At 34.3% G+C, this 60,948-nt stretch overlaps 1 protein-coding gene across 1 annotated transcript; it reads right to left on the reverse strand.

Moving 5' to 3' along the window:
- Window positions 1–42,842: 42,842 nt before the first annotated feature.
- On the reverse strand, window positions 42,843–60,647 carry LOC131806502 (uncharacterized). The gene is made up of 4 exons (XM_059130640.1): window positions 57,617–60,647; window positions 56,151–56,469; window positions 55,882–56,093; window positions 42,843–42,973 (listed from the first exon to the last, which is right to left on the reverse strand). The coding sequence occupies exons 1-4, from the start codon at window positions 60,645–60,647 to the stop codon at window positions 42,843–42,845; spliced, it is 3,693 nt and encodes a 1,230-aa protein (XP_058986623.1).
- Window positions 60,648–60,948: the final 301 nt, after the last annotated feature.

Raw genomic sequence — 60,948 nt, forward strand, 5'->3', positions numbered from 1 at the left:
TACTTTATTCCCTGGCAGATAATTATCTATATATGTATGTCCACGATATCGTGTAGCCCCCGATATTCGGTATATTGATGATTTTGGCCACATTTTCTAATGGAATTGCCTAAAAATCCACACAAGGGGTTCTTTTTGAGTACTTCACTCCCAGAAATAGATTTGTCTACAATATCGTATATCCACCCATATATCGGCACGTTCCGATATTCGGTATTTTTAAGATTTTAACAGAATTTTTAATGGAATTTATTTTTCTGAGAATTTCCTAATTCTTTCCAAGTGATGGAAGGTATTCAAAGTTCGTCCCGGCCGAACTTACTGCATTTTTACTTGTTCCACTTTCTAGTCTTAGGATTAAACAATTAATAATCTAAAATAATACAAATCAAATGAATACAAATAGTCAAAAATAATGTCACTCATTTGGGGGCGCAGGTTGAGAAATGATTCATCGTCATTCCATTCTCAAATTCACGTTTTGTTGTTTTACAGCGCCTCAATGTTTCTTTCAGAAGAGAAGGAAAGTTAGCATTATCCCATTAGATGTCAGAACGTCTGTAACGACATTGAGTCTTTCGTTTACCAGGGCAAGCGTACGGCCATCAAGGTCTGTCTCATAAATTTATTAGTGTCAGACGTGAGTTTTTCACTTCGGACGGGATGCGAGATTTGTCACTTCGGTCTACTAACAGAGTTTCGCTTGTCGGGTAGAGTAACGTTTATTGGTTTCTGAAACTCATATGCATTGTAAAGCACTCTTAAACTGGACTCAACAATATTTCACGTTCTAGCTCGACCGTTCTCCTCGATAACTGTCCACCAGTGATCGTAAATAATTGGTTTTTGGACCTCTTTGCGACACTCGCCACCCAATTTATATAACATTTAAGTTATCCTCATGTTTATATACAATTTTCATAACTTCACAGAAGATCATCACATCGGTCCGTTTGAAGGTTATACCAGAAAACGGAAGAGCCATCAGACCAAATGGCAACAACAATTTCAATCATAACCAATTTACAATGAACGCCTTCATCAACACCTGTTGTTTTGACCTACATATATTTTTAATATTTTTTTGTCGCTCCACACCTTTCCCACCTTCCCCACAGAAACATCAAACAATGTTAAAACTTTTATGTTTGCAAGAATAAAAACACATATTTTTGCTACAGAAAATCAATAAATCATTTGCCAGAAATGTGTCGGTCGACATACAAACAATTTGTTGGTTTGGTATGAAACGTTCTACCATTTAAATTATCAAAAACTTGTTCGAACCACACAGCATTCGTTTGAATTTTAGCAAAGAGTAGTTTGCTTGTAGCGTAAACAAATTATCAATGAACCATTGAATGGTCATTCATTCAGCCATTCAATCAATCAATCATAAAGTTTGGTTAGGTTTCAAGGCTTTATAATTATCCGAGTGGTTCCGGGACTTCATGTAAGCTGCCCAAAGAAAAGTAAGTAGTCATTGCTGATATATTACACTGTGCAACACAAAACCAGTAAAGAAAGTCTTAAAGTCGGGCGCATAACAATTAAAAGTTTTTATGGGAGAATTCCATCATACACGCTATGATTATAATTATAATTTAAAGTTCGAAGGACTAAATATGCCGAAGCATTTGTATCTTTTAAATTCGGACTTGTATTGCCCATTCGGCGCAAGATTAATTTGAAATCAGATAAAGATATATATGAAAGCTATATCCAAATCGAAACCGATCTCAATAAAATTTGGCAAATGTATTCCTGAGCTGTGTTTGATATATTTCCCTGAATATCTTTGTTTCGGAGTGCATATTACGGATGTGGGTAACAAATATAACAAATCGGATGAAAAATATATTTGGGAGCTATAGCTATATCTGAACCGATCTTCACCAAATTCGACATGCTAGCTTCTAGACTCAATTCGGTCGTAAGTGTCAAATTCCATCCTATTTGGACATATATTACACGTTTGGAGCACATTATATATGGGAGCTATATCCAAATCTGAACCGATCTCGATAAAATTTAGCAAATGTATTTCTGAGCTGTATTTTTGAAATATTTCCCCAAATATTGTTGTTACAGAGTGCATATTACGGCTGCGGAGGACAAAAATAAAAAATCGGATGAAAAATATATATGAGAGCTATAGCTATATCTGAACCGATTTCCAAATTTGGCATACTTATTTTCAGGCCTAATTTGGTTGTATATGCAAAATTCCATACTATTCGGGCTGATATTACACGTTTGTTGAAAAATAAAAGGCAAATCGGACGAAAATATATATGGGAGCTATATCTACATTTTGACCGATTATCTCCAATATCAATAGGGTTCGTCCTTGGGCCAAACAAATGATTTGTACAAAATTTCATCTGGTTCGGGCAAGAAATGCGAACTGTACGTTGTTTACAAAAATAAATGGACTGACGGACGGACAGACAGACAGACGGACGGATGAACGGATGAACGGACATGCATACATCGACTCAGAATGTGATTCTATGCAGATCATTAGAAGGAACTATGGGTTTAACTCGTTTCCTTTTTCCTGTTATAAACAAATGCACAAAGACATAATGACCACCTTGTGGTGTAGGGTATAAAAATGTACGGGAAAATAAAGCAGATTACGAAAGTAGAGCTAAAAAGAAGACAAGTTAATCGGCGTTTTGACAGTTTACATCGAAAAGTAACATAAATAGAGGGGACATTTTCGGATTAATATTCTTCGGAATTCGCGCATTTCAGGTATCAGTCAGGTCAGTTTCTTCAATCATATTGTAGATGAAAATACGAGGAGTCTTATTAGCCTTATTTTTAATAAAATATGGTTAAAAACCTCCTTGAATCGGGATAGTGGCAAGTTAAAATATTCTACAAAATTTTTTACCATTAAATTCCACTATCCCAGAAGACATTAAAAGTCTACAACTTACCTAAGCGCCAGGGTTACAGCCGTACTTTTTGTGAGTTGGTGCTAAAATAAAATTTGGCAGAGGTATGTCCGAGCTCAATAAGATATCTGGTACCAAAGATTATTTTTGTTGAATGCATATTACGAATTTGAGGGAGGGAGCTATAGCTATATCTGAACCGATTTTCACCGGATTTAATGTACTTGCTTCTAGGACGAATTCGGTCGGATAGGATGAAATTCAGGTCATTTTGACTGATATTGGCTATTTGGTGCACAATTTATCGGAAATCGGTTGAGGATGTATATATGGGAGCTATATCCAAATCTGAACCGAATTTGACAAAAAATGGTACCCTTATTTCAGAACTATATATGATATTTGGTACCAAATATCATTCTAGTGGAATGCATATTACGCATGTGAGGGACTCAAAATCTCAAATCGGAAAATACATATATATGAGAGCTATAGCATTATCTGCACCCATTATCCTCCACCATACTATGGAGGGTGTATTAACTTTGTCATTATCCTCGAAATACTCATGTCAGACCGAACAAAATATATATTTTCTTGATCAGCGTAAAATTCTAAGTCGAGTAAGCGATATCCGTCTGCCTGTCTGTCTGTTGTAATCACGCCATCTTTCGAACGAAGGTTAAAAATTTGCACACATGTTTATTTTTCCAGTAGGCAGGTTAAGTTCGTAAATGGGCCATGTAGGTCCACTTCTTCGTATAGCCCCCATATAACGGTACATCCTGATATTCGGTATTTTGATGATTTTAGCAACATTATTCACCGAAATTGTTTCAAATTTGGTATTAAAGTTCGAAAAAGATACTACAGCCTAAGACAGAAAATTATTTGTGCAGGTTCAGGTCTTCGTAGAGGCCCCATATATCGGTACCTATTTATATTCGGTATTTTGATGATTTTATCGACATTATTCACCGGCATTGTTTCAAATTTGGTATTTGAAGTTCAAAATGGATACTACAGTTAAAGAAAGAAAATTGTCTGTGCAGGTCCAGGTCTTCGTATAGGCCCCATATATCAGTACCTCCCTATATTCGGTATTTTGACGAGTTTAGGTACAATTCCCACCGAAATTGTTTGATATGTCGTATTTGAAGTTCGTAATGGATGCTACAGCCAGTGACAGAAAATTGTCTATGCAGGTCCAGGTCTTCGCACAGCTCCGTTATAACGGTACCTCTCTATATACGATATTTTTATGATTTTAGCTACATTATTCAACGTTTTTTTTACGTTTCGAATTTGAATATGGTAATAGCTTATGACAAACAATGCCTATGTGGGTCCACGTCGTATAGATTTTATTTGTTTGAAAATTTCCAAATTCGTTCCAAATGGTACGGAGGGTATTCAAAGTTCGGTTCGGCCGAACTTACTGCTTTTTAACTTGTCTTATCTTATTTACTTGCTTCTAGACTGAATTCGGTGAGATGTACCAAAATACAGGTCATTTGGACTTATATAGCCAATTAACCCGAAATAGTTTGAAGATATATGGGAGCTTTTTCTAAATCTGGTCCGATTGCCACCAATTTTAATAGGGTTGAGTCACACAAATATTGTTTGCAAAATTTCATCTCAATCGGATAATAAATGCCACCTGCATTTTGTTCACAAAAATACATGGACGGACGGACGGACAGACGGACTGATATGCATAAATCGACTCATTAAGTATTCTTTGAAGATCCTCAAACGTAACTACAGGTCTATCTCGCTGTCTTCTCCATGTTACATACAAATGCACAAAGACATAATACCCTTACCACTATGTGATGTAGGATATAAAAATAAGTATATATCGGGACGAGTTCCACAAAATGGAAACGTACGTCCCGATATTCAATACATTTTTGCTGATATTAGCCATTGTTTGCACAATAAAGCTGACATCAAAATCGTAGCCGTTCTCGATAATATTTGGCAAAAATATTTCCGAGCTCTATAAGATATCTGGTACCAGATATAATTGTTTTCTAATGCATATTACGACTGTGAGGGTCTTAAAATCGGATGAACAGATTTTCTTCCAATGTGACATACTTGCTTTTACACCTAATTCGATGGGATGTAGCCGATTATCGGCAATTTCAGTAGGTTTCCTTCTTGGGCCAAGCAAATATTGTTAGAAATTTTCAGCTCAATCGGATAATAAATGCGACCTGCATTTTGTTCACAAAAATACATGGAGAGGCGGACGGACTGACTAGCATAAATCAACTCAGAAATTGATTCTATGAAGATCCTCAAAAGTAACTTCCTTCCCCATGTTACCTTACTATGTGATGTAGGTTATAAAGAAAATAAAAGTTGTATTTTGTCGAACAGTGTTATTTACAATCAAAATAACATAATATTATTTTTTTTTTTTATTTTTTTATTATTTGTATATGAAAAACCATAAAATTCCTACATGTAAACTTTCCCATATGGTATGTGAGATTATATGTCAAATTTGGCCATCTTTGTGATGATTTTACGAATTATCCGGAAGCATTTATTTTTCATATTTCGCTGCAACCCTTATTGGTGTTGGTCAGATCAAATCAGTTTGTTCATTTGTTGTAAAATGTGTTGTACTTCAGCCTCGGGGCAAAGTGACATACATATTTAAGGTGATTTTGTGGTCACAGAACATATGTTAATAACACATACGTTCTATGTTGACCACACAACTCAAATATTCACACGTCAACATATTTGTAGCATGGTCTAATATGGTCGAACTTTTAGCACAGGTTCATGGATGCATTCAGTTAAACATACACAGATAAAATATAATTAACGTATTTTAAATTAAGATATTTTATTGCATAGTTAGTTGTTATTCATAGTTACACTTAAAGTGAGGCTTAATTAAAGTGAGGCTTAATTAAGAAAAATTATTTGCATTGTCGTTTTTATAAAAACAACGTTTATTTATTACTGGGTACTGGGTCGCGGAAAGAGCGACCTATCCTAATAAGTTCCTTCGATTTTTATGGGGAGAATTTCCTAAAAGGTAGCTAAAAACATCCCCATAGTAAAAAATTATATCCCTCAAAGAAATACCTGCTGTTCGAAAGCCTGATATAAGACCAATTTTCTCAACAAAGATAGTGGGACCGGCAAATGAACCCTAATAATCCCAGAGTCAGGGAACTGACTAGTAAAAACAAGAAAAAAAAGCGAGCTTTGAATACCCTCCACCATTTGATACAAATTTGGCAAATTTTTAAAACAATAAAAGCCGTTAAAAATTCTTTTAAAATCTTAAAAATACCGAATGTAGACATATATTAGGGTGGACCTGCATAGGCAACTTTTGTCATAGACTATTGCAACATTCAAATGCTAAACTTGAAAATATCTGTTTATAATTTAGCTAAAATCATCAGAATACCTAATATAGGGAGGTACCATGGTGGTTATAAAATGTGGACCTGTACAGACAATTTTCTGTCTTTTCTGTTACCGTCTTATGGAGGCCATACGAAGACGTGGACTTGCATAGACAATATTCTGTCATAGGCTGTAGTATTCATTTCAAACTTCAAATTTGAAACAATTCCGATGAATGTTGTCGCAAAAATCATCAAAATACCGAATATCGGGAGGTACCGTTATATGGGGGCTATACCAAAACGTGGACTTACATGGCCCATTTTCAATACCGAAAGTTCTGCAGACACAATATACATTTGAGTAAAATAAAATCTACTTCAATTCGTTCGGTGACTAGAGTGATTTCCACAGACGGACGGACATCGCTAAATCGACATTTTATGCTGATCACGAATATATATACTTTGTGGGGTCTAAAATGCATATTTCGAGGTGTGACATACGGAATGACGAACTTAGTATACTATAGTGGAGGGTATAAAAACGAAATTTGAATACGTTGAATAATGTGGCTAATATCATCAAATTTGAAGCACAGAGAACTCCTTGTGTAGAATCTCAGACAATTCCATTACAAAATGTGGCTAAAATCATCAAAATGCCGAATATCGGGAGGTACAGTTATATGGGGGATATATGACATAGTGGACCTATATAGGCCATTCTCTTTAAGGAGATGAAGTACTCAGAAGGAACTCCTTGTGTGGATTTTGAAACCATTCCATTGAAAAAAAATGTCAAAATACCGAATATAGGGAGGTATGGTAATATGGAGGATATGAAAGGAGGCGAGCATAAGCGAAAAAAATGGCGAGAACATCGGATGCATTGCAACATTCAAATTGGATCCAGTAAATTATGGGCAAAACACGATTGGATGTCTTACTCGTTTAACAACGTAACTAATCCCAGAAGGTGAGCGAACAATTTTAATCTGCAGTTTATAGAAATATTGTATTACATTAAGAATTTGTATGTCTTCCACCATTGAGAGTAAATAAAGTGTGACATTACGTTTATAAGTCCTTAATGTCCCTCTTAATAGAAGATTTCGGATGTTTTGGGAATCATAGTAATATTTTTGTACCGAATTTGAAAAGTGACAGTCTGTGGTTCCTTTGGAACTGTCCATATAGTTCTAAGTTTAGGTATAATCTCCATTAACTGTACCTCCCCATATTTGGTATTGATTGAAATTTGGATATGATGATTTGTGTTACATTTTTCACCGAAATTGTTTTAAAATTGCAATTTGGAATTAGTTTTGGGCACCAACTCCAATGAGAGAAAATTGCATACCACATACAACGGTTATCCTATACAAGGTGAGATAAAAAAAAAAAATTCAACAAAGTCAAACGCCATAATCTATTTTTTAATTATATTGAAAAAATGTAAGAAATAGCATCAAATTTGGCACGAATTATGGCCTTCAAACGGCCAATGAAACCGTCACACGCTGCCCGAATGTTTCTCTGCGGTGTTTTTGGAACATTCCCGGCGAAGCGCTTCCTTGAGGTGATTGACACTTTGGTATTTTTTAGTGCCAACCTTGCTTTCCAAAATGCTCCACACGCAATAGTCCAACGGATTGGTATTTGGGGATTTTGTTGGACATTGTGCACTGGAAATGAAGCGAGGAACCACATTTTGTAACTATTTTTGGGTGGCGCGTGCTGAGTGCGATGGTGCTGAGTCCTGTTGGAATGTCCAAGATCTGCGGCCAAAATATTTGCGTGCCCAAGGCTTTAACACACCCTTCAGAATATTTTCGCGATAATATTTGGCATTTATTCTGATGCCACGTTCGATTAATACGAGCGGAGAGCGACCATCGGCTGTTATGGTGGCCTACACCATCACAATGACCGCCGCTTGAGTTCTGGTAGCCAACCAAGTAAACACGATAATTTTGTTTGTTTACAAACTGCTGGACAACGAATGTTTTTTGATCGGAGAAAACCAAATTCGACAGTTCACCACTTTCGGCCAAGCGAAGCAACTGTTGAGATCTTTTGAGTCTATTTTCTCTCTGTTGCGGTGTACGTTATTACACTTCTTGGAATTATAATGGCTTTACTCCGAGCTCATTTTTCAATATTTGCCGAATGGAATATTGCGATATATTATTCACATTTAAATGATGGAGTGCTCTAAAGATAGCCACTTGTGGTTTTCCAGCCAAATATAAAAAAAATACAATTAAAAATTCCATAACGAATAACTTTTTTCTAGAAAATACTCGCCAAAATGCTTTTGTACGCTTGTAAACAAAATGAGCTGTCACTGGAATAATTTTTAACAGCTGTCGGACGAGTGACTTAGAAGATTGGTTGCAGGTTTTTCATCTCACCCTCTATATGTTTCAACCGCTTTGGGGGTTTAAGTCCCTGACATGCGTAATATGCATTCTACAAGAATGATATTTTTACCAGATATCTTATGGAGCTCAAAAATACATCAGTCAATTTTTTATCGAAATCGGATCAGATTAGGATACAGCTCCCACATATATATTTATCCAATATCAGGTATATTGTGCACCAAATGGTTTATATCATCCCAAATGGACTGTATTTTGACAATAAGTGTTTAAAATTTTCGTTTTTCCTGTTCAAATAATGCATACTAGTTCCATATTTTGACCCACCCTTTACAAAGTAGTGCAGACAATTTTTAGGATTTCTTGAAGTACTCTCCAAATTTTTTGAATTAATGGCTTGATTTGATATTGAGTAATTTCAATTGTAAAACACCCCCTTTCAACAATAGTTTTTAATTAAAGATTTTCAGTATGTAACACAAAAACCCTAAGCTCTCGTGTTTTCTACGATTATACTTAATCGACACTATTTCCCATGCCTTAACATTATAATATCTACGTTTGTTTACAGATTTACAGAAAATTAATACAAAACCAGAATACCTGAATATTGTATAAATTAGCATTAATAACGACGTTACTTACCAAAGCCCAGGGCCATTGTGGTATTCACTAGAAGGTATAATACAGTTATAAAACTGATTAATTTTCTTGTTCGGATTTCGAAAATAAGTTATTGCATTACATTTGTAATACATGTTACTTTATATGAAAATATATCGTTGTTGTTGGTGCAACTGTAACAAATGCCCAATGTAAACACAAACATATTCCAACAAATATTTGAATATAGCCAACCGAAAACCATAAATAAGTCAATGGCAATTTATTTAAATTCATTTAACCAGGCGAGCATGTTTCACTGTTTTTTCCACATTTTGCCACAGAATTTATAGAACTCGCTTCTGCCCCACCCCCGGTACTATTACCGACCATTACTGGCAATGTATCATCGGGGATGGTGGACATGGATAGTGGGTTTCTCGTGTTCAACTATAATTTAAAAATATATGTATAAAAGGTAATAAATTGTTATGTAAACTATATTTATTTTCATCTGGCTGGCAACGAGCTTAAATCTGAACATTGCAAGGGCAATACGCTTAAACACTCACACACACACATACATGCACATGAAGAGGGAATCATTTGATTATTTCGCATAATATATATACTTCGTGTGTTATTGTAGCAAACGTATATCACGCATTTATTCAAAAAGTGTAACACCTGAAAAAAAAAACAGTTGTGAGAGATTCACATTTAATATTCTCGATTATTGGGGGTACAGAATATATCAAAACTTGGAAGTATTTCCAATAAATTGTTGTTCAAAACTTTGACTGTAAGGCTCAAACCATCTTATAGTACTGTTATATGTAGACTATATCAATACATGGAGCTATATTTTCAATACCAAAAATTCTCTGGACCTAAAATACATCAGAGTAAGGTTTTATCGAGCTATTTCGTTTTGATCGGGAGCTAGAGTGATTTCCACAAACAGACAGAACAAGGGACATATAGTGCCAGATCGATATATAATTTTATTCCGGTCATGAATTTATTTGCTTTTTAGAGTTTAAAATTCTTATTTCGAAATGAAAAACTTACTTGAAAACAAGTAAAAAAGCTCTAAGTTCGGCCGGGCTGAACTTTGAATACCCTCCACCATTTGGTACAAATTTGGCAATTTTCAAAATAATGAAATCCGGTAAAAATTCTGTAAAAATCTTAAAAATACCGAATGTAGCCGTATATTAGGGTCTATACGACGACGTGGACCTGTATAGGCAATTTTTGTCGCAAGCTATTACAATAAACAAATGCGAAACTTGAAAAAATATGTTTATAATGTAGCTAAAATCATCAAAATAACGAATATAGGGTGGTACTATGGGGGTTATAAAACGTGGACCTGCACAGACAATTTTCTAGCATGGGCTGTAGTATCCATTAAGAACTTTAAATGCGAAATTTGAAACAATTCCGGTAAATAATGTCGCTAAAACCATGAAAATACCGAATATCGGGGAGTACCGTTATATGGGAGCTATTCGAAGACGTGGACTTTCACAAACCATTTTTCTGTCATGGCTCTAGTATTCCTTACGAAATTCAAATACCAAAGAGTTCCGGTAAATAACGTCGCTAAACTCATCAAAATACCGAATATCGGGGGGTACCGTTATATGGGGGATATACGAAGACGTGGACCTACATTTTCAATATCATTTCAATACCAAGAGTGCTGCAGACATAATACGCATTTGAGTAAAATTTTATCAACCTACTTCATATCGTTTGGAAGCTAGAGTGATTTCCACAGACGGACAGACGGACGGATATTGCTAAATCGACATAGAATTTTTTGCTGATCAAGAATATGTATACTTTGTAGGGTCTAAAATGTATATTTTGAGGTGTTACAAACGGAATGACAAACTTAATATACCCTCCATACTTTGGTGGAGGTAATAAAAATAAGCAAAGGCTGTAGTATTACGGGACCGACCATTTAATACCCCCAGTACTATAATTTCCACACCCATTTTGGTCGATCTTGTCAAGGGAATAATGTCATATGTTACCTTTGGTTTTCGGCCGGTGGCATTGGCTCTATATCCTCTCTGTAAAATTTATGTCAGACTAAGGTCAAATAAGAAATGAAAAATATTGAACCACTTCTTCGGAACATCCATCATAACAGGTCTACAATTTGAATAACCATAACATAAAACACCATAATTTCCAACGGCATCTTATGCTACTTTCACGCATTAACTTTTAATACCCTCCATCTTTGGGTAAAGAAAACATTTTTATATGAAATATCTGAATTTAAACGTGTTCCACTTTAAACTACAAATACCAGTAGGACCGTTTGGATAATAATTAAAAAAAATAATAGCTTATTTTTGTAATAGTATAAAATATTATTTTTTTTAATTTTTAATCTTTTTTTTAATTTTAAATCAAAACTAATTTGTCAACAAAGGACAGATTTGAGAAAAGTTTGTGGAACATAAGTGTTTCTCAAGCGTTATTGAAAAATTATATTTTTATAATATTATTCTCAAGCTGTATTGTATTTTTGGTATGTGCGCTATAGAATAACGTAGACCTAAATATTCAACGTTCTGCCACCGCAGCTAGAACCAATTATGAACTACAAATACCAATTTTTAGACAAATCCGTGGCAAAAATCATCAAAATACTGAATATCCGGAGATCCCATTATATGTGGGGGCCATACGAAAACATGGATCTATATATATTATGTTCCGCCACCGCAGCTAGAACCCATTGCGAACTACAAATACCAATTTTTAGACAAATCCGGGAAAAAATGTGGCAAAATCCCATCCCAATCTGAAACGATTTCAATATATTTTGGCAAAATTTGCTTTTACACCAAATTCCGTCACACCTTCCATATTTCATTGAAATTGGAGGTACATACCGAACCGATTTCATTATAATTTGACAAATTAGTTTTCTGATCAATCTCGTCACATTTTTCAAATTTCATTGGAATCGACCGTACATATCGTGTTTGGCGCATCAAATAAAAGACGGTCGACAATATATATGGGAGCTATATCAATATAATTATATATATTATTTTTTTTTTTTTCAAATTTAGTCTTTCATACCGAATTTCATTGGAATCGGACATACATATCGTGTTTGGTGCATCAAATATGTGAAATCGGCCGAGAATATATATGAGGGCTACATCCAAATCTTAACCGATTTCTAATTAATTTGTCAAATTTATTATTGTAACCAAATTCCGCCAAACATTCTGAGTTTCATTGGAATTGAACATACGTATCGTGTTTGGTGCATCAAATATATGAAATCGCCCGAAATATATATGTAGGAGCTATACCTATATACCCTAAACCGATTTCATAATAATTTGGCAACTTTTTTTGGCACCAAATTTCGTCTTTCTGTCCGAATTTTAATGGAATCGGGCATATATTACGCGTTGGGTGCATGAAATATGTAAAATCGGCCGAAAATATATACAGGGGCTATATCCAAATCTGAACCAATTTTAATATTATTTCACAAATTTATTTTCGTAACAAATTTGGCCACACATTCTGAATTTCATTGAATTGATCATACGTATTGTGTTAAGTGCATTAAAATATGAAATCTATGGCTATGGGGGCTATATCCAAATCTTAACCGATCTGAATATATTTTGCAAATTTATTTGTTGATCAAATTCCGTTACTCATTCCAAATTTGACTGTAGCTGTAATCGATCAAGAGATATGTGCATTAAAATCGAACTTTTTGGGAGGTACATTAGATTCTGATGCTATATCTTCAGTTCCAATCAAGCTATCTTGTTGTGAAGCGGTTTTCGAGTCCATAAATTACAAACAAACATAGAAACACTTTCTTCTTTTATAGATATTGATATAACACAACAAATTCATTTGCCTAGGACTCATCTATTTCCACTTAAAACTTCTCTAATCAGCTTATTTAAGCAAACGTCTGCGGAGTTGTATTTTAAATCTCAAAGGTTTGATCAAATTGAATCCTCAAGGCTCTTGTTAATTACTACCACACTCTTAAAGAAAGGAGCCCACAATGCATAATGCCTCCATAGTCTCTTTTGTTACCAACTTTTTCCACGAAATCAATTCCTTTAAGATATAAGCTGAAAACACACAGGAATACACTGAATCTCTCTCCCTCTTTTCCCACAGACCACTTTCCGAGAACACAAATGCCCATTATTTGCATTTTCGAATTGCGCCAAAATGTCTTGCGAGATAACGTTGTGGAAACCTCACTGTCGTCACAAATTAAAATTCAAGTGAAAATAATGAAACAATGGCATTGCCGAAGAAAGTAAATACGTATTCTTGTGGGTGTGCAAGTTGGTGTAAAAGTGTGGTCATTTCAGATTTTTAATCTACATAATGCAAATGTGGTTGTAATTCTCTCAAGTTGCAGTGAATATGAGTTAAGTAAGTTAATTGATTGGGAATATTTTGATGTCAATGCTATTTTCGAGGTAATTTATGGCGAATGCACACATTTAAATTGCGCGTATTCAAATTCTGTTACAAGGTAAGGGAATTTGGTTTGGGTTGAGCTGAATTGTGTGCTCGTATTTGAAAAGAGCGTTTTATAGACTCTAAGGAAATATTAGGATTTATATGAAAACAACATAGAGTAAATCCTATCAAATTAACAATTCAAAATAACTTACTTTGAGTATGTGTGCCATGTAATGAGTATAAGTTTTACAGAATAGACTTGTATGTGTCAACGCAACCTAAGGTCATTGGTTCGAATCTCCACACAAAAAAATAAGTTAAAAATTATAAAACACGAAGAATTCGGCTGTTAAAAAATAATGCTGTGCTGCAATATACATTTTTTTTTCAAAATTATAGGTAAATCCGAGAAGATTATGAAAAAAGAGCTAAAAATAGAAAACAAGTGTATCGGCGCACAGTAGGGTGAGATCCTCAAGAAAGGAAATTAATTCAGGGAAGCATTTCATCGCTTTGAAATTTTGGTCAGATAATTATCCACGTTTCGGTATGCCCCCCATATAACAATACATCTCGTCGTTAGACATTTTTAATATTCTGACAACAATTTAAAAAAAATCGCCTTACGAGTTCAGAGTAGATATAATCTCTTCATCTTAAACTTTTTCAAAATTGCTCCAGTATTTGTTATAGGCCTCATATTACTTTACCTCCTAGTTTTCGGTATTTTTTGTGCTTTCGACTACAATTCTAATCCCAATCATGAGATACTTGACATCAGAGCTTATAGAACCTCTTACTGCTAAATATAACGGTACTTCATAATTTTATTAGTTTGTAGTTTTCACACAGAGTTTTTTACGTACTCCCATTAATTTTTTATGTCTATATCTTAATTAGTAAAAAAATGGACAAAATTTCAATTATGCCAGAAAAAATAAGTATCCCCCTAAAAGCCTTCTTAAAGCTCAAGATAAAAAAAACTAAATATTTTTATGAGAGAGGAATAATAATAAAATCTTCTATATCTATAAAAGAGGAAAATGTTTGTACGTTTGTTTGTTTGTTTGTTTGTTTGTTTGTTTGTTATTTATGGACTCGAAAACTGCTGAATAGATTTTTCTGAAAATTTCCATATATACTGCAACATCGCCTGAAAGTAACATAGGCTATATACATTTTTGAATTTCCACTTGGAACTGGAGATATAGCATCAGAATCGGAGGTACCTCCCAAAAATTTAGATTTTATATGCACATATCTATTGATCGGTTAAAGATACAGTCTCCAAATTTGGAATGTGTAAGGGAATTTGGAACAAAAATAAGTTTGCTAAATTATATTGTAATCGGTTCAGATTTGGATATAGCTCCCATATATATTTTCGACCGATTTCGTTCATTTGATGCCTCAAACACAATATGAATGTTCGATTCCAATGAAATTTGGAATATGTGACGGGATTTGATCCGAAAATAAATTTGTCAAATTATATTGAAATCGGTTCAGATTTGGATATAGCTCCCATATATATTTTCGGCCGATTTCAAGCATTTGATGCACCAAACACGCTATGTATCCCCAATTTCAATGAAATTTGAAACGTGTGATAGATTTTATCTAAAAAAATTTATTTCCCAAATTATATTGAAATTGGTTCAGATTTGGATATAGCTCCCATATACATTTTCGGCCGATTTCATGTATTTGGTGGACCAAACAAGATATGTATGTCCAAATTTAATGAAATTTAAAATAAGTAACGGAATCGGGAGCAAAAATTAATTTTTCAAATTATATTGAAATCGGTTCAGATTTGGATATAGCTCCCATATATATTTTCGACCGATTTCATGTATTTGATGCACCAAACACGCTATGTATCTCTAATTTCAATGAAATTTGAAATGTGTAGCGGAAATTAAAACAAATATACATTTGTCAAATTATATTAAAATCGGTTCAGATTTGGATGTAGCTCTCATATATATTTTCGACCGATTTCATGTATTTTATGCACCATACACGATATGTATGTTCGATTTCCAAGAATTTTGGAATATGTAACGGGATTTTGATTAGAAAATAAATTAGTCAAATTATATTAAAATCGGTTCAGATTTGGATATAGCTCCCATATATATTATCCGCCGATTTCACATATTTGATGCACATTTGACAAATTATATTCAAATACGCTCAGATGTGATTATAGCTCCATATTATTTGGTATGTGCGCTATAGAATAACGTAGACCTAAATATTCAACGTTCTGCCACCGCAGCTAGAACCAATTATGAACTACAAATACCAATTTTTAGACAAATCCGTGGCAAAAATCATCAAAATACTGAATATCCGGAGATCCCATTATATGTGGGGGCCATACGAAAACATGGATCTATATATATTATGTTCCGCCACCGCAGCTAGAACCCATTGCGAACTACAAATACCAATTTTTAGACAAATCCGGGAAAAAATGTGGCAAAATCCCATCCCAATCTGAAACGATTTCAATATATTTTGGCAAAATTTGCTTTTACACCAAATTCCGTCACACCTTCCATATTTCATTGAAATTGGAGGTACATACCGAACCGATTTCATTATAATTTGACAAATTAGTTTTCTGATCAAATCTCGTCACATTTTTCAAATTTCATTGGAATCGACCGTACATATCGTGTTTGGCGCATCAAATAAAAGACGGTCGACAATATATATGGGAGCTATATCAATATAATTATATATATTATTTTTTTTTTTTTCAAATTTAGTCTTTCATACCGAATTTCATTGGAATCGGACATACATATCGTGTTTGGTGCATCAAATATGTGAAATCGGCCGAGAATATATATGAGGGCTACATCCAAATCTTAACCGATTTCTAATTAATTTGTCAAATTTATTATTGTAACCAAATTCCGCCAAACATTCTGAGTTTCATTGGAATTGAACATACGTATCGTGTTTGGTGCATCAAATATATGAAATCGCCCGAAATATATATGTAGGAGCTATACCTATATACCCTAAACCGATTTCATAATAATTTGGCAACTTTTTTTGGCACCAAATTTCGTCTTTCTGTCCGAATTTTAATGGAATCGGGCATATATTACGCGTTGGGTGCATGAAATATGTAAAATCGGCCGAAAATATATACAGGGGCTATATCCAAATCTGAACCAATTTTAATATTATTTCACAAATTTATTTTCGTAACAAATTTGGCCACACATTCTGAATTTCATTGAATTGATCATACGTATTGTGTTAAGTGCATTAAAATATGAAATCTATGGCTATGGGGGCTATATCCAAATCTTAACCGATCTGAATATATTTTGCAAATTTATTTGTTGATCAAATTCCGTTACTCATTCCAAATTTGACTGTAGCTGTAATCGATCAAGAGATATGTGCATTAAAATCGAACTTTTTGGGAGGTACATTAGATTCTGATGCTATATCTTCAGTTCCAATCAAGCTATCTTGTTGTGAAGCGGTTTTCGAGTCCATAAATTACAAACAAACATAGAAACACTTTCTTCTTTTATAGATATTGATATAACACAACAAATTCATTTGCCTAGGACTCATCTATTTCCACTTAAAACTTCTCTAATCAGCTTATTTAAGCAAACGTCTGCGGAGTTGTATTTTAAATCTCAAAGGTTTGATCAAATTGAATCCTCAAGGCTCTTGTTAATTACTACCACACTCTTAAAGAAAGGAGCCCACAATGCATAATGCCTCCATAGTCTCTTTTGTTACCAACTTTTTCCACGAAATCAATTCCTTTAAGATATAAGCTGAAAACACACAGGAATACACTGAATCTCTCTCCCTCTTTTCCCACAGACCACTTTCCGAGAACACAAATGCCCATTATTTGCATTTTCGAATTGCGCCAAAATGTCTTGCGAGATAACGTTGTGGAAACCTCACTGTCGTCACAAATTAAAATTCAAGTGAAAATAATGAAACAATGGCATTGCCGAAGAAAGTAAATACGTATTCTTGTGGGTGTGCAAGTTGGTGTAAAAGTGTGGTCATTTCAGATTTTTAATCTACATAATGCAAATGTGGTTGTAATTCTCTCAAGTTGCAGTGAATATGAGTTAAGTAAGTTAATTGATTGGGAATATTTTGATGTCAATGCTATTTTCGAGGTAATTTATGGCGAATGCACACATTTAAATTGCGCGTATTCAAATTCTGTTACAAGGTAAGGGAATTTGGTTTGGGTTGAGCTGAATTGTGTGCTCGTATTTGAAAAGAGCGTTTTATAGACTCTAAGGAAATATTAGGATTTATATGAAAACAACATAGAGTAAATCCTATCAAATTAACAATTCAAAATAACTTACTTTGAGTATGTGTGCCATGTAATGAGTATAAGTTTTACAGAATAGACTTGTATGTGTCAACGCAACCTAAGGTCATTGGTTCGAATCTCCACACAAAAAAATAAGTTAAAAATTATAAAACACGAAGAATTCGGCTGTTAAAAAATAATGCTGTGCTGCAATATACATTTTTTTTTTCAAAATTATAGGTAAATCCGAGAAGATTATGAAAAAAGAGCTAAAAATAGAAAACAAGTGTATCGGCGCACAGTAGGGTGAGATCCTCAAGAAAGGAAATTAATTCAGGGAAGCATTTCATCGCTTTGAAATTTTGGTCAGATAATTATCCACGTTTCGGTATGCCCCCCATATAACAATACATCTCGTCGTTAGACATTTTTAATATTCTGACAACAATTTAAAAAAAATCGCCTTACGAGTTCAGAGTAGATATAATCTCTTCATCTTAAACTTTTTCAAAATTGCTCCAGTATTTGTTATAGGCCTCATATTACTTTACCTCCTAGTTTTCGGTATTTTTTGTGCTTTCGACTACAATTCTAATCCCAATCATGAGATACTTGACATCAGAGCTTATAGAACCTCTTACTGCTAAATATAACGGTACTTCATAATTTTATTAGTTTGTAGTTTTCACACAGAGTTTTTTACGTACTCCCATTAATTTTTTATGTCTATATCTTAATTAGTAAAAAATGGACAAAATTTCAATTATGCCAGAAAAAATAAGTATCCCCCTAAAAGCCTTCTTAAAGCTCAAGATAAAAAAAACTAAATATTTTTATGAGAGAGGAATAATAATAAAATCTTCTATATCTATAAAAGAGGAAAATGTTTGTACGTTTGTTTGTTTGTTTGTTTGTTTGTTTGTTTGTTATTTATGGACTCGAAAACTGCTGAATAGATTTTTCTGAAAATTTCCATATATACTGCAACATCGCCTGAAAGTAACATAGGCTATATACATTTTTGAATTTCCACTTGGAACTGGAGATATAGCATCAGAATCGGAGGTACCTCCCAAAAATTTAGATTTTATATGCACATATCTATTGATCGGTTAAAGATACAGTCTCCAAATTTGGAATGTGTAAGGGAATTTGGAACAAAAATAAGTTTGCTAAATTATATTGTAATCGGTTCAGATTTGGATATAGCTCCCATATATATTTTCGACCGATTTCGTTCATTTGATGCCTCAAACACAATATGAATGTTCGATTCCAATGAAATTTGGAATATGTGACGGGATTTGATCCGAAAATAAATTTGTCAAATTATATTGAAATCGGTTCAGATTTGGATATAGCTCCCATATATATTTTCGGCCGATTTCAAGCATTTGATGCACCAAACACGCTATGTATCCCCAATTTCAATGAAATTTGAAACGTGTGATAGATTTTATCTAAAAAAATTTATTTCCCAAATTATATTGAAATTGGTTCAGATTTGGATATAGCTCCCATATACATTTTCGGCCGATTTCATGTATTTGGTGGACCAAACAAGATATGTATGTCCAAATTTAATGAAATTTAAAATAAGTAACGGAATCGGGAGCAAAAATTAATTTTTCAAATTATATTGAAATCGGTTCAGATTTGGATATAGCTCCCATATATATTTTCGACCGATTTCATGTATTTGATGCACCAAACACGCTATGTATCTCTAATTTCAATGAAATTTGAAATGTGTAGCGGAAATTAAAACAAATATACATTTGTCAAATTATATTAAAATCGGTTCAGATTTGGATGTAGCTCTCATATATATTTTCGACCGATTTCATGTATTTTATGCACCATACACGATATGTATGTTCGATTTCCAAGAATTTTGGAATATGTAACGGGATTTTGATTAGAAAATAAATTAGTCAAATTATATTAAAATCGGTTCAGATTTGGATATAGCTCCCATATATATTATCCGCCGATTTCACATATTTGATGCACATTTGACAAATTATATTCAAATACGCTCAGATGTGATTATAGCTCCATATATATACTCAGCCGATTTCACATATTTGATGCACCCAAAGCGAGAGAGACAAAATCTGGCACCAGCAAAAATTGCACAATTATATTGAAATCAGTTGAGGTTTGGATATAGCTAACATATATATTTCGGCCGATTTCATACATATTATGCACCAAACACGATATATATGACCGATTCCAATAAAATTCAGAATGTGTGGCGGAATTTTGTTATAATAATAAATGTGATAAATTAATTGGAAATTAGTTAAGATTTGGATATAGCTCCCATATATATATTCTCGGCCGATTTCACATATTTGACGCACCAATTTCAATTAAATATGAAAGGTGTGGCGGAGTTTGGTGTAAAAGTAATTTTTTTTAAATTATATTTAAATCGGATCAGATTGGGATATGATTTTAATAAGAACCATTGACCCACAACGCCTTAGGCTAACACTAAAAACAACACAACAATTTATTTGAAATACGCTTATTACGGCGAAGTATGTTGCTATCTCGAATTCACTACCTGCAATAGAAATGCCACTCTACTTAAAAAAATTGCAGTTTCCTGCACGCTTGGTATTTGCTATGAAATAAATAAATCCAAAGGACAAACCCTTCGTGTATGCATGTCATGTTACTGCTTTTGTAATGATTTTGTTTATTAACGCATTAAATTAGTGCAATATTTTTTTTTAATTTTTAAATTTGTTTTTCTTTATCCAACATATATTCGTAAATAAAATTTTGAATGCATATAAAATCAAAAGGGGTAGCGAAGCGCACCGGGTTCAGCTAGTTATATATAAACCAGTAGGGAAAAGTCAAAATTCGGGCGGGCCCGACTATATGATACCTTACACCATTATGCATATTTAGTAGGGCTCCCGTAACAAAAGAATTTATTTGAAGTAGATCATACCACCTACAACGTTTTGTTTTAGATCAGTTATAGTTTAATTTCAGAGGGAACTAGTATATGGAAGCCATATCCAATTCTGATTCGATTTTCACTAAATGTGACTCATACATTTTAATCTTTTATATCAAATAACCGGGCCGATCATTTGGGACTAATTTGGAAATTTTCAAAAAAATAAAATCAGTTAAAAATTCTTTTAAAATTTTTAAAATACTTAATGTGGCCGTTATATTAGGGTCTATACGATGACGTGGACCTGCATAGTTAAACTTTGTCATAAGCCATTACAATATTGAAATGCAAAAATTTTAAAACAAAATTCGGTTAAAAAAGTAGCTAAAATCATCAAGATACCGAAAATCGGGAGGTACCGTTATATGGGGACTATACGAAGGAGTGGATCTTCACGAACAATTTTGTGTCATAGGCTATAGTATCTGTTTAACTTCAATTTAATTTAATTTCTTTAAAAATGCAACCCTTTGCTCTTTTTCTTCAATTTGTCAAATACCATTTTATTCAACTTTGAACTTTCGTTCAAAGTTAGTGATGACAAATTGTGACGAGCAAAGATGATCAATTCGCGCCTCTCTTGTGACATCTAGGCTTGCTCGCTACTTTTTAACTTACTTGTTATTCGGATTTTCGTCCAACAACATCGAGCAACACCCATTGTTAAAACAAGGTAAATAATATTAGTTCTTCGACTAATATTCAATAAAACCGCCAATTTTTATTATTTAAAAATTCTAATAATTTGTGTTTTATTTTTCCTTTTATTCATTTACGCTGCTCCGCAACAGTATCCATTACGAACTTCAAATGCCAAATTTGAAATATTTTCGTCGAATAATGCCGCTTAAATCACCAAAAATAGGTAGGTACCCCAAATATGAGGGCTCTTTTTCAATACTTTAACACAAAATCGTATGAAATATATATATGGTAGCTATAGCTATATCTGAAGCGATTATCTCCGAATTCGATGTACTTACTTCTAGACTGAATTCGGTCGGATTTGCCAAAATTCATGCCACTGCATAGTGGTCGCTGTCATTGGCCAAAATTCAAAAAATGAAAATCAGATATTTATTGTCAAATGTGTACACATGAACTCTTAAGGGGTTAAGCTTTTTAGAAAACATAATAATCATGGCTTCATTCTAACGGTCCACTTCGGGAATAGCGTAAAAAAAGAGAAAATGTTGTGAGTTGCTTTGATCAGTGGGATCAGTGCAAAAGTGAAGTGAAAATAGAACTGTGTTACAAAATTAAATACATTTCAAAATGACAAATATTGGCATAATTATTGAAAAGCAAGGTATTGACTTATTTTTAGTGCAATAATTTGTATGATTAGTAGTTGTGTATTATAGAGAAGATGGTCATGGTTTGACTTGCTTTTAAGATTAATTTTGACAATAAATTCGAAATTCAGTTAAAGTATTAGTTGTTTTCCCCCCTGAATCCTCCAATGCGATTTTTTTCACGCTGTTAGTAATGGTCCTAAGATTCTAAAAATGCTAATTTAACTCTCAGCTTTTGTCAGATTTGTATGTTATGCCCAAAATACTGAAGTGACTTCGCTGCAATTTTTGTCAGTTTTGTAGTGCTAGTGACATAGAATGTGTTTTTCTTGTTTGTCTTATTGTTGTGGTGTTACAGTTTTGTTATTTAACACTTTCTATGCGTTTAATTTTTGTTGTATTTAATTTTGATCGGATTGTAGGCTGTTCATGGAAGTGTGAAATATCGCGAAGATATATGTTTGATATTTGGAGTTCAACACGTGGAACAGTAGCTGAAAAGGTAAAATTGGTGAATGACACTCTAAAGCTCAGCATTGAAAAGGAATATTTATTAACCAATCAAAATAAATTTGAAAAATGCAAAGTTATATCTGCAAAAAAAATAACAGACTTTTGGAAAAAGTCTCACAGCGTGAAACGAACTGTGTTGGAAAAATATGCTGATTGGATTTCCGAATATGAATATTTTTTATTAAGAAAAAAATATTCAGATTCTCATTTGGAAGAACGAGAACGTGGACGTCCACGATTGAGTCTTAAAGAGTCCTCGTCTAGAACGAAACTCAGGAGAATAGCTGAACTGGCGGAAACAAATGTGTCCGCTGCAGAAGATTTGCGAGTTGTCATGGAACCAAAGTCACCCACAATTTTGCCAGCAAATATAACAGAAGTTATGTTGCTAATGGTAAAATCAAACCTGACAAAACACCAATATCTGTTATTAAGAAGCTTCATAAACAATAAAATAGATGTGGAATTTTTGCCGAGTTATGACAGTATCTTAAAAGAAAAAAAGAAGAGTTATCCCGAAGTAATAACTGTAAATGATTCCAGTGCAGAAGTTGAATTACAAAGCTTACTAGATCACACCGCTTCACGTATAATGGAACTGCAAAGCGATGTAATTGATCAAATTATAGTTGTCCCAACACCTTCACAGGGGGACTCTACTTGAAGGCGGGTCGTTCCAAATAATTTTCAGTAGGGTTATTCTTTTACCTTTTAGAACGTAAAATGTCAAATAACTTGTGTGGAAATGTGACAAAAATTGGTCAAATAACTCTTATTCGGGAGGTACGTTGTAGGGGGACCATGCCAAAACATGCACCGACCATATCCATTTTGTCAAATTTTTTATTTTTATCCCATCTTGGTACCATAACCAAAGATTCATTTTGATATCTATACTGAAAGTATTTTTGGCCGCTGTTCCCATACAACCTCGACCACTGTGCACTGGGAATGATACTGGGCATTTAGTACACAATTAACCCAAAATGGGTTGAAGATATATATGGGAGTCATATCCAAATCTAAACCGATCTTGATAAAATTTGTCAGAGGTATGTACTAAAAAAGTACAAAAAGTACTAAGTGGTATTAAATGCGATATTTTTTTCAGGCATAGATCTGGAAATCTGAAATTTTATATAAGATAGAAATGACTTTGGGAAATTCGAATAATAAGTTTACCAAATGTTCTAGAATGCAATAAATGTTGTACCATTTTTATTTATTTGAATGAATAGAGGTTAAATTGTCGAACGAATTTGGCCCAAAGAGGGTCCTGGGGTCTAAAATCGTTATTTCGATTATGCACATTTTGGCCGTATCAAATGATATATAAACTCTGTGGCCATATGGCTGAGGCTTGTCATATAACAATATAAATCAAATATGTTTTTATACCCTCCACCATAGTATGGAAGGTATATTAAGTTTGTCTCTTGCTTCCGTACGAGTTGAATAAGATTGATATAATTTTGCTCAATTGTAAGTTATGTCTGCAGGACTTGAAAAATGTGCCATGTAGTTCCACGATTTGTTATAGCCCCCATATAATGGTACCTTTTGATATTCGGTATTTTGATGATTTTAGCGACGTTATATACAGGAAATGTTTCAATTTTCGCATTTGAAGTTCGTAATGGATACTACAGCCAATGACATAAAATTGTCCGGGCAGGCGATAATTTTAGCGACATTATTTACCGGAACTATTTCAAATTTGGTATTTGAAGTTCGTAATGAATACTACAGGCTATGGCAAAAAATTGTCTGTGCAGGTCCACGTCTTCGTATAGCCCCCATATAACGGTAGCTCCCGATATTCGGTATTTTGATGATTTTAGCGACATTATTCACCGGAAGTGTTGCAAATTTTGTATTTGAAGCTAGTAACGTTATATAACCCCATGGTACCTCCCTATAATCGGTAATTTGATGATTTTAGCTAAATTATAAACAGATTTTTTTTTCAAGTTTTGCATTTGAATATTTTAATAGCTTATGACAAAAGTTGCCTATGCAGGTCCATGTCGTCGCATAGACCATAATATTCGGTATTTTTAAGATTTTAACAGAATTTTTAACGGATTTTATTTTTTTAAATTTCATTTTGTACCGAATGGTGGAGGGTATTTATATACTTTGTGGGGTCTAAAATGTATATATCGAGGTGTTACAAACGGAGTGGCAAACTTAACATACCCTCCATACTATGGTGAAGGGTATAAAAATGTAGGTTTGTCACATAGTGTTGTATACTGTTTCATTATAAGGCTGACCAGTAGTGGTATTATGCTGCAATATGTAAAGCCCCCACTTAGCCTCCACATCAATTAAATTAAATATAATTTTATGGGAGTAACTTCAATTAAAATTAATTTTTTGCAACCAATTTCTCTCCCGTTCCCTGTCTCTCTTCCTCTCTGTAACAAATGGGTGAACATATAAAAATATACCTTTTTCATGTCACAAACTTTTCCGAATTGATTAATGACAAGCATTTGTTAATGGACTTTTAATAAACGGCTTAAATCACAGCTGAACAGCTATGGCAGGCGGGTGGAAGGAATTGTTTGCTCAGTGATATGGGTCTGCAATTAACTTAAACCAGTAAAGAAAGTCTTAAAGTCGGGCGGGCCGACTTTATGATACCCTGCACCACTTTACTAATTAAGTAGAGCTCCACATAACAATTAAAAGTTTTTTTGGGAGAATTCAATCATACACGCTATGATTATAATTATAATTTAGTTGAAAGGACTAAATATGCCGAAGCATTTGTATCTTTTAAATTCGGACTTGTATTGCCCAATTTTGTTCCGTATTTTCTTGAAGAATAAAACGAAACACTACCGATATTAAGATAACGGGATTTCTTTTGTATTTAGTTTTGTTCACGTAGATGAGTGGAAACAAAAACAAAACTGAAATGTACTCTGCTGGATGACGCAACATTGGAAACGAAACAGTACAAAACTCATTGCAAACGTTTGCAAACGTTTCCCTGTATACTAACTCATTACAAAAAAGTAAAAACTTATCTATATATATAAAAGAAAGTTGTGTTAGTTACTACGTTTATAACTTAAGAACCGCTGAACTGATTTTAATGATTCATACAAATTCGGAATTGTCTCCTATCCGAAAGGGATAATATACAAAAAAATCACGTAAAAATGTGATATATTAACATTTTCATTTTGACTTTTGAAATGTACAATAGTAATGTTTTATTTTGCATGTTTTTTTTTTTTTTCAATTTGACTTACTTTTTTTCTAATGTACATTTGTAGTGCTTTTAATATTTTATTTTTGAATTCGAATATTAATACCAATTTATTTAATTGACTTGATTTCTTGAGAACTGAAATTGATGGCGGGTTACATGGAAGTGTAGTACCGAATTATGTGGTGGCGAGACGGAATAGATAATATCGAAATAATTTAACGCGATCACGCCAAAGTTAAAAGATAATTACTTTTTCAAAATCGCTAAAAAATCACGAAAAAAGAGATCTCATTGCAAAAATTTTCAAATCGGGAAAAAAATCGAAAAAAAAATTCAATGGAATCGAATTTTAAAATAATAGTACATTCTATTGACAAGCTTTGTAAGGATCTTTAAACATTTGTTGTAAGAAAAAGCGAACAAGTTGAAGATTTTTTCAATTTGTTATTCTTCTTTTGTCAATTTTTCTCAATTTGTAATATCATATTGAATTCAGTGGATTTTTTGTGAACAAAAAAATGAAATAAGTGCGAAATACGATATTAACTGACATCTACCTTTAAACTCCAGGGCCTACATCGTGCTTCAGCTGGAAGATGCGCACACATTTAAACAAACAAAAATGACCGAAAAAGACTAATGGGGCTCATTTCAAAGCGTTGACCTACTTCTTTCATGTGACAATAATCCGTCCAATGAGAGCTCAAAATGCAAAATTCTTTGGGAGTACAATCAATAAAAAGTCAAATTTAAATGATATGATGATATCGATCATAACTCACGGATAAGGGTACAACCCGATTTCATATTTATATAACCATCGTATGATTTAAACTATTTTTGGTGTCTTGGTCACTTTTTTCATATTTTGGCACTTATTTGGCATCTTTGTTTCTAAGGGGGTAGAGAACCTCTTCGTATAAAATTTGAAATTTTCGGAGTAGGGCCCATATTGGTCTTGATCACATTCATCAATTGATTAGGCTAAAAAATGTATTTATGCTACCCTGGGGTAAGGAGCCATCATACAGATAATTGCCACATACGTAAGTAAAGTCCACACATTGGAGTATCCCCAAGTCCACTTTCACATCTAATGTGTGGTCAGAAAAGAAAATTTTGTATTCTATTGGTTGGGAACGTAAATTTGGGATGTACATCTATATGAAATAAATTGTGAAAACATGAACAAATTACAAATATAAGAAAGTAGCACGGGACCGAATTTTTGTTGAATCGTCATTGAATTATACTATGATGAAAATATAGACTTTATGGTGTATCCAATTTACAATTTAAATGACAATTAAATTTAGTTCCCATCTTACGGTAATGGGTGTAAAATAGTAATTATATTTGACAATTCTGAAATCAGTCTGCCCTCAATTATGAGTTGAATAAAACTATTTTTACTTATTTAAATCACGTGAATTTTTTTTTTTTCAGTTTGACATGCTATGTTTTTCTGCTATATTTTTGTTTTTGTTTGGCCTCTATTTGTCATCTTTGATTATAAGGGGTAGAACAAGTTTTCAATGTAGGTCGATGTTTCGGAGTAGGGCCCATATAAAGGTACCTCCTGATTTTACCATATTTCAAATCTTACACAAAAATTTCAACATATCTACAAATTTTAGACTTATTTGACTAAAAATTAAAAATTAATCGACCAGTAAGTGAACACTTATATCAGTCATATCTGTGAATAATTATGCTTTGACATATATGCATAATAGACAAAAACTACGGGCCGGCAACACGGACCGGGCCAGCTAGTAATAATATAAATTCATGTCTTCTTTTTTATTTATTACGTCTATAATACAATAGCAGCAGTGTAAAAAACAATATTTACAATGACGACTATAAATATAGCAGTCCACATTTCGCTCAGCAAGCGTTTCCCAGCGATTCGTTCGCAAACGATACAGCTCGGCGAATCATAGCCGAAGTACATTAAGGCAATCGTATTGTTTGTATACTTCTGGCTTTGAAATGTTTGTGGTATTGTTTTGTTTGAAGTACAAAACGATTGAAATATGGGAGCAGTACGTTATTTGTTTCGTTTGTTTTCGTTCGCTGCCATTTAGTGCAAAATTAATTTGAAATCAGAAAAAAAGATATATATGGGAGCTATATCCAAATCTGAACCGATCTCGATAAAATTTGGCAAAGATATTTCTGAGCGGTTTTTAAAAAATTCCCCTAAATATCGTTGTTACGGAGTACATATTACGGCTGTGGGTTACAAATATAACAAATCGGATGAACAGTATATATTGGAGATATAGCTATATCTGAACCGATCTTCACCAAATTTGGCATACTACCTTCTTAATTCGGTCCTATGTGCAAAATTCCATACAATTTGGGCAAATATTAAACGTTTGGTGCACAATAAAATTTAAATCGCACGACGTTATATATGGGAACTATATCCAAATCTGAACCGATCTCGATAAAATTTAGCAAATATATTTTTGAACTGTACTGTATTTCCCCAAATATTGTTGGTACAGAGTGCATTTTACGGCTGCGGAACCAAAAATAACAAATCGGATGAACAATATATATGGGAGCTATAGCTATATCTGAACCGATTTCGATCAAATTTGGCATACTTATTTTCAGCCCTAATTTGGTTGTATGTGCTAAATTCCATACTATTCGGGCTGATATCACACGTTTGGTGCAAATAAGAGGCAAATCGGACGAAGATATATATGGGAGTTATATCTAAATTTTGACCGATTATCTCCTCTCAATCGGATTATAAATGCGAAATGTATTTTGTTCACAAGAATATATGGACAGACGGACTGACAAGGAGATCCTCAAAAGTAACTATGGGTCTATCTCGCTTCCTTCTCCATGTTACAAACAAATGCACAAAGACATAATACCCTTATCACAATGCGGTGTATGGTATAAATACCTACCTGTGATAAAAATTTCAGAGCAACTCGAGCATAGCTCCCAAGCTCAACGTAAGCCTTGTTTTCTTTTTGGGGATCATGTCCAAAAATTTGGAAGCGGACATAATCTTAGCATACATTCATACTCCCCATACATCCCAATCATACTCCCCCATAAAAATCGAGTTTGGAAAGAAGGGTTGATATAACAAGGTGGTTTTAGAAATGTGTACTAGGTACAAGAACTGTACAAAATGGTTCAAAATTTTTGTACAATTTAGGTTTGGATGGACCTGTAAGTTTGGTGGTTTTGGAAATATGTACTAAAAAAATACGAAAAGTACTAAGTGGTATTAAATGTGATATTTTTGTCAGGCATAGATCTGGAAATCTGAAATTTGATTTAAGATAGAAATAGCTTTGGGAAATTCAAATAATAAGTTCCCGATATACGGCATTTTGATGATTTTAGCGACATTATTTACCGGAAATGTTTCAAATTGCGCATTTGAAGTTCGTTATGGATACTACAGTCTATGACAGAAAATTGTCTGTGCAGGTCCACGTCTTCGTATAGCCCCCATATAACGGTATCTCCCGATATTCGGTATTTTGATTTTATCTACATTATTACCGATTTTTTTAAGTTTCGCATTTGAATATTGTAATGGCTTATGTCAAAAGTTGCCCATGCAGGTCCATATCTTCGTATAGCCCCCATATAATGGTACCACCCGATATTTGGGTATTTTGATGATTTTAGCACATTATTTAGCGGAATTATTTCAAATTTTGTATTTGAAGTTAGTAATGGATACTACAGCCTCTGGCAGAAAATTTTCTGTACAGGTTCACGTTTTATAACCCCCATGGTAACTCTCTATTTCGGTATTTTGATGATTTTAGCTAAATTATACAGATTTTTTTTAAGTTTCGAATTTAAATATTTTAATAGCTTATGACAAATGTTGCCTATGCAGGTCCACGTCGTCATATAGACCCTAATATACTGCTACTTTCGGTATTTTTAAGATTTTAACAGAATTATTAAGTTTATTTTTTAATTTTTTAATTTAATTTTTTTTTCAATTGCCAAATTTGTACAAACTGGCGGAGGGTATTCAAAGTTCGGCGCCGCCGAACTTACAGCTTTTTTAATTGTTTTTTTTTTGTCATTAGCTTCTTCTTAACTTCAGAATATAACTCTTATAAAAGTATCAATTAGTATCTAGGCAATATTCAAAACCAAAATAAATCTATATTTCAAACATTGAAATCATTTAATAAATTGTGTATGTCGTTCTGGGGAGAATTTAATTGAAATTCACACAGTAAGTTGTCTATACTCACAGATACTTTTGTTATGTGTGTGTGTACATGCGTACGTATGTAAATACAGCCAAAAATATCAAAATGAATGAAATATATTTCTGAAAAATGCCATCAAATCATTTTCTTTAATGGAAAGGAATTTTTGAAATTCCTAATTACCAACAACAATAAATAAATAATTTACAAGTGTAGATGATGACAGAGAAATGATATATGTGTACATATAAACAATAAAATAAATCTGAAATTCCAATTGCAGAAATTGACATCTGACTTGCAATAAAAGCATAGATATGTTTGTCTATGATATATCATATGTAACTTTGTGTCAAGTAAATATTTTGATGTTAAGGCATTCATTGAATTTGTTTCCAAATTGACATCTATTTGAGTTGAGAATTATTCTCATTTGACGATGACTTAGATTTCCTTGTAAATGTCGGTCAATAGGGTATTTTTGGAACTGAGATTGTCACTTTGAACATTTAATTATTTAATAAAACTTTAACAGATATCAATAATGATAGACAATGAAAGATCGAGAAAACAACAATTAATGAAATAATAAACACAAATAAGTAAAAAAGCGGATTTTATATAACCATGTTAAGACTTCAATTATTATCAAATGTCCTCCGTTGTTCCTTAAGATAGATTTTTTGTCCTTTGTAAATCAAGTACGTAATATTTGAGCAAAAAGAATAGATTACGACACATAGGTTCGAATGCAGCGTAAATATAAGTTTACTTACATTTAATGAAAATCGGTTTAATTTTTTTTACCATCCACAATACTATGGAGGATCATCGAAGTAATATTTTACACCCAATAAAGTATATTTAGGTTTAATTCTAAGTTAATTTAGATTTGAGCCAAGGTACTTGTATATGGCTATCTCATTTCAGCAGGCATATCAATTCCTATGTACGGTCCTTCCCGATATTCTGTGTTTTGATGGCATTTGCAATATTTCTTAACGGAATTATATAAAATTCGATATAAGGAGTTCGTAACAGTTTCTATCTGCGAAGATAATCTATATAAAAAAATACAGGGACTTTTTTATATTACAAAAAAAAAAAAAAAAACAAGCACACATTATACTATCCTGACCACAGAGTGGTGTAGGGTTTAATTATAAAAAGCAGTAAGTTCGGCCGGGCCGATCTTTGAATACCCTCCACCATTTGGAACGAATTTGGAAATTTTCAAAAAACAAAATCCTTTAAAAATTCTACATTGTTTGTCGTTAAGACATTACCATATTCAAATTCGAAACTTGAAACAAACGGTGAATAATGTAGCTAAAATCATCAAAATATTGTATATAGGGTGGTACCGTTATATCAAACAATTTCGCTGAGTATTGTACCTACACTCGTCAAAATACCGAATATTGGGAGGTACTGATATATGGGGCCTATACGAAGACCTGGACCTGCATTTCAATTTTCTGTCGCAAACTGTAATTACAAACTTCAAATACCAAATTTGAAACAATTTCGGTGAATAATGTCGCTAAAATCATGAAAATACAATAAAATTTCGGGACTACATGAAAACGTAGACCTACATGGCCCATTTACGAACTTAACCTGCCTACTGAAAAAATAAACATGTGTGCAAAATGTTTGCCTTCTATCTCAATACGTTCGAAGGGAAGCGTGATTAGAACAGACAGACAGACGGACATCGCTAAATCAACTTAGAATTTTACGCTGTTCAAGAATATATATACTTTGGAGTTCGTAATGTGTATTAAAGCCTATGACAGAAAATTTTCTGTGCAGGTCCCCGTCTTAATATAGCCCCCATATAACGGTACCTCCCGCATTTTCGCATTTGAATGTTGTAATGGTTTATGACAAAAGTTGCCTATCCAGGTCCACGTCGTCGTATAGGCCCAAATATAATGGCTACATTCAGAATTTTTAAGATTTTAACAAAATTTCTAACGGATTTTATTTTATTTTATTTTTTTTTTTTGAAAAGTGCCAAAATCGTTTCTTGCAATTATTGAAAATATGCAATTTTGTCGCACAGTGTAATTTAGGTATTGAAATCTTTTTATTTTCTGAGCAGGCACCTAATTGTTCCATTTGATGGTTCAGATTAAATTTTTTTCGATCCCTAAATGCGTAATTTGAAAGTATTACTGCTTATCGTTTTAGTTCTACTTCATATATATAGCAATTTTTTGATATTAAATTAAATAATATTGAACTTAAAAATATTCCTTTAATCTAAACAACAAAACACCAGCACATCACTACTTCCTCATGTAATTATTTTTCCGCACTTCCATGTTGTTTATATTTAATTAATACTAAAAGATGACTTTATGTACGAGTCATTTATTAACTTGGCTTCCTTGAAATGCTTCCGAAAGTGTTTAATTTACTAAAAAAATTAAAATTTGTAACGATGCTGACAAGAGATTTCCAAGAAATGTGAACTTTGTGACAACACAATATTCGGTTGATATGGCATTAAAGGAGATGAAGGTGAGAACATTTGTATTTATGTAACCGAGTGGTGTTTGTCACCAACAAGATTGTTGTTGTTTGCTGATAACAAAAGACTCGTGCTATGGTAACTGGGAGGGGAAAATATTTAAATTGTTGTAGACAGTATTAAATTTACTACTTTCAATTTGTGCTAATAACATTTACATTTTGTCGAGAAATCTTCAGTTGTGGCCAAACTCTTTTTAGATTTTGATGAAATTATTAATAATTATGGATTTAGTGGTTCCCTCTTTTAATTTCAATTGTGCCTTTATTCAGATTACTAAAGGTACGAAAGGAAAGCCTATGACTGTGTTAAACTTTTATATATGCGCCTAGCATATAATATCCCTAAATGAATATATAATGTAGAAAGTCTCATGGGATATAATTGTCATTACAGGTGAGTTTTCTTAGCAAAAGTTTTGGTGCATCATAAACCAGTAAGGAAAAAGTCAAAAGTCGGGCGGGGCCGGCTATATGATAATCTACACCACTATGCAAATTTAGTAGAGCTTCCCTAATATAAGTATTTATTTAAAGTAGATCATACCACCCATCAACATTTGGCTTTAGAACAGATATAGTTTGCTATAGAGTGCATGATATCACTAGGAGAAGAATTATATTAAAACAAGTAAAAAAGCTGTAAGTTCCGAACTTTTAATTCCCTCCACCATTTGGTACAAATTTGGCAATTTCCAAAAAAAAAAAAAAATAAATAAAATCCGTTAAAAATTCTGTTAAAATCGTAAAAATACCGAATCCTTATACGACGACGTGGACCTGCATAGGCAACTTTTGTCATAAGTTATTACAATATTTAAATGCGAAACTTGAAGAAAAATCTGTTTATAATGTAGCTAAAATCATCAAAATACCGAATATGGAGGGTACCGTTGTATGGGGGCTATACGAAGGCGTGGACCTGCACAGACAATTTTCTAGCATGGGCTGAAGTATCCATTATGAACTTCAGATGCGAAATTTGAAACAATCCCGGTAAATAGTGTCTCTAAAATCATCAAAATACCGAATATGGGGGGGGTACGGTATATAGGGGCTATATGAAGACGTGGACCTACATGACCCATTTTCTGTTTTATGCTGCAGTATCTATTACGAACTTCAAATACCAAATTTGAAACAATTCCGGTGAATAATGTCGCTAAAATCATCAAAAAACCGAATATCGCGAGGTACCGTTATATGGGGGCTATATGATAACTTGGACCTACATAGCTCATTTACGAACTTAACCTGCCTACTGGCAAAATATACATGTGTGCAAAAGTTTAGCCTTCTATCTCAATTTGTTCGAAAGATAGCGTGATTACAACAGACAGACAGACAGACAGACAGACATGGACCATGTAGGTCCACGGCTTCGTATAGCTCCCATGTAACGGTTCCTCCCGATATTCGGTATTTTAATGATTTTAGCAACATTATTAACCGGAATCGTTTCACATTTGGTATTTGAAGTTCGAAAGGGATACTACAGCCTAAGACAGAAAATTGTCTGTGCAGGTCCACGTCTTCATATAGCCCCTATATAACAGTAACTCCCCATATTCAGTATTTTGATGATTTTAGCGACATTATTCACCGGAATAGTTTCAAATTTGGTATTTGAAGTTCGTGATGGATACTACAGCCTATGACAGAAAATTTTCTATGCAGGTCACATCTTCGTATAGCCCCCATATAACGGTACCTCCCAATATTCGGTATTTTGATAATTTTATCGTCATTGTTCACCGGAATTGTTAACGTTTTTACGTTTTTATACCCTCCACCATTCTTTGGAGGGTATATTAACTTTGTCATTCCGTTTGTAACTTCTCGAAATACTCATGTCAGACCCAACAAAGTATATATATTCTTGATCAGCGTAAAATTCTAAGACGTTTTAGCCATGTCCGTCTGTCTGTCTGTCTGTCCGTCTGTCTGTCTGTTGTAATCACGCTATCTTTCGAATGAATTGAGATCGATGGCTAAAATTTTGCACAAATGTTTAGTATTCCAGTAGGCAGGTTAAGTTCGTAAATGGGCTATGTAGGTCCACGTTTTCATATAGCCCCCATATAACGGTACCTCCCGATTTTCAAATTTGTTATTTAAAGTTCGAAATGGATACTACACCCTAAGACAGAAAATTGTCTGTGCAAGTCCACGTCTTCATATAGCCTCCATATAACGGTACCTCCCGATATTCGGTATTTTAATGAATTTAGCGACATTATTCACCGGAATTGTTTCAAGTTTGGTATTTGAAGTTCGATTTGGATACTTCACCCTAAGACAGAAAATTATCTGTGCAGGTCCACATCTTCGTATAGCCCCTATATAACGGTACCCCCTATATTCGGTATTTTGATGATTGTTGCGACATTATTCACCGGAATTGTTTCAAATTTGGTATTTGAAGTTCGAATTGAATACTACACCCTAAGACAGAAAATTATCTATGCTGGTTCAGGTCTTCTAATACCCACCGAAATTGTTTGAGGTGTGGTATTTTAAGTTCGTAATGGATGCTACAGCCTGTGACAGAAAATTGTCTGTGCAGGTCCAGGCCTTCGTACAGCTCCGATATAACGGTACCACCCTATATACGATATTTTGATGATTTTAGCAACATTATTCACCGTTTATTTCAAGTTACGAATTTGAATATGGTAATAGCTTATGACAAACAATGCCTATGTAGGCCTACATCGTATACACCTCAATATAATGCTTATATTTGGTATTTTTAAAATTTTAACAGAATGTTGTAATGATTTTATTTTCTGAAAATTTCCAAATGCGTTCCGAATGGTGGAGGGTATTCAAAGTTCGGCCCTGCCGAACTTACTACTTTTTGACTTGTTAGAATTTGTAATGGGATCTACATTCTGCGACAAAAAATTGTCTATGCAGGTCCAGGTCTTCGTTTAGACGTGTTTAGGTACAATACCCACTGAAATTGTTTGAGATGTCGTATTTGAACTTCGTAATGGATGCTGATGATTTTAGCTACATTATTCACCGTTTATTTTAAGTTTCGAATTTGAATATGGTAACAGCTTATGACAAACAATGCCCATGTAGACCCCAATATAACGGCTATATTCTTATAGACCCCAATATAACGGCTATATTCGGTATTTTTAAGAGTTTAATAGAATTTTTAACAGATTATATTTTTTGAAAATTTCCAAATTCCTTCCAAATGGAGGGGGGTATTCAAAGTTCGGCTCGGCCGAACTTACTGCTTTTTAACTTGTTTTTCTTTTTTTGGACCTGACTTAAACGCTATGCACATATCACAATAGACGTCCACATTGTATACTCAGTACGTGATTGTGAAACCTGCGATTGTTCTGAGAATTTTTAATTTTTTTTTTTTGGTGGAGATACCAAAATATTGACGTGTGGGAAGTTTGAGGAAAACTGGCATTGATATCATTCTCTCCCACTTACCTCTCCCAGAGATACAAGAAAGACGTAAGAGGGATTCAAAATTACCGTCGAATAAATTCTGTACTCGTTCCGCCTAACAATGGATTCAGTGGGAGATGAGTTCTATATACATTTTATTTCACATTCGGGATCGGTCAATTGGCCGCCTATATCGTGCGATTTTACGCATTTAGACTATTTTTTGTGGGGCAATGTAAAAGTTCATGTCTACACAGACAAACCCGCTTCAAATGACGCATTGGATGGCGACATCGAATCATTTAACCGTGAGATACCGCCGAAATTTTGGGAAGAGTATGCCAAAATTGAACTAAGCGGACGGACTATTTGAGACACACTCTCGGTCAAAATTTACATTAAAATAATCTTCAAATATTAAATTATATGGACCGTACCATCAACTCAAATAACGATTATGTGCATTTTCCTAAAGTTTTTTGTTTAAATAACCCTTTAGGAACCTCCTTTTTCCTGAAAACAAATAAAATACATCTAGTCATCTCGATATAAAGTAGCACCGAACATTGCTTAGAAAAGAAAATTTACACTTCTGAGGTTGCTTATGCACCCAAAATCAATGGTATTTAATTTAGTACTATAAGGATATTTCCTCGCCAAGCAACATCCCAATCCCAGTGATTATGTTGCAGAATTTCATAGTTCCTACTACTACTTCTACAACCTATTAGGTTGGAATTTTCAAAAACATTGTTACACTCCTACGGTGAACCGTCACTTAATACTAAATTTAGTGTAATTTAGTACTTTTCGTATGCATTTCCAAAAACATATCGTTTTTCAATAAAAACATTGAAAGTTTTTCTTTATCTCTCTATACACAGTAAGAAATACTTTGTTTCTTTTTTATTTTTCAATCGGTTTTCATATTTTTAAAAAGCTACCGAGACGTGGATTTTTTAAAGAATATTCAAAAAATTTTATTCGCAAAAATTCATATTTTTATAAAAACAAATCGCTGTTTTTTACACAATTTAATAGACCATAAATTATTTTGGAAGAGAAAAGATAATACGAAGGACGTAAAAACTAGTAAAAAAGCTGTAAGTTCGGCCGGGCCGATCTTAAGTGCCCTCCACCATTAGGAACGATTTTGGCAATTTTCAAAAAAAAAAAAAAAAAAAATCCTTAAAGATTTTATTAAAATCTTAAAAATACCAAATGAAGCCGTTACATTAGGGTCTATACGACGACGTGGAAATGCACAGACAATTTTCTGTCATAGACTGTAGTACCCATTACTTACTACCAATGCCAAATTTGAAACATTTCCGGTAAATAATGTCGCTTAAATCACGAAAAAAAACCGAATTTTGGGAGATACCATTATATGGGGGCTATACCAAAAAGTGGACCATTTTCAATACCAAAAATCCTGTAAATATAATACACATTTGAGTAAAATTGTATCAATCTACTTCATTTCGTTCGGAAGCTATAGTTAATCCACAGCCGGACGGACGGCATCGTTAAATCGACATAGAATTTTATGCTGATCAAGAATATTTATACTTTTTTGGGTCTAAACTGTATATGTCGAGGGGTTACAAACGGATGGACAAACTTAATGTACCCTCCATACTATGGTGGAGAGTATAAATATTTAAGGTATTGAGATAATGGTTTAAAGAAAAATTATAAATGAGAGGACCGCGAAAATCAGTAATTTTTGTAGATATGTGTGAAACAAAAACATATTTAGAACTAATAATAAATTAAACTAATTTTTTTTGGGATAGCAAAAATATATTGGAAGTTATATTTATGTACGTCAATATTTCTATAGGTGTATTCATAAATAAATCATGCAGCAACTTCCCCATCGACTGCTCGAATAGAACTAAATATTCTACCAAAACCATTTTGACCGAAAATTCGAATCCCATGGGATACTCTTTGCCTACCCCTGTTCTATACCAAATTTAATACTTCTCGTACGCTAAAAAAGACGCATTTCAAAAAACACACCATTGTTTATATCTTACACAACCGCCTTATATTAACATTCTTAATTCTACGATAATCCTACGAATGAATTTATTTCTGCAGTTTTCGGCCAAACCTTAACAATTTATAATGATTTCGATGCGGCTCTTTTAAATCATAATTCTAAAACTCTTTTTGTGGAAACTGCGACCAATGTCATGCAGATACGGTTTCGTTTTCTAATTTATTATGAAGTAATCTTTAGGCAGAATATAGAAACATAAAATAAAAGCAATTGATTGCGATATAAAATGTACAGAAATAACTTTTTACAAAGGGACTGTAAAAACTACTGTGTGACAAAGTTCAACTTCTTTAACACAGACAGGAAAATCTTAGTAGGTTGTGAAAGTAGAGCCAAAAATGTGTCTTCCATTCCAGTTTTCCAGTTTTTAAAGTTTCCATCGCAAATTAACTTTAATAGAGAGGCGGAAGCAACGGCTTCCAAATTTCTTTCTAAATTTTCCTATAAAAATTCTTTAAAATCCTTGCATTTTAAGTATAAGGAAATTTTACTGATGAGAATTAAAATTAATTAAATTAAAAAATTGTTAAAATGAATACATCAAAAATTTTAAATGCCAGGAATACACAAATATTAAGAACACATTTTTCGATTCAATTCTCTTGCAGAACATCATTTTACCCTTCACCACAAAGTGGTAAGGGAATTATGTCTTTGAGCATTTGTTTGTAACTGGAGAAGGAAGCGAGATAGTTACTTTTGAGGATCTACATAGAATCACCTTCTTAGTCGATTTATGCATGCCAATCCGTCTCTCCTTCCGTCCATGTATTTTTGAGCCCAAATGCAGGGGTCATTTTTTATCCGATTGAGATGAAACTTTGCCAACAATATTTGTTTGGCCCAAGGACGAACCCTATAAAAATTGGTGATAATCGGATAAGATTTAGATATATATTTTCAACGGATTTCGGATTAATTGTGCACCAAATGGCATATATAAGTCCAAATGACCTGTATTTTGGTACATCCGACCGAATTCAGACTAGCAGAAAGTAAATCAAATTTTTTTTAAATGTTATTGAATCAATGCAAAAATTTTCGGAATAGCATCAAATTTTAAATTAAATTATAAGGAGCTGTCACTGAAATAATTATAACAGCTGTCGGACGAGTGCCTTCGAAATGACAGCAGTCTGAAGCTCGTTGCAGTTTTTTCATCGCACCCTGTATATACCTATTTTCCAATCGATTTAGCATTAATTTGGTTTTTTAGGGTGTAGTATTGCGCAGTTAATGTCAATATAAGTTTATTTCGAAGTATATGGACATATATAGGAATCTTCAGATTTTATTAATTTCGAGGATCAATAGAAGAAAATGTGAGCAATCGATTCCCATTATACGAATTTATCCTCTTCAAATGTCGATTTATTTCATTTATATTTATTCAATTTAAAAAACTATTTCCACATCTGTATTCTTTCAATATTCTCTATATATTTCATGATGTAAACTCGAGTAACTAAAAGCAACTGACAGATGATTCAGAATACTGCTATTTATGAAGATATGCACATCCATATCAGATTACTGTCACAATGTTCAGTACCTTGAAGTTGAAGTGGGCTGGCTAACCAGACAGGCTGAAGTTCCTTTAGGTTAATGCAAATATTTTTTTTTTCATTTTTATTGAGGAAATTGTGTATAGATTGTGCAATAAAACCACAATACATGAGACTTCCTCTGCTCTGTGGTTGTTGTTACTGGGGCATAGATGTTGTAAGGAATGCCGAACACGTCGGTTTCAACTGTGTGTGTTTCTGGAAGTGGTTAAACAGCAAAGGCATACGTGCATATATTCTGTTGATATTGAAAGAACTATTGACAACAACTTTGTTAGTCCGTTGATGGTTCACTTGCAATATGCTGCGTTCGAAAATGACACACACACATACAAAAACATGTTACGCAACATGTAAATGTTAAACTTGTTGTATTTAACCAAGAGTACATCACAAAATCTACTGGAATTCATCTACATGAATGAGAAATACAGTTCTGGCGATCATTATAATAATAATTATATCCTCCACCAAAGGGTGTATTAAAGTTATTGATTCGGTTTTTTTGCTTACTGATATACCCATTTAAGACTCCACAAAGTATATATATTCTTGATCAGCAAAAGATTCTGTGTCGATTTAGCAATGTCTGTCCGTCTAAGGAAATCACTCTAGGTTCCGAACGAATTGAAGTAGATTGATAAAATTTTACTCAGATGTGTGTTTGGTCTGCAGGACTTTTGTTATTACAAATGTCGTTTCGGTATAGGCCCCATATAACTGTAACTCCCTATATTGGGAATTTTTATAATTTCAGCGACACTTGTCCAGGTCTTCGTATAGCAACCATAACGGTTCCTCTCTATAGTGGGTGTTTTGATGATTCTAGCAACATTATTCTCCGGAATTGGTTCAAATTTTGTATATGAATATTGTATTGGCTTATGACAAAAATTGTATGCAAGTCCACGTCTTCGTAAAGGCCCAAAAATATAACGGTAACTCCCTATATTCGGTATTTTTATAATTATAGCTACAATTTTGCACATAAGTGTTTGAAATTTAGAATTAACACTTTTAAATGGGTTGCAGCAATGCTTTCTACATATACAATATTTTCTACATAGTCCCTACAAAATAGTACCTCTTAATTTTATATTTGCATTTTGAGTTTCTGGCATAATATTGCCAACATAGCCTTACGTTCTCCTATATCCCCATATAATGGTACACTCGGATATTCTCTTTTTTGTCGACTTTAGCCAACCTTTTTATGGGGTATCGTAAGGTATTCGTCGTTAACAATGGGATTTGAGCACATTGTCCATATTGTTTCGCGGGTTCCTTTAGCTACCATATGAAGGTACCAGATATTCGGTTTTTTGAAACTCGTAATAAATAATAACCCCTATTTTTCTAAATTGAATTATGCTATAGAAACGTAAAAAAAAATAAATAAAATAAAAATAACAAGTTAAAAAGCAGTAAATTCGGCCTGGCCGAATTTTGAATACACTCCACCATTTGGAACGGATTTGGAAATAAAATCCATAAAAAATCTGTTAAAATTTTTAAAATTCCGAATATTGCCGCTATATTGGTGTCTATACGACATGGACCTACATGGGCATTGTTTGTCATAAGTCATTACCATATTCAAATTCGAAACTTGAAATAAACGCTGAATAATGAAGCTAAAAATCATCAAAATATCGTATATAAGGAGGTAGCGTTATATCGGAGCTGTGCGACCTGAACTAGATAGATTTCTGCCATAGGCTGTAGCATACATTACGAACTACAAATACGCGTCTCAATAAATTTCGGTGGGTATTGTACCTAAACTCGTTAAAATACCGAATACAGGTAGGTACTGGTATGTGGGGCCTATGATCCTGCATAGGCAATTTTCTGTCACAGACTGTAGTTCCCATTACGAACTTCAAATACCAAATTTTAAACAATTCCGGTTAATAATGTAACGAGGTACCGTTATATGGAGGCTATACCAAAACGTGGACCTATACATACAATGTTCCGCCACACGAACTAGGACCTATTATGACCTACAAGTACCAATTTTTTAGAAAAATCAGTGAACAAATATGGCAATAACCATCAAAATACCGAATATCGGGAGGTACCGTTATATGGGGGCTATACCAAAGCGTGGACCTATACATACAATGTTTCGCCACACGAACTAGGACCCATTATGACCTACAAATACCAATTTTTTAGACAAGTCCATGTAAAAATGTGGCAAAAATCATCAAAATACCGAATATCGGGAGGTACCGTTATATTGGGGGCTATACCAAAGCGTGGACCTATACATACAATGTTTCACCACATAATCTAGGACCCTTTATGACCTACTATTACCAATTTTCAGATAAATCCGTGAAAAAGTGTGGTAAAAATCATCAAAATACCGAATATCGGGAGGTACTGTTATATGGGGACTATACCAAAACTTGGAACGATATATCTCATTTTCAATACCAATCATCGTAGACACAATAAAAATTATTCTGCTATAATTTGACGGTCTTTGTCAAATAATCGTGATTTCAACAGACAGACAGACGGACATCGTTAAATCGATCTAGAATTTTATGCTGATTATGAATTTATATACATTATGGGGTCTACGACGAATATTTAGGGATGGTACAAACGGAATGACAAAGTTAATATACCCTCCTTTCCAAGGTGAAGGGTATAAAAATGTATGCTGCGGTGTTATTGTTTAACGGTGTTTAACTCTTTGTGTTTGATACTTTTTAGTTTCAATAACAGCATTGACATCAAAATGTTCCCAATCACTTAACTTACTTGACTCATATGCACTACTACTTAAGAGAATTACAACCACATTTGCATTTTGTAGATTAAAAATCTGAAATGACCACACTTTTACACCAACTTGCACACCCACAAGAATACGTATTTACTCTCTTCGACAATGTCATTGTTTCATTATTTTCACTTGAACTTTAATTTGTGACGACAATGAGGTTTCCGCAACGTTATCTCGCAAGATATTTTGGCGGAATTCGAAAATGCAAGTAGTGCGTATTTGTGTTCGCGGAAAGTGGGCTGTGGGAAAAGAGGGAGAGAGATTCAGTGCATTCCTGTGTATTTTCAGCGCATATCTTAAAGGAATTGGTTTCGTGGAAAAAGTTGTTAACAAAAGACTACGTTATGCATTGTAGGCTCCTTTCGTTAATAGTGTAATTAACAAGAGTCTTGAGCATTCAATTTAATCAAACCTTTGAGATTTAAAATGCAACTCCGCCGACGTTTGATAACATAAATTGATTTTGTTAAATATGTTAAAGAAGTTTTAAGTGGAAATGATATGTCCTAGGCATGAGAAGAGGAATAATATTCGTAAAGAACGGCGCGTACTCCTAAAAGAAAATACTTTAAAAAACCAGAAAAGAAAGTCCTAAGGCCGATTTTATTATACTCTACACCACTTTGCGAATTTAGTAGAGCTCCACTTAACAATTAAACGTTTTTATTGGAGAATTCAATCATACACGCCATGATTATAATTATAATTTAAAGTTCAAAAGACTAAGTATGCCGAAGCATTTGTATCTTTTAAATTCGGACTTGTATTGCCCATTTGATAAATATGGGAGCTATATTCAAATCTCAACCGATCCCAATAAAATTTGGCAAAGATATTTCTGAGCTGTATAGCTATAGGGAGCTATAGCTATTTCTAAACCTCAATTCGGTCGTAAATTCCATCTTATTTTGGCATATATTAGAAGTTTGGTGCACAATGAAAGTAAATCGGACGAAGCTATATTCAAATCTGAATCAAAACTGAACTGCTTTTGATATATTTCCGCAAATATTGTTGTTACAGAGTGCATATTACGGCTGCGGAGGAATAAAATAACAAATCGGATGAACAATATATATTGGAGCTATAGCTATATCTGAACCGATTTCGATCGAATTTGGCATTCTTTATTTCTGGTCTAATTTGGCTGTGTGTGCAAAATTCCATACTATTCGGGCTGATATTACACGTTTGGGAGCTATATCTAAATTTTTACCGATTATCCAATTTCAATAGGGTTAGTCCTTGGGCCAAACAAATGATTTGTGCAAAATGTCAGCGGACGGACGGACGGACGGACATGTATGAATCAACTCAGAATGTGATTCTATGCAGATCATAAAAAGGAACTATGTGTCTATCTCGTTTCCTTTTGCCTGTTACAAACAAATGCACAAAGACATAATATCCTGACCACCTTGTGGTGTAGGGTATAAAAACGTGCGTGGGCTGTTTAAACCAGTGTTTACAATATACCCATATAACAGCACCACCTACTTTTTGAAGATTTTTAGAGCATTCTCGAATTTGGTCCAAAGATCACTACACTACAGTTATTTTGATGAGTCACATTAAAAAGACAACTTCTGGTGACATTCGCATTCTTCTTAATGCTGTTTTTAGTAGTATAATTAATTGTGTTCTTCGATTTTAATATTAAATAATAATATTAATATTTAATATTGATTTATTTTAGCATTGATTGGATTTAAACAAATAACTTCATATTATTATCCAGCCTGGAATATTCAAGTATATGTTAATACAAAATTAATATAATATTTAATTAACAGCCACCTAAGAATTTCCAAGAATAATAAAACTGAGTAATATTTCAATATTATTAACATTTCAATATAGTTCACATAAATGTATATGCATATAAAATGTTCTTTGAAAATAATTAAATAATACTAAATATATTAGCAATATAAAAATGCCATAATCCTTTCTGTTCTAGGTATACGCATACCTTCAATATCGTACGTATTTGGAGGTATACATGCAGGTATACATCGTAAATAATATTTTAAAGATTATTTGGTAAAGCTATAAAATCTTTAAATAAACTCAAAACTTTTAAAACCGATTTAATATAATTTTTTCCATCAAATAATTTCTGCTTGTAAAATTATCTGCTAAATTTTGAAATTTTACTAACAACCTAACGATGTGACACTAAAATCTCGTTGTAATGCGGAGTAACCGCACCTTTCCATTAAGAAAACAATAGTTCGTGAACATCCCAAAATACTTCATTTACACAGCATTTCCCGCCTTTTGTTTTGCATTTGACAGTAATGTAATTCAAAATGTGTGTGTATGCATGTATGTATGTGGCATTGTTGGTGTTGTTATTTTCCTCACAAGAAACTGGGGAAAATGACACAATAAAGTTCCCTATTGTTTTCAAATTGTGCTTGGCTTCAGGACTATGAATGGGAAATTAATTTGCATAGTGTAGAGGGAATTTATGTTGGCAAATATATAAGGGAATTCTATTTGAAAGAAAATGCTGAGCATTTGAAAAAATTTAAAATTTTCAAACAATAAAAATTTTGGAACACTTAAAACAATTAGGTATAATACCCGTTGCCTTATAGCTACAGAGAATTTAATATGGTCAAAAAGTATCTCATTCAAATAACGGGTTTTCATTCAATGTCTCTTTGAATGAAATTCGTTTTGGGGTATTCGGAGATTCAGTCGTTTCGAATGGCCGTTCATCAGTTAGTAATTCAGTCAATCATATTACTATTTTTATACCCTACACGACATACTAGTAATGGTATTATATCTTTGTGCATTTGTTTATAACATGGAGAAGGTAGCGAGATAGAACCATAGCTACTTTTGAGGATCTTCATAGAATCACTTTATGCATGTCAGTCCGTCTGTCCGACCGTCCGTGTACTTTTCAGAACAAAATTGAGGTCGCATTTATTTTATACAATATTTGTTTGGCCTAAGGACGAACCCTATTGAAATTGGTGAGAATCGGTTCAAATTTAGATACACCTCCCGTATCTATCTTCCACCGATTTCGGGTTAATTGTAAACAAAATGGCCACAAGCAGTGCAAATGCGGTAAATTGTGGCACTACGGACGGAAACAAGTACTAAAAATTTGTTCGTTTATAGCTGTAACTTATATGTATATGTTTCATCAGATTTGGTATTAATGTCCCTCACATGTGTATATGCATTCCACAACAATGATATTTGATACCGGGAATCATATACTACTCGAAAATACTTCTGCCAAATTTTATCGAGATCGATTCAGATTTTATTGAGCTTCGATATACATCTTCATTCGATTTGACGTTTATTGCCCCCATATACAGGGTGAGATGAAAAAACTGCCACCAACTTCAGACTGCTGTCATTTCTAATCCACTCGTCCGACAGCTGTTAAAATTATTCCAGTGATAGCTCATTATATTGTTTACAAGCGTACAAAAGCATTTTGGTGAAAGCTTTCCAGAAAAAAAGTTATTCGTGATGGAATTCAAGCGTGATAGTGTGATTTCTTTATATTTAGCTAGAAAACCACAAGTGGCTATCGTTAGAGCACTCCAGCATTTAAATGCTAATAAATCTTTTGTGTCTCGTACCATCGCTCGTTACCGTGATACTGGTAGCGTAGCCCGACGTCAGGGAAGTGGACGGAAGAAAACAACAACATCAGCAGAAATGGTTCGAAAAGTAAAGAAGCGACTTGATCGAAACCTGCGTCGCAGAGGCCGAAAAATGGCTCGTGAGCTGAGCATATCGCAAGATTTCATTCGGGAAATATTGAAAACTGAACTCGGGGTAAAGCCATTGAAATTCCAAAAAGTGCAAGAACATACACCGCAACAGAAAGAAAATAGACTCAAAAGAGCTAAAGAGTTGCTTCGCTTGGCCGAAAGTGGTGAACTGCCGAATTTAGTTTTCTCCGACAATCGTTGCCCAACAGTTTGTAAACAAACAAAATGATCGTGATTACTTGCCAAATAGGTCAGCTGAAAATGTGCACCTTCGGTTGGCCACCAGAACTCAAGCGCTGGCCATGGTGATGGTGTGGGCCGCCATAACAGCTGATGGTCGCTCTCCGCTCGTATTAATCGGCATCAGTATAAATGCCGAATATTATCGCGAAAATATTCTTGAGGGAATATTAAAGCCTTGGGCACATAAATATTTTGGCCGCAAACCCTAGACATTCCAACAGGATGTGCCACGCAAGGATGGTTACAAAATGAGGTTCCTCGCTTCATTTCCATCCGTTGGACTATTGTGTCTGGAGTATTTTGCCAACCTTGGCACTAAAAAATCGAGCAGCGTGTGAAGGATTCATTGGCTGTTTGAAGGCCATAATTCGTGCCAAAGGTGACCAATTCAAACAAATCTAAACTTATTCTAAAATTTGATGCTATTTCCGACATTTTTTGCTGTCACTCAAAAAAATTAAATAAATGTAAAAATTATGTCGTTTGACTTTGTTGCAGTTATTTATTTTACTCTGTATATCCTTTATCCGATTTCAGTTTTTTTGTGCAAATAATGGCTAATATAAGCCCAAATGGAGTGAATTTTGAGACGTACGTTTCCATTTTGTGCAACTCGGCTGCGGCACATATTTTTTTTTAATATAATCCTTCTCGAAGTGATTCCATATACTCTATAGCAATGTTTGGTATAAAAACTTAAAATGCCGCCGTCAAATTTAGTGAAAATCGATTCTGAATTGGATGTACCTCCCATATATTAGTTTCTTCTGAAGCCACATCATAACTGCTCTAAAGCCAATTGTTGATAGGTGGTATGATCTTCTTCAAATAAATTCTTTTACTGCGGGATCTCTACTAAATACACATAGTGGTGTACGGTACCATATAATCGGCCCCGCCCGACTTTTGACTTTTCCTTACTGGTTTTTAATAAATACAGTCATTAAATTTCCAATTGTCCACAAGCTTTAAAAATGTTTAATAATTGAGCATTCATAAAATAGTTTGTTTCGCTTTCCGTTCCCAGAAAATCCCTCTATTTCAATCAACTATCGATTCAAGTAATAAATTTTTCATCCAAAACATGATTCAAAAATGTACCAAATTGATGAAGTGAAGTGGAAGAGCAACACAGTTATTGCAGTCAATCGCATGTATGCTTGCTCATCTATAACGTCATGAATGAACTATGAAGACTCAGAATTTGATGCAAAAACCTAGAATTTATTTATAAAAATCAAAATTGATTTAACAATTTGAAACTTTGTGTCTGTCGGCTGCGCAGATCTACCTGCAATACAGTTAATATTTTTGCCAAACCATTTAAAATGGTTCGCTTTGAATATTTAATATATCAAATTGTGAATATTGAAAATAAAATTGAAAAACCACTGAAATATTTCTATCGTTTTATATCTTTGTATCACTTAAAATGTGTTGCATCATTGAAAAATACATGTGCATTTTATATTGATTTGGAAATAAATAAAAAAATGTTTTGCTTATTTCTGGAGATTTGTGTTTGCAGTTTCATTTTCTCACTCAAAGCTTTTAATCCGCATTTGGAAAAATGTTATCGATTTGGCGAGCAAATTGATTTTTTTTTTAAATCACCCAAATTGTGAACTTTTATTATTATTCTATGCAATACAAAAAATAATCACTAGCAAACCCCAAATAATGAAAGCAGATCTAAAAAAATTAAGGCATTTGAAAGTTTACATCGCAAAGTAATCCAAATAGAAGGGGATAGGTCCGCATTTTTTGAAATTCTCGGGTTAAGATTCCTTGGAATTCATACATTTTTTGGTACATAGTGTCTTTGCCAATATTACAGTTAACAAGATAAAAAGTATCAGTCGGTTTTTCCGACAGATGTATACCCCCAGCCAATATTCGATTAAATAAGTATATTTTGACTTCTGTTATGATTATTCAAATTGTTGGCCCTCTATGGATTTGGTTTCGAAGGAGTGGACCAATATTGTCCCTTTTGTATCGGTCCTAAATAAATATGATATAAATATTGCGACGTGTCAGGTTCCTTCACTTTATATGAGACTTTATTATACCCTACAAAACTATTCGTATTTAGTAGACCATGCGATACAATACAATTTATATTGGGAACTAATGTGAAGTAGATCATACCAACTATGAACAAAACAACAACATTGACGTATAGGGCATGAAATGACTGCGACAACAAGTATATTAAAAAATATTTATTGGAACAATAAATATACCGGACCGAGTGTCATAAATGGAAAAATTCGGTTAAATATGAAAACATCTATCCAATCTGGTCTGATATATCATATATATTGTGGACAATAACCGTAAAATCGGATATATCGAAGGTATATAAAAATCGGAACCGGTCTCGATACAATTTGTAAAAGGTATTTCCGAGGAGAATCCGATGTACGGCATCAAATATAATTTTTGTGGAGTGCATATTACGCAAGTGAGGGACTTCAACACCAAATCAGATGGAACATACAGGGTGAGATGAAAAAAACTGCTACCAACTTCAGACTGGTGTCATTTCTAAGCCACTCGTCCGACAGCTGTTCAAATTATTGCAGTGAATGCTCATTATTCAAAAGCATTTTGGGGGGAATTTTCTTGAAAAAGTTATTCGTAATGGAATTCAAGCGTGATGGTGTTATTTTTTTATATATGGCTGGAAAACCACAAGTGGCTATCGTTAGAGCACTCCAGCATTTAAATGGGAATAAATCTTTTGTGTCTCACACCATCGTTTGTTACCGTGATACTGGTAGCATAGTCCGGCGCCAAGAAAGGGAAGGAATAAAACAGCAATATCAGCTGAAATCTTCCGAAAAGTAAAGAAGCGACTTGATCGAAACCCGTGTCGCAGTGGCCGAAAAATTAAATGAACATATCGCAATTTTCCATTCGGCAAATATTGGAAAATGAGCTCGGGGTAAAGTCATGGACGGAAAGAAAATAGACTCAAAAGAGCTAAAGAGTTGCTTCGCATTGCATTTGTTTGTAACATGGAGAAGGAAGTGAGATAGACCTATAGTTACTTTTGAGGATCTCCATAGAATCACTTTCTGAGTTGATTTATGCATGTCAGTCCGTCTGTCCGTCCGTCCGTCCGTCCGTCTGTCCATGTATTCTTGTGAACAAAATGCAGGTCGCATTTATTATCCGATTGAGCTGAAATTTTGCACAAATCATTTGTTTGGCCCAAGGACGAACCCTATTGAAATTGGAGATACTCTGTCAGAATTTAGATATAGCTCCCAAATTTATCTTCGTCCGATTTGCCTTTTATTGTGCAACAAACGTGTAATATCAGCCCGAATAGTATGGACTTTTGCACATACAACCAAATTAGGCCTGAAAATATATATGCCAAATTTGATTGAAAGCGGTTCAGATATAGCTATACCTCCCATATATATTTTTCATCCGATTTTTGCACTCTGTAACAACAATATTTGGGGACATATATCAAATACAACTCAGAAATACCTTTGCTAAATTTTTTCGAGGTCGGTTCAGATTAGGATATAGCTCCCATATATAATTTCGTCCGATTTATTTTTTGTGCCCCAAACGTCTAATATTTGCGCAAATAGGATGGAATTCGGCACAGGCGACCTAATTGAGTCTAGAAGCTAGTATACCAAATTTGGTGAAGATCGGTTCAGATATAGCTATAGCTCCCATATATATTTTTCCCCACAGCCGTAATATGCACTCCGTAACAACGATATACAGGGAAATATATCCAATACAGCTCAGAAATATCTTTGCCAAATGTTATCGAGATCGGTTCAGATTTGAATATAGCTCCCATATATATCTTTATCCAATTTCAAATTAATTGTGCACCAAATGGGCAATACAAGTCCGAATTTAAAAGATACAAATGCTTCGGCATATTTAGTCTTTTGAACTTTAAATTATAATTATAATCGTAGCGTGTATGATTGAATTCTCCCATAAAATCTTGTAATTGTTATGTAGAGCTCTACTAAATTACCAAAAGTAGGTTAGGGTATCATAAAGTCGGCTCCACCCTACTTTAGGACTTTCTTTACTATTTTTTTTTTTTTTTTTTTTTTTTGTAAAAACAACTATAGTGGAATTAAGACTCAAATTTTTAAATAACAAAATCGATTTAACGATTTGTCTGTAGAGCGAATAAAATACTTTGTCTTACTGCCAATAATTTTTTCTTCCAATAATTAAATCTGGAAAAAAATCATACAATTATTTAATTTTTTCACATTGAATAATGATTTTGGCGTCGAATAAAATTTTGCCAGCAAAATTGACAGTCAAACGAGCTTAATGTGTGACCTGTTCGCAGAACATGTGAATAATCCCATTTTTGTTGTTCCTAAAAAACGACTTTTATTTGTTAGTGGAAAAAAATTAACACATTTACAAAAATGATGGATATGTTGGTAGCATATTACCAACAAAGCCTGTCCAAATATACCAAACATGAATTTATATTATTAATAATTTTTTAGATTTAAAAACTGCTTGTATTTTTCATATTTTGTTACCTTCAAGTTCGAATATGAATATAATTTTGTAATAAATGCTCCACTCCAACCACTGTCCTCATGTCGGCAAACCCTCGTCTACACTATTCTGGCCAGCTCAGACGACATATCGTCTCGTTGGTGTTGCCCTCATCACAGCAGATGTGCGTGAGTTTGGATTAAATACAAATTACACCCATTACATGTCTGAAACCGTATAAATAACCAATGTAAATAGGCGCTACAGTTCAAAACCACTGGCAAGCAGCTTATGTCAATGTAACATTTACAGCTTGTACCAACACAAGTGACATAACTAAATGTGAGTACATGGCTGCGTATGCATATTTGCATTACATCAGTGTTACTCATACGCAACGATGGATGTCTGCTATTCATTGTGGTTGTGTAAATGGTTTGTTAAGGCCATTGGCTTTAAACATTAACATTAAAACTTTATGAGGCGAATACTGACTATAACCATCCTGTATTTTGTTGCAAGTTTGCAAATAATTTAGATAACTTATTTATGTTAATAATTGAAATAAGTATTTCAACTTCTGATTTGTATTAAGTTTTAATGAAAATTAAAATAAATATGACTGGCGACAATTTACATAAATTTATTGTAGTCTATAGTCTGTCCAAAGTGGAGAAATTTATTACAGGACCAGAATTTCTACATCACAACTCTCAGTGGGATATGTCTTTCCACATATTGTATTTGTATTTCAAAGTGACAATCTATATACTAGTTTAAGCAACCATGACCACTCTGTTATTTCTCATAGCAAACAAAACCTTGACAGCGAGACATTTGCAGTATGTACTTTATATTAGTCTTATTCTTTTACTATATTTATTATCTGCAAATTTATAATTTAACAGTACAGAGGCTTTTACAAAATTTTCTATTCCAATATTTATTTCATGACAATTAGTTATTGATAAAGGTCCATGTTTTTAAATAAGTTCCCATTTCCATCAAATTTTTCGTATAGAAAATACATAGCAATACTGCCAGCTCTTAAGAGGTTTTGCAACGCTTTCAACACATTGGATCTACAAATTCAAACTTTTCACTGAATCTAATGTTAGCACCAATATTGGAAGGTGCAAACTTTGAAGAGAACAGGGAAAGTTTCGAAATTTTTGAAGAGTGATCACACTACTTGAGAAAAATTAAAAGTATCTTCGGCACTATTACTAACAGCAATACAGAGGTTATTTTGGTCGACAGTTTTAACCCCTAAAATATTATACAATTGCTTGACATACTATGTGTTTACGGTTATTACCGCTAATTTAACACGTTCCCAATCTAAGTAAGAATCCAAATTAATACTCCACTTCCTGGGGAAAGTACCAAAGAAATATTCTAGACCAAATTTAAATTGAGAATAATACCAAAGGGAGATTTTCTAGCTATTATATTTTATGCAATACTGGATTAAACAGGTCATACAGGTTTCGTGTTTGTTTTTATTGTCAAGCATCTTCAGTTTATTTAAAAGAACCCCTCTTACAAATTACCGAATATTGTCACAATGGCTGCTCTGTCAAGAATGTGCATAGCTTCTTTCATTTTGCGACGAAGTTCATTTTTGTCTTAATGGGAATGTAAATAAGCAGAATTGTACTTTTGAAAAGAAGGTTACCCAAAAGCATTGCAAAAGCTACCAATGCATTCTGGTGGCTGGTGGCATCATTGTACCGTACTTCTTCAAATTTGCTCAAAATGCAAAGACTTAACTTGAACTTGAAATTGTGTGGTTTCAACGAAGCGGTGCGACATATCTCACAGCGCTCGTAACAATGGACTTATTTATTGGATAATTTTAGTTAGGTGAACAATTTACTTCACGTTCGGAACCAGTCAATTGTGCGATTTAACACCTGATTTAAATTTTTTGTGGGTCTATGTTAAAGCTCATGTCCATACAGATGAGCAAGCATCAATTGACGAATTGGATGACAACATTGAAGCATTTATTCGTGAGACATCAGCCGAAATGTTGGAAAGAGTATTAGAAAATTACCTTGGACCATTTGAGCCGCAGTCGATGCTAACGTTTGCATGAACTAATCTTCAAACATGAACGTAATTATGCGTTTATAACCTACGACCTACTGTGGCACAGGGTATTGTGTCTTTGTATTTTTGTTTCTAACATGCTGAAGAAAACGAAATATAGCCATAGTTCCTTTTGATGATCTTCATATAAAAATATTTGTGTGGATTAAACAATGTTCGTCCATATTTTTGAAAACAAAGTACAGGTCGCATTTATTTTCCGTTTGAGGTGAAATTTTCCACAAATCATTTGTGTGGCCCCACAGAAATTGATGAGAATCGGTCCAAATCTAGATATAGGTCCCACATATATCTTCGTCCGAATTCAATTTTATTGATGAGTTTCAGCACCTTCCACCGACTTCAGCCTAGGTGCATGTACTTCAGATTTGGTAAAAGTCGGTTGAGATATGGATAAAGCTCCCATACATATGTTTCATCCGATTTGCTGTTTAAGTCCACACATTCGTAATATGAACTCCACAGCAATGACATATGATACCAGATATTAGATACAGAGTAGAAATACTTCACCCAATATTTATCAAGATTGGATCAGATTTGGGTAGAGCTCCCATACATATGTTTATACGATTTCAGTTTTATTGTGCACCAAATAGTTAATAACAGGCCAAATGGAATGGATTTTGGCATGTACGACTGAATTTAATCTATAGCAAGCACATTTCGTGAAATCGGTTAGTATATGGCTATAGCACCCATGTATATGTTTCATACGATTTCACGTGTATTGTGCACCAAATATGTAAAATCAGCTAAAATTAGTTGGATTTTTATACATTCAATCGAATGCTCCCAATTTTTGAAACTCGGTTGCAATATATCTATTGCTCCGGTTGTCTTCAAATTACACACATCACAATATTTTTATTATACCCCCACCATACATAGTGTTTTGTTCCGATACAAAACTTGGGCAAATCCCAACAACAAATCAAAAAAAAAAAAAAAAATGTCAGACACCGGTAAAGAACAACTGGAACCAACCACAGCGACACCAGGCAATTTTATGTTTGAATAAAAAATCACTTATTTTCGGCCACGGAAAGAAAACAATTCTTGTTTTTATTAAAAAGAGGGAAAAACTTAAAGATTTTACACAAATTGATTTCTTATTGGCAGAATCGATCGGTCTAAAAAACGCGGACGTCTATTCCGTTCAACGAGTTAAACAACAAGAAGGATAAATCTTATAACTAAAAACATAATAATCGCTAAATCTATCTCAGCGAGTGCGCCATCTCAGCAACCAAAGAAAAAATATCCCAAGCTTCGTCTAGGGTAGCCAGATCAACGAGAGATGTTATAGCTTGACTGTAGGATCCTGGGATTTCCAAATTTGGGCACGACACGAACGTGAACATCCCGGCCACCTTTCAGTCTTTCGGAACTAGAAAGCTCTGAAAATAGCTCGAAAACCATGAAACGATAAGAAAATAAAAGAAATAAAAAGAATTAGTCGGTTGTTGAGAACAGTGCAAATTCTGCACATTGTTGTTAATCTCAATTCAGCTTTAAGTTATAAAAAATTCAACAAACAAATAACTTATTCATCGAAAATATTGTAAGTAAAATCCAATAAAAAATTCATATTCATTTTAACAGAAAAAAAGAAAATCCAATGAGATCAGAGCTGTAATTAGATATCCACATTATGTTGTGTCATGGTTAAAACAAATATACATCATGCCTTACAGCAATTTATGAGGCATAAGTTCCGGATATAACGTATCCAAAAATAGTAAACTGCGCAAGCGGTTTTCCAAGCGCACCTCCGCTGACCCCGTTCCGAATGATTTTGGAATACAAATCTCCACCCAACGTCAGATAAACCGGTCCCGATGTGTGGAAATGCTCGTCAGCTAACTGCAACCCCGGGAACTCCTCTACAAGACGAACATCCACTGACTTCTTCGGAGTAACCACGGCGTAATTGCGACGAACTTCCGCATACGTTTCCACCGTCGACGACATCCCGTGATTGCCTCTAAGCTGGAGCAGGCATCGGGTTTTATTTCCAACTCGAAGAACTTTTTGACCCATCTTCTTCATCAAAGAATCAGCTATTATAGAGCTCTCGCTACTGGGGTCAATTAAGGCCCTTTCATGCAAATAACGATCTCCGCAAATAACTTTAACCATTGCTGTCGCTCTCAACAAGATAGTCTCTCGTAAGCTATATGTAGGAATCACTTCATACGACGTCTCCCTCCTACTATTCTGTCGCCTACCGTACGGCACTACTTCACTAGAAGATTTCTTCGAGGACGAACTAGGTCCCTTTTTAAATCCATGGTTGGACGAACGAGGTCCGTTATGCGACGCAGTTTTGGACGAACTAGGTCCATTCTGGGTATGCTCTGGTTCCTTAAAAGAGTTAGACGAGCGGGGCCCTTTCTTCGGTCGGGACTTGGACGAACTAGGTCCGTCCCCAGGAAAACTCTTCTTCACCAAATCCCCAGACGGACGAGGTCCAGGTTTGTGAAGTAAGGTATGGTGCATATCTCCACACTTCTTACACTTACCGGTGCTCTCACACGTGCGCCACGTGTGATCGTGTGCCAGACAACCAGCACAATGCTTATAAATGGAGATTATCTTCATTCTTTCGACGTAATCCATATCCAGGAACTTGCGACAAAACCGAAGTGGATGATCCTTTAGACACACTCGGCAAACAATACGTCTCTTGTTCACACGATTTTCGGCATTGTATTTCTTAGCTTTAACCATGATTCTATAATGAACGAAATAACTCTAGTTAGAGGGTAAGACGACCAGTTTAACTACTGGCCTAATTATCAAACCCCTTTCAGTCTTGATCTCTGCAACCCGCACTAACTGATCGACGCCTGGTAACACTTTAGTTATGCGACCTAATCTCCATTCATTAGGCGGAATATTATCTTCTTTGATAACAACCATATCATTGACTTTAACATTTTCATCGGGATTTTTCCACTTGTTCCGTTTGGTGAGCTCCTTCAAATATTCATTCTTCCAACGTACACACAAACGTTGATTCAAAGCTTTAACCCTTTGCCATCGGTTTATTATCGATTCCGGTGCTTCACTTATTTCGGGTTCGGGTGGAGACAAGATGGGTCCACCTACTAAGAAGTGCCCAGGAGTCAAGACATCAAGAGAAGTTATATCATCAGACAGAGGACAAAGTGGTCTTGAATTTAAACATGCCTCTACACGAGCTAACAGCGTAGAAAATTCTTCAAAAGTATATTTTAAATTTGCTGCTATTCTTCTGAAGTGGTGTTTAAACGATTTCACACCAGCTTCCCATAAACCACCCATATGTGGTGCTCCTGCTGGATTAAAAACCCAATTCACACCTCTTGCCGAATATATCTTAATAAATTCAGGGCCAACCGTTTGAATAAAGTTGCGAAATTCAGTCCTTATTGTCTTGGATGCCCCAACAATTAATTTGAAATTCTTTGGAACTTACCATTGTCTGGGAGAAAGAGTTTTGCCCTTTCAGACGGGCAATGAAACGAAAAACATATGTCATGATGCGTAACGCCTTTGAATAAGAAGAAAAGTGATCCAGGACATCATCATACTTTTTTATGTATGCATGAAATATTTTCACCTTTTTTCCCTCTTCCTGAGTATCAAAATCTACGATGTCCGTTTCCCATTGGCTACAAGAAGCTTGAAGCCAAGATGGTCCATACCACCAGAGCGCTTCATCTTTAAGATGTTGTGGTCGAATACCTCGGCTGATCAGGTCCGCAGGATTAAATTCTGATCTAACATGTCTCCAGTTGCTTTTTCCAACCGTATCAACTATTTTTGAAACCCTATTAGCAACAAAAGTGTTCCACGAGTTCGGTGGCTTTTGTAGCCAAGCAAGGACGATCATGGAGTCAGACCAACAATAAAATTTAGTTTTCTTCTCATCAAGACACAAATCGGTCCGTACAGACCCCATCAAATCTGACAACAAAAGCGCAGCACACAGCTCTAATCGAGGCAATGAAACAATTTTTAGAGGAGCAACTCTTGATTTCGCCAACAATAAATGCGTTTGTACCGAACCCTCTTCAGATACTACGCGAACATAAACACAAGCTCCATAGGCTTTCTCAGAAGCATCCGAAAACCCATGAATTTCCACTTGGCCACTTGGCTGAAAACCAACCCATCTTGGAATTTTAATACCATTCAACGAAAGATAATCAACAACGAATTGCTTCCACTTATGGCAAATTCTCTCAGGCAGTTCCTCATCCCAACCAATACCTTCGCTCCAAATCTCCTGCATTAACATTTTTGCAACTATAATATCGGGTCCAAGCCAACCTGCGGGATCAAACAAGCTGGCAATTATGGATAAAACCTCCCTTTTAGTGAACTCCAGCTTCATTTCAATGGGTTTCACCGAAAAATAGAAAAAGTCACTCTTTGCATTCCATCTTATGCCTAAAGTTTTCGTATTACTTTCGTCCTCAATCTCCAAAAAATTTTCGGTAAGAAGATGATCTGGAGGTAACCCTTGCAATATTTTCTCATTGTTCGAAGTCCATTTTCTCATGGAAAACCCGGCCGAGGATAGAGCGCAAACCAACTGATCTCTAGCTTCAATTGCCAGTTCCAATTCATGAGCACCTGCTAGGGCGTCATCTACGTACATCATACGGCGCAGAATTTTGGCCGCTAAAGGTAATTCCTCTTCAACATCTGATGCTAACCGGAGCAAAGTTCTAATGGCCAAAAAAGGTGCACAATTGACACCAAACGTCACAGTTTTCAATTCAAAGTTTTTCAATTCAGCTTTAGGATCCTTACGAAAAACCAATCTCTGAAACCTGGTATGATCCCCATTTAACCAAATCTGACGATACATCTTTTCAATATCGCCATTGAAGACATACCGATAAAATCGCCAACGAATTATCAATAACATCAAGTCATTCTGAAGAATTGGGCCTGGGTATAAAGTATCATTTAAACTCAACCCTGAAGAGGACTTGCTAGAAGCATTAAAAACGACTCTAACTTTTGTAGATGAACTTTCAGGTTTAATGACAGCATGATGAGGCAGATAGAAAGACCTTGATTCTTCTTCATCTTGCGTAACTTCTGCCATATGACCCAAAGACTCGTACTCTTCCAACACACTATCATATATGGACTTAAATTCCGGTTTCTTACACAAAGACGCCTCGTTTCGCAAAAATTGTCTACAAGCTTTTGTTCTGGATATACCAAGAACCGTTCCGCCCTCAAACTGAGGTTTAAAAGGCAACGAAACCATATATCGACCATCGGGCAACCTTTTGGTGGTCTTTTGATAAACTTCCTCACAATATTCTTCTTCTGGACTGTATACTGTCACTTTCGGTGGTTCTTCTAACTCCCAAAACTTTTCTAAAAGTTTGTCCATCTCGACAGCCGTACAAAAGGAAACACACGTTGTAAATGATACAGGGCTTGGATTAGCAATCGGGCCTGTGAGAACCCAACCGAAAATAGTTTCTTGTGCCAACAACGACCCTAAGACGTTTCGATGCACTCCATCCAACACAATCTGAGGATAAACGTCACCACCAAGCAAAATATCAACCTGATCACTCATTGCAAATTTAGGATCAGCCAAAGGTACAATACCGAGCGAGTAGATATCTGGAACATCCAAAGTATAGCTAGGCAGTTTTACTGTCAATTTTGGCAAAACCAAACTAGAAACTTGGACTCCAAAACTGTCATTATGAGGCGATTTTAACAAAAATGTACACTGTTTCTCAGCAGACCCAGCTAAAACATCATTCAGACCGGAAATCCTAGCGTTTACTTTTTTAATGGGCAGATTAAGACGTCGCTGCAATTTTTCAGAAATGAATGTTGCCTGAGATCCCGAATCAATTAAAGCTCTAGCAACAAAAATTACACCATTCACGTCAATTTGAACAATCGCCGTTCCCAGTAGAACCTGTTTTCGAGTAACTACAAAACAATTCTGCACTCTAGACTCAATATTAGTTTGCGCTGCCTGCCGGCTAGTACTAGGTTGGGCATCCGAATTAGCCATCGATCCGGAACCCGCCTGTTTAGACTCTCTATGCAAAAGAGTATGATGCTTTAAATTACATTTTGAACAACTTGTATTCTTTGTACATTGAGAGAGTTTATGATTGTTACTGAAACAGTTCAGGCAAAGGTTATTTCTTTTTGTCGCCACAAATCTTTGTTCATGATTCATCTTCAGAAACTTCGGACAAGATTTCAACCAATGATCCTGCCAACATATAAAGCACGATTTTTTATTTATGTTAGCCTGATAAGACTTTACCCTCCTGCTCGAACGAGAATGTTCAATCGGTGGTTTAACTTCAGGAGACTTAACTTCCTTTGAATGTGTTAAGTCGTATACGGTCTCTAACGACTGAAATCTGGCTGTCAAAAATTCATCTAGATCCGACCACTTGGAAACTTCTGTCTTTTTACTAACGGTCTGCTCCCAAAGCGATAATGTATTTGTGGGCAATTTAGTGGAGCATAGAAACACAAAAATCGGATCCCAGCTATCAATGTTGATTTCGTGTAACTTTAGGGCCGTAATACAATTGTTAACGTCCCTTTGGAGGCGTTTAATCTCTCCAGCTGACTCATTCTTGACTGAAACCAGATTAAAAAGAACCTTCAATTGACTGTTCACTAAAATGCGCTTATTCTCATATCTGTCCTTTAGATTTGACCATGCATTTGCAAACCCATCGTTAGTCAAAGGTGATTTTTTAACGATTTCTAAAGCTTCACCTTGAGTACTTTGGCGTAAATAAAACAATCTATCCACCGGCGTGATCGATTTACAATCAATGTATACCGCAGTGAACATGTCTCTAAAAGACGGCCACGACAAATAATCACCATGAAAAATCTCCGTCGTACAAGGAGGCAAGCGCAAGCGATGGTCAGAAACGTTATTTTCCAAACGTCTTGTTCGCTGACTAGGACTAACCATTGTCGATGATAATGTAGAGTTGTCCCCAAAGGACTGGGACAATTCACCCATTTGCGCGGAGCAACACATGTACGCTTCCCTACACTGCCTATAAAGATTAGCTGCTTCGTCTTTGAATTCACTACTTTCAATACAAACATGTTCATAAGTAGAATTTATTCTGGCCCATAATCTTTTCAATTCAACCTTACGAGGCTCAACAGCGAACATAGTTACCGAGTCTTTGTTCATGGCGTCAAAATCAGCCTCAAACTCCAGTAACAAGGCAGCAAGTGCTTTAAATTTAAGCAAAACTTTCGATTCTGACATTTTTTGATTTAAGTAATCAACAAATTCCAATATAAATCAACGAAATCTTGGGAAAAAATAATATATAAATCACTCCAGTTTTCACTAAATTTCCGAAGAAGTGTAATTACTATCCGTAACGATTTTTAAATAAGCACTTAATATGGTTAAAACCCGAAATTAGAACAAAAAAATAAATTATTCTGTAACCAAAAATCTTATTGGTAAGTGAAGGCCGACTCACCTTGTTATTATAAGTCTCCTTCCACTTTAAAGTGCATCTGTCACTAACAAAAGTAATGTGAAGGACGACTCACCTTGT

Source organism: Musca domestica, unplaced genomic scaffold (assembly GCF_030504385.1).
Source record: "Musca domestica strain aabys unplaced genomic scaffold, Musca_domestica.polishedcontigs.V.1.1 78, whole genome shotgun sequence".
In the NCBI taxonomy this organism is placed as follows: domain Eukaryota; kingdom Metazoa; phylum Arthropoda; class Insecta; order Diptera; family Muscidae; genus Musca; species Musca domestica.

Bases quoted from the DNA above. Each gene is read 5' to 3' on its own strand.
- LOC131806502 (XM_059130640.1), bottom strand. From the start codon at position 60,647: ATGTCAGAATCGAAAGTTTTGCTTAAATTTAAAGCACTTGCTGCCTTG. The intron at 56,470-57,616 runs GTATTGGTTGGG...GGCACTTCTTAG, and splicing joins GCAGGAGATTTGGAGCGAAG to TAGGTGGACCCATCTTGTCT. The intron at 56,094-56,150 runs GCCAGTAGTTAA...CGTTCATTATAG, and splicing joins GAAAGGGGTTTGATAATTAG to AATCATGGTTAAAGCTAAGA.